Raw genomic sequence first — 72,089 nt, 5'->3', positions numbered from 1 at the left:
CAGTCAGTGGCGGGCCTGGGATGGATGAGGGCACCCAGTGTTCTCCCTACCAGGCCCCTCCTGGCACCTCTGGAGAAACCCCCTCCCTTCCTGCACCTCCCATTCCTCCCACAGATGTTCCAGGACCCCACACAAAGATGAGGAAGAGCCCGCATGGGCATGGAGAGGCAAAGTGCCCTGAGTGCAGCAACAGAGGCTGAGCTGACCCTGGGGGGCTGGTGGCTCTCCCCATGGAGGGGGAGGAGGAAGAACAGGAGGAGTTGTTGTTCTGGGGACCCCAGAGCACAAGTGGGCCCACAGACCTGGGACCACATCAGAGGCAGTTCTCAGATACTGAGTGCAGGATCCCAGATACTCCACTGTTCTGGCAACTGCTTCCTCCTGCTTCTACCTGCTCCTCTCTCTGCCTCTGGCTGGCTTCCGCCCTCTGTGTGGACACGCTCTCCTTCCTCACAACCCTGCAACCTGCTGCTCTGGTCTGCTCGCTTGTGTTGATCACAGTCCCTCCAGCCTCTCTATCTCCTGCCTTCTCGGCCTCTCCTCTCATTTTCAGTTGCCTGACTTCTTCCATATTTCTCAATTCAAATCCCGAAGGATTCCTATCTCAGGAACCTGATCCACACAACCCTATCCTGGTGGGCTGAGCTCTTCCCACCAGGCCGTAAGCAGCCACTGCTCTCTGAGGGGCCTGGAATGTCTTCCATGTTTCTCAGGTGGAGGCTCGTGGAGGATGGCAATGGAATCATAAACTCCTTGGGTATACTGCCGCCAACTAAGTTAAGAAAGCTGGACTGAGCATGTACGACAGAGACCAGAGCGAAATCACAGAGAGGGCCCACTGAAAACCCAAACAGCAGGACTAAAGGGAGAGCTCCGACCACAGTGCTCAGGAAGAAGAAGGGCAAGAACTGTGGCTCTCTTGTCTTCAATGACCTGCCATGCTGTGCTGGAAAAATCCATCTGTCCTACCTGGAGCATGTCCACAGCAAAGCCACAGCGCCCAGCCCTCAGGGAGCCCACGATCAATATTCAGTTCACCAACCACAGCACATTCAGTTAATGCAGCACCATGCAGCCACGGAAACCTCGGTTTAAGAAGGATATTTAATAACGTGGAAAAGGCTCAAGAAATAATACCAGGTGTAAAGGAAACAAAAGAAATATTATTCGCTCACATGATTATTTCTTCTCCAATGGGTAAATATTTATCCAAAGAGCATTTGCTACTTTTATGAGAAAGAAAACGTTTAGACAAAAAGTCTGTCAGATGAATGAGATGACACAAAGCCAAGGGCAGCATGATTTAGTGATAAATTAAATGTAGAGATAGAGTCAATAAAATGCTGAGAGTCACCCCACCGTTCCTGGCCTGGAGGAGACAGAGAAGAATCCTCCCCCAACTTCCTCCAGGCAATGATGAGGAAGCAGGATGCCCAGCGGGTCTGCCACCCCTGGGCAGCTTCTGGGTGGATGGGGCTGCACGCACTGAGTGTTGTATGTCAGGGGAGGCAAAGGGTGCAACTGGACTGCAGAGGAAGCTCGAGATGCAACGGGGCACACATTTTACATAAATATACAACCACTTCAAACCTTCTTCTAAATATAGGCAATCAGTGCTGTACGTTCCCGAGACAATTCCAGTTCATTCCCAACGTGCAGAAGAACAGCACCCAGAGAGGACCATGGCACACACTTGCCCAACGCTGGGCACATGCCAGAAACGAACAAAGGGGTGTATAACCTTTCAAAGAGCAAGATGGGTGCTCTCCTCTGTTAAGTACAACTAATGACGCCCCACCCTTTATTACCAGGTGAAGGAGGCTGTCTGTGAAGACTCCAGGTCATAGCGACTCAGTAATGAGTACTATACTCCAGCGAAGCAATCAAATGACCTCAGACTCCCAAATCGACCGTGTATGAGTTGAGGGGGGTTACTGCTGGGCTTCATGGGGAGCTACTGGTGCAAGGGACTGCAATACAGGTGTGTACCTTTTTTGGAAATCTAAAGAGTCTTTCCAATGTTATGACCACGAAAATCACCGTCACCTCAAGGGAGGCGCCAGATGGGTGAGATTCACGAACGTACAAAGACCTGCAACCTGCCCTTTGGGAGCTAGGATCCTAACTGCAGAGTTCCTGAGGGCAGTCGCTCTGTGATGTGAGGAGGTGGCTTAAACGTGTGGTGAGTGAGGGGCAGGCCAGGAAAAGCTTTCCAAAGGGAAACCATAGAAGGCTTCATGACAGAGGCAGGGGTTGGGACTTGAAGGAAGGCACTATTGGGCATCGGGGAGGGGCAGGGAAGCCAGTAGCCAAGATGGGGGCAAGGCAGCCACGCACTGGGGGTAAGTAGGATGAGGGGTTGGGGCAGACCAGTCTCCCTGTTGGCAGTTTCTAACCCTGAACTTCAAGTAACAGTTCACCAATTATAGGCAATACTCTAAAATGTTGTGATTTTTTTTTAAGTTTTCTAAAATGAGCTTACAAAAAACCTCAGTTAGATATCACCTGCATAACAGGCTCAAGAATATCCAGCCATCAGTGCATGCATTGCCTTCCTCCTTTTTCTGAACTGACTCAGCAGTCATTTCCTGAGGTATCGTGTGCTCTTTCACACCAGTGCTTTGCGTTTTTAACCTCATTGACATGACAAAAAGAAACAAACAAGGAAACTTCCAGAAGATACAGCATGAGCACGCCAGTTGCAAAGGGCTGGCCAGTCCTTTGCCTCTGTATAGCCGGGAAAGGTCCCAGATGGGGCCAACATCGCTCTAGATCTGACAGAGCACTCAAAGTCAGGAAATCAATCACAGGGCACTCTCACGCCTTGGCACACAGATGTACTGGTCACTGCCTGTCCTGCAGGAGTTCCACTTCCCAAGCTGTCTTCAACTTCAGAGCAAGCCACTCATTCAACAGGCCCACAGCCCTGGCCTGACCCCCACATCCGCTGCGTTTCCACAACCTTTGCTGCAGACTGCATGATGTACAGAAAGAGAACAGGCTCAGAAGGCCCTCAGCTCAGATAGCCACCTAGAGTCTCCAAAACCACCAACCCAAGGAGTTAACACTCAAGGTGGCGCTGGGCTCACAGCACCCCTGGGGACCTGACAGAGCAAATACAACCTCACTGGCCAGATGTACCCACCCTGAAGCCAAGCTGAAGATGAGGCTGCAATCAAGTGGGAAAACACAAGAAGAAGCAACTCCCCAAAAACAGAGTCCAGCAGACCCAGCAAACAGTAGGACCAGACAAAAATCCTCCAGCCCACCACCACCAAGAAGTTTAGGTAAAAAATTATCAGTCATAAACTATAACATACTGTTTTAAGTGATAGATTCAAGCAATTTTTCAAGTGATCAAAGCCCTGAGTAAACAGTATGATACTTTAAAAAGACCAAGGGTATGGAACATGAAGATAATTTGTGGAAATGCGTAATATAATCACAGAACTAAAAAATCAAGTGGTTGCGTTTTATAGTGGATTTCACATGGATTGGGTAGAAGGCAGATTAGCAAAGTGGACAGTAGCACTGAAGAAACTATCCAGAATGCAGTACAGGGAGCCAGAAAAAGGGATAATGTAAGAGAATAGCTGAAAAAAATAGGAGGATGAAACAAAAAGGACCAATAAACGACTAACTGGAAAAGCAAAGAAAAGAGGAAAGTGGTAACAGGTAATCCTTGAAGAACTAATGGCTAAGAATGTCCTAGAATTGATGCCAGACATGAGTCATCCCCTGCGGTTGGTTGGCCTAGAGGAGCCAATAGATGTACAGCTCATTCTCTTAACTTCCCAAGTATCCATAGAAGCTTCTCGAGGGCTAAATTCTCCAAGATCTCCCGCCTTCTGGAGGTACAGGCAACCCTAGGATGTGGACCCTCCCAAACACCACGTATATCTTGCCCTTTCTCCACATTTACAACAGCACAGTGATGGTGTTGATCATTTCAACTGATTCTTGGGTGCTGGTGACTTCCTGTGTGCAGGGATATGGGGCTTGGGTCTGCTGGCTTCTGTGAAGACTGACAGCCCCTGTGTACTCTACAAACTGGTAGGTAGGCAGAGAAAGAAGAAAAACGTTTAAAGACTTCAGCTTACTATCTTTACAGCGGATGGTGGATTTCTCCCCGAGCAATTGAGGACAGTGAGTGTGGATGCTCTTTCTCTTCTGTGCCTCTTGGCTGGCAGGCACCTCAGGGGCAAGAGGCTGAAGGAGCTGTGCATAGGACAGCCCGAAGTGGACCCGACTGAGGCAAAATCCTCACAACTCTCATTCCTCAGGATTTAGGACTTCCTATTTTTAAGTTGCTATGGCCTTTGAAAGATGAACAAACTCTGCAAAACTGAGGGGTGTTAACATATAACTATTTAAAATTGAATATTTAAAACAAACAAACATATCTTAGATTACTGCCAGTAAGCCATTCCAAAATATATTTCAGGCCAATAGATTTGCATGCACAAAGAGCTTATAAGAAAATATAAAAAGTTCATAAACTTCAATTCAACCCAACAAAGTAAGCGTGCAACTCCTGGGTGTAAAGCACTAGGTCGGGTGTTTGTGAAGACAGCTTGTGCTTCAGGAGACAGACAACTGGCAAACTGTTTGCCCCCTGCTTGGCTCACCTGAACAGTGATACCTGCCTCATAGGGTGGCTGTGAATTTTAAACTAGATAATGTCAGTAAAACATGTGGCAACCACCGATGGCTACTCTTACTGCTTAGAGTTTACAGCATTAATTTAATATTCATTACTGCTTAAGCAGGAAGTGTTCATTCAAGGCTTTATTGATTAATGTCTGAAAGGCCACATAGATTTCTGAGATACAGGCAGTCTAAGGCTGCCAGGACCGGCAAGCGCAGGATCAGGCCTCGGAGGTGGAGGAGGCTGGGGCCAGGCGTCCAGTGTGGTACCTCTCTGCTTCCTTCCCCCAGGCTGCTGTGCAGCGGAGGCCTGAAAGGCCCTTGGGGATGCCAAATCTCTAATACAATAGCCTATCTCATCTAACAGAAGGGCTTTAGTGAAAAAATGTTCTGGAGCAAAACAAAAACTCTTTGGAAAAGGAACGCCAAAGTTACAAATGCTAAACAATGCCCAGCCCCCATGAGAAATGGTTGCCCATTTCTCTTTCTCAAAGCACAAGGAGTCCCCCGAAGATTGTAAGCAAAACGCCTCAGCATGTACACAACCCCCAGAAGAAGCTTCCAGACAGAAGCTTCCCCCAGACAGAAGCTTCTAGTGAATGGTTTGCTCCTCCACACTTTCTTTGAAAGCCCCCAAAAAAATGAAAAGGGAGAGAACCAGAAAGAGAAATATATTCTACCTTCAACAAATCAAGGAGACAGATACTAGCACAGAGCACAAATCACCGAGTATACCAGAACCAATGTAATCAGGAATGGACACAGCAAGCCAGCGCCCACCTCCTGACCCCTGGGGGAGCTACAGACCCTGCTGGGAGAAGTGGCCTGACCCTGATGAGGCTGGTCCTGAAAGACCATGTGGACATGAGAGTTGAGCCGCCGAGTAGACCTGGGCCTGTGTTCTTGGCCTGGTCCAGAGAGAAAGGAAGGTAGCAAATAAGAGACAGAAATACAAAAGGTCTGCAAGGAGCCACAACCACCTAAACAGGAAAATCTTGGGAATGCAGCCCTGCTGGGCAAAGGAAATACATTTGGAGAGAGTGTATTCCAGACCACAAACTTGAATCGGGTGTGCACCTACCCCTGCTTCACAGCCACCCCCATTCTTCAACACAGAACTGACCATATTCAAACAGGACTAAAATCACAAAGCAACCAGCATGGACCCAGGCATGGAAAGGGGATGAGGAAGGAGAGGGAGGAGAGTAAGCACGTGCAGACGCAAGGGGAAATACTCACAGGTGAAGAGCCTTTTTAGTAAAATGGCCCCCGTAGTCTCACAGTTAGTTTCCTATCATTGCTGTAACAAATCACACCAACGTCGTGGCTTAAAACAACGGAAATGTTTCATCTTACAGGTCTGGAGGTCAGAAGTCTGCAATGGGTCTCACTGGGCTAAAATCGAAGTACTGGAAGGCTGTGTTCCTTCGGGACACTCCAGGGGGGAATCTGCTGTCTTTCAGTTTCTAGAAGCCACCCCTGTCTCTTGGCCTGTGTTCCCCTTCCAGGAACCACATCATTCGACCTCTGTCTCCATCATCACGTCTCTTTCTCTGACTCTAACCCTCCTGCCTCCCTTGGGATTACAGGAGGCCCACCCGGAAAATTCAGGATAATATTCCCATTTCAAGATTCTTAATTTAGTCACATGTGCAAAATCCCTCTGCCATACAAAATGACATATTCACAGGTTCTAGGGATTAGGACATGAACATCGTGGGTGTCATTATTCTGCCTAACATGGGCAGAACCTTCTTCCTTGCCCTCTCCAGCATCTAGAGGCCACACACATGCTTTGGCTGATGGTCCCCCGCCTCCAACAATGTCAGGATAAGTCTTTCTCATGCTGACACCTCTCCCTCTTCCACTTTTAAGGACCCTTCTGATTACACTGGGCCCTCCCAGATAATCCAGGATAATCTCCTTATTTTAAGGTCTGCTGACTAGCAACCTTAATTCCATACCCAATTTTTTTTTCCAGTTCCAATTCTCCTCTTCCATGTAACGGATCATATTCACAGGTTCTGGGGATTAGGAGATTGATATCTCTGAGGGGCTATTATCCTGCCCACCTAAAAGTTACTCTCCTAAAAAGATTTTAAAAGATCAAAGAAGAGATTATAAACCAACAGAAAGCGAAAAAGAGCTTGAGAAAGAAATGGAAAAATAAAAAATAAAATAAATGGGGTAGGGATGAAAATCACATTAGAAGCACTTAAATAATAGAATAAACACAATCAACCAAAGAGACAAGCAGAAGAAATAGAAAAGCATGTGAAATATCAAGTTTATCAAAGAGATGACAGATATAAGATGCAGAAGAAACAATACATATATAATTCACATTCTTGAATTGTTAACAGAAAAAGGTCAATGATACAACAGAAGAAAATTTCTGAAATAAAGTGTCTTGTCTCTGGCAATTGAAAGAGTATATTGTGCCTACTTTAAAAGAGAAAGGTCAGCATCCAGAAACAGCCTGGTGATTACTGAACTGAAAGAATCATATGAACATCTAGGCAGAAAACAGGCTGAGTTCAAATTTCTCCGCAATAACGCTCAGTGCTAAAGACAGTAGAAATATTTTTAAAGGAAATGGTGTGACTCAAGAATTTTATATTCATGCAAGAGATATTGTGAAATTTGTAAGAACTCTCCAGGTGGGTGTCATGAGCCATTTGGGAAGAGAACAGGGGAACACAACCAACAAACTGTACAATGAACTCCAGACAATTGAAAGAGGAATTGGAAGCGAGCCCTTGAGAATTCCTCTAGAAGTACTGGTAAGACAACTGATCCTGTGTGATCCGAGAATCCATTTAAATATAGCACTAAGACAAGTAACTGTGGGAACCAAGGTTACCTAAAAGAGGGCAAATAGTACGCACCTTGACAATCTAAGAGATTATAACATAAACAACAAGACAGACAGGAGAAATGGGAGGGAGGTGGAAGGAAGGGTGGGCATGCAGTTAAGTCATCTTACAAAACACAAGTGAGTTGATAGCAGCTCTAAACACAAGGCAGCTGGCAAACATGTACCCCACAGTTTTCCCTGAACTTTATAGGGACTGAATGGAGACTACAGCTGCTCCCCAAATCCACCTCCTCTTCTTCCGAGGCACCCAGCTAACCCACATCGCTGTGTGCCCAGTGGAAAGAGGGATACCACTTCCCCCACATGGGCTGGCCCTGCCTCCAGCACTACCACTGGGAGGGGCTAAGTGGTCTGGGGTTACGTTGGTAACCACAGGCTGACCTACCCAAACCAGGAAAGAGATGTTTTAGGAACTTTCACATTCCAAGAAATAAGACTTTAAGTTTAAATTCAGTAAATCCTTCATTATTAAATAAAAATAAAATTCAAGCGAATACTTTTTAAATAGCATATATTATAGACTAAAAACATAATCTCCAACACGATTAAGTGAGAAAAAAGGAAAATGGAGAACAATGGGTACTGTATGCTCTTATGTGTTTAAACATGAAAAAAAGATACATACTTGGACGTCCACAGAATATTTCTAGAAGGATACACAGGAGCAATTAACAGTGGTGTCCCCTGAGAGAGGGACTGGGGTCTGGGATAAGAAAACGACTCACATTTTACTCTATACTCTTGTTTTGTTTGAATTCTGCTAACCTATGCAAATACTAACTTTTTCATGAAAAAACATTGAAAAAGCAAAGGAAAAAGAAAAGAGCAAAAATAGTAAGGCTCTATTTTTATGGTTTAATGTCCACCCTTCCACCTTTCTGTATGCACAAGAAGGACTGTGATGCCGGGGGCAGGATTTGGGAAGTTCTGTATCAGTTTTATCTTTCTAGATTTCAGTACATCTTAAGAAACATGTCCTACAAAAAGTTTCCCCTAAACAGATGGTTATATTCAAAACACCAAGTACAAAGTGGAGCTCAGTAAGGGCCGCCTTCTTCTCAACTCCCTCTGCCCTCCACATGTTAAACTCATCAATAATCTATTAAAAAATTAATGTCAATGGTGCACACTGAACAAAGGTTTGAACAATCCTTCGGTGTGCTCCCTAAAAAGGAAAATGCCCAAGGAAATTCTGACATATACACAAAGGGTGTATATTGCCCTCTCTGGCTCCAGGCTATTTTCAGTCCTAGAGCATCCCATGAGCTTATGAAGAAGGTGGTTGCTCCTGGACAAGCCCCTCCCTTTCCCAGGTGACCTCTCTAATTGTTGACGACGAGCACCTGACGACCGACCCCTGTAGCCCTTGCAACAGCCCCATGAGGTGCCTGGTCTCATCCCCATTTCACAATGAGGAAACGGAGGCTCAGAGCAGTGAGACCCCTCGCCAAGCTCCCCGAGGTCTGCAGCGATGGGGCAGGTCTCTCCGGAACCCCACTGGAAAGGAATTAATGCCCAGGCAGTTTGGGCTCTGTCCTGAAGAAAGAGGGGCTGGGAGAGAAGCCACAGGGAACTGACAGGTGCCCTGGACATGCTGTCACCTGTGAGGCAGGTATCACCTGTGGGAACACCGAGGCTGGGAGATGACATGACTCAGCCAGGGACTCACAGCAGGAGGCAGCACCAATGGAAATAAAACCCCGTGTGTCCAGCCCCAAAGAACAGCCTCTCCTACACACCTTTCCCAGGGGCCCAGGGCTGGAGCTGTCTCATCCAGGCCAGCCTGGGCACTAATGGGCTCCTCTGCAGCACTTGAGCGCCCACAGCATCCCCTTTGGACACTCTGGAAAGCAGAGCAGGCCAGGCCTGCAAGACCCCATGGGAGTGGCCAGAGAAAGCAAGCGCAAGGCCACTGGGCAGTCAGGGCAGGGGCCTGACATGGACCGACTCCACTCAATGCCTTGAGCATGGGGATCCATCCAGGAGACACTCACGGGGTTGGTCTCAGCCAAGTGCCTGGGAATGTTCAGCAGGAGCACAGGGGTCAAAAACAGGCTCCTCAAGTTTCACTAGCCCAGGGATTTGGGGAAAATGGTAACCCACAGAGAGGGAGTAGGGAAGCCCCAGGGAACAGGGTGGCAGCCTCATGCCTACTGGGTCCCACAGAAATGACCTGCAGCCTGATTATGGTTGACCCTTGCCTGCTTTCAGCGCATGAGTCTAGCACTAGCAAAACTGCAGGCCATTCTCTGGGAGCCACTGCGAGTCATCTACCAGCTTCATGCCAAATTCTACATGTCTCCAAGTGACTTATGCTCTTCCTACGTTTCCTCCATGTTTTCACTGTGCTTTTGAAAAGTAACTGCAATGACGAGTGTTAGCAAAAAGAGTTTCTTACACTTGTATAATCTTACACAATTTATAAAGTGCAGCCTCATGTCCAGATGAAGAAACTGAAGCTGGGATTGTGAAGGGCTCCGCCTCCCCCTGGGAACGTGCCTGGGCTGTGGAGCCCCTCGACCCTGCCTGGCCACCATGGAGGAAGCCATGGCTCCCCACGTCTGCACTCTGCCCACGTGGTACCTTCATGTGGGGCTTCTCCACCACCCTAGAAGCTGTCCAAAGATCGTGCAATGCCCAGTTTTCCTGATGTCACCCCTGCTTGGCCCAGGCCAGCACCCGAGGCCCTTGTGGGGTCTGTTGCTGGGGCAGCTAGGTGTCCATTCCAGGGGTGCTTTCTCATGTCTTTCTCCGCTGATCCATTGAATGTCATAGGAATCTGAGGCAAAAGGTCATTGCCTGCCTCTTGGGCAACATGAGGAACCGATGGGTAGGGGTATCAGGAACCTGGGGTCCTGCCCTGCTGCGGGCTTGGCAGCTTTGTGAACTGAGACAGGTGGTCCCACCACACAGGGGAGTAGACGGCCAGTATGGCTTCCTGCTCGGAAAACGTCTCTGCTTTCCTCCTCCCTGTTAGGAATAGTGTGACAGGAAGCACGCTTAGGGTCAGGGGGTCTGGGTTTCATGCTAGACTGCTCCACTGCACCCTTAACACTCGACTTTCCCCCTCCCTGACCCCCTGGACACTCCTGTACTACAAAGGGTTAATACTTGATCACACGCCTTTTCTTATAATGCCCACCCTCGTCGCCCTCCAGGGTCCCACACTTGGCCTTCAGAGCTCATCCCAGGTGCACCCAGAGTGTTGGGGGTAGAGGAAGAACCACAGACTTTCCATTCTGTTCAAGGGCTTTTCTGCTCTGAGCCCTCACTTTATTATCATGTGTACAGTGGTTCAGTTCTTATTGGGCAACTTTTGCAGGATAGAGAACACTGAAATGAGACAACAACAGAGAAGACTAATTACTTAAAAGAAAAATTTCCTAGCAGTACTTTATCCAGAAAGCATCATTTCCCCTCAATACTGTGGGGACAGACCTGTACATCACGGTGTCGAGGTTCTATTCTATTAGGGGAAGGTAGATAGATCTTATTTTCTTGCCAAACTGAAATCACATTAAGGCAGGTGATAGGAATCTTGCTCAGTGGTAGAGAGGTGAGGTCCAAGGGTCCAGCAGCACCCTGGGGACCCTTTAGGGCTGGGAGATGAGCCCACGAGAGAGGCGTGGCAGGTAGCAAGAGGGCAGTGCTGGTCAGGACCAGAGTGGCCAGCGCAGTTGCTGACCAGTCAGGATGTGGAGGAAGGGCCAAAGGAAGCGTCAGCCCTGAGGTCCCACGCCCCTGGCTGTGCAGCGCGGATGGCACAGAACGCTTCAGTTTCAAGGCCCCTCTGCAACCCCAGACAGGGAAAAGCAAGGTGGGGAGGAGAGTTCTTAAAACTCTAGAGTGCAATAATTTGTGTTATCATAGGGATGTAGCTAATATTCCCTAAGACTGCATACAGTGTTTGTGATACATATGATGGAAAATTTGAAACTGTTGCTCCCCTTAGAACGAAGGACAAGCAAGTCCCATTACAGCGAATCAGTAAATAATCTGGGTTTTGTTTATTTTGCATACTTTCAAACTCAGGGTTGAAGTTTGAAAATGTTTCAAATTTTATATAAGCCACATTCTCAACTACAACACTTTTTGAACTCATGGGAGCCAAACAATTCTGGAAAGAATAATTAAATTTCTAATTTTAATTCCCACAGGACTATTAAATGCATTTAACAAACATTAATTGAGAGCCTGTTCTGAACAAGGTGCCTCGGAGATGTAATAAGGACTAATGCACAGCCTTCTCCTTGAGGAGCTTAATAGTCAGAAGGAGAAATGGTGTCCGCACAACTCACTGGTAATTATAAATACTTGTTAAAATGCTCCATATTCTCCTCAGTCCAAGAAATGGATACAAATATTTTTAAAAGACACCTAATTTCTCCTACCCGTTCTCTCACAGCGCTGAGCAGGGCTTTCTTTGCCCAGATCAGTCAGCACTTGGAGAGAACTAGGGAATTACTTTGCCCAGAATCATGGAGTTGAATGGGGTATCAGAAGGCAGGCCGCTACATTTCTTCATTTTACATGAGAAATTAAGACCTAGAGAATGTTTCCAAAGTTGGGGCTGAAGCCCGAAGGCGGCCATCTCTGGGCTGGGAGCTCTCTCCCCAGCAAGCCAGGCCAGTCTTCACCACAGCAGGCGACCAAAGCAGGTGGCAGGGTCACATGCAAATGCCCATCCATGTCCACATTCCTGGCCTCCAATGACTCCACGGGCATGGAAGAAGTTTAACGTAAATGCAACAACACACTGATCTTCTTCTAACAAACTCCAAATGCTAAGCAGTGGAATTACTTGCCCCTATTGACCCCTCCCCGGGGTCACTGATGCCTTAAGCATCCTTTGTGACAATGCTTTTCTGAACACATCACCTGCCAGACCGTTTACGGGATAAGGCAAATTTGATGGAAGAAATCTAAGGAAATCCTGTCGACCTCGCCCAGTGCAGGCAGAAAATCCCGGGGAGACACCCGAGCTGACAGCACATGCCATGCCTGATAACCCAGAGTCAAGTGGCCACTTCCAACCCAGTGGACCTGAGGGCTCAGTTCACAGCCAGCACCTCAGACAAGACTGGCTTTACAAATGCAATAATCAAGGGATGCGTACATAAACTGCAACAATCCTTGCAATTCCAGGCCACATGTTCCCAAGAGATCCAGTTTGGCCTTTCAATTTGTCTACCAATAATTGCACACCCACAGTGCCAAGTTAAACAGATAGCCACAGAGCTTTCACTCAACCTAATAAGCAACAAGGCATGCAGAGGAGCCACTTCCTCCCACGTGGGCCTGCATGGTCCTTGAGGTGGCACAGAGACCTCTGCAACCCTCACCACAGTCAACACCCCACGGTCTCAGAGCCCAGAGACTTGTTCTGGGAACGGCAGCAGGCCCTGCAAGGTAGGGTGGAGAGAGAGGTGCAGACACCAGCCTGGCCATGCACCTCTCCCAGGGGTAAATGCCAAAACCATCCATGCTGGCAGGACCTCAGGTCACAGTCACTGCCCCTCACTGACATCGACTGGCAGGATCCGCCTCTGGAATGCTTTTCTCTGTCCTCTCCCCCACCTCCCAGTTGTCCATGTAAAGGACTAATCTTTCATCAACTCCAAGACTCAGAACATGTGTACTGTTATGATCCCATCCAGTGAGCCCTTGGGGGCCCGCTATTTGCATGCCCAGCAGCACCCAAGATGTAGGAAACACGGCCCAATTCTCAGGAAGTTTGCAGTCTACTCTGATTACAAGAAACTTCCTTTACCATGTTTTAACAGAGCTGGCTAATGACTCTAGATAAACTATAAGCATCACCAAGCCATAGAAGGTCCTCCGTCTTTCTTACCCAGGCCTCCTCCTTCCTCTATATAAAAAGTCAGAGCAAGTCCATCCACAATGCCTTGAGTTACAAGTGCCAACTGTAAATCCATCAACTGACAAGGGAGAGAAACTGGGCTAGTGGTGAATGAGACAGACATATTCTGTCTCCAATTCCTTTTACCGGAACAACTGATGGCCCTTTGGAATTTAAGCACCCACTGTGTACACTCCCATCTGTTCCTCCTTGAAGCCTGCAGGAGGCCGGAGCAGACCTTCTCCCCTGGGGGCCACCTGGGACTGTGCCCAAGGTCACACAGCTTGTCACCCCTCCAAGTCGGCTGGCAACTTGTCCCATTTATTTTTACTCTTAAGTGGTAATTCTTTCAAGAGATGGTATGTTGTTATTTAAAAGACTGACAAAACAAATATTCCAGTTCACATATTTTAAAAACACAAAGTTAACTATGTATATCTTGGATGTGGAACGATCTTTTTTAAAGGCATGAAAAATTACTCATGCAAATATGTTTCCCATACTTCAATAACACACATTTTCTCCAAGCTTCACAATCATACTAGAGGAACTGTGGAGAAATGGATTATAACCGTAGTCTTTGAACCCCAAGATAAAAGGGTCCCGATGCAGTTTTAGGGGTGGGAGGAGGGTACAACGTGTCCCAGGACGTGGTGCTCTGTGTGGTCTCTTCCACGATGGATGTGCTAGGCCAATCCTGAGCTTACTTTAAAAACCAGAAGAGCCCCATGTCACAGACAATCCTAAACTGGAAGCACAGAGATGATGGGGGTAAATCATGGGTGTGTCAGCCCCAGGGTCAGCAGAACAGGGTCTTCTCAGACAGAGGCAGCAAGGCTCAACCTGGAGGGACAGCACCTGAGACACCTGCTCCTGCCCCACGAAGCCGCCCTCTCCGGGTTGAGCTCCTGTTTCAGGAACTGAGAAACTTAAGTTAATCTCACAGAGGGGCGGCTGGGTGGTCTGTTCATACCAATCCTTAGCACCACGTGAAACTGCAGTAATCTGACAAAACAACTGAATGAAACGTGGCACAGAAAAGGAAATGAATTTCAAAGGTCTCATTTTATCTTTCATAAAAGTCAATACAGCATCTTACTCATGTACATTCATTCAGATATCAAATTTCCATTATATTTATAAGCAAAACTATGTAAGAGTAAACCAAGCTCAAATGGAAAATATTTCCTTGGAAAGAGAAACTCAAAATGAGTTTACTTTAGACTTATCTGCTTAAACCAAGAGAGATGCATTTAGAATTTGCATCAGCATTAATGTACATTTGACTTCTCAGAATGTGAGATGGTGCACAGCAGAAATCTGTAACAGCAAGGACCAGGGTTTCGTGGAATCATGCAGTTTTACTAGATAAGCCCTTGGAGACATGTGAGGCTAACTCTCTCCTTTTCTCGTGAGGAGCCTAGAGCATGACCGGGCCATGCCTCATCCAAGGTGGCCGGCTGTGGCTGATGCAGGAGGAAATGAAGGGTCTACTCCCTCCTAATTCCAGTGTTTACCTTGCCCCCCACCGCCTCCTGTTCAAGAGATATTGCGTGCAAACCAGCCAGCTAATCTTGCCTCCACAATGCAGCCAGGTAATAAGACAGCATCCAGCCCATCTGCCAATTTCAGAATTTAAAGACTTATTTTCAACCACTTCTCCAGTCTGTTGCTACGAATGATAAAGAACTCCGTCCTCAAAGTGTGGCAAAGGCAGCTCCTCCCTTGCCCACTCTGTCTCGTTGTGCTAAGGCCATCTTATTCTTAGTATGACACAGAGAATGCCTGTGGATGCAGCAGTCTACCAAGTCTACCAAAGAAAACTCAACTCCCAAGTTTCAAGGGTAAAATATTTTCCAATTAGATCTATTACAAAATGGAACTGGCATGTTTTGTTTCCATTTAAACGCAAGTGGATCTCAGGATTCCCTTTGAGTAGGGTATTCTGTGGTCATCCTCAGGATGAACATCTTCTAAAAGGATCAGGTGCCACCTGTGTTTTTATCTAGTGGCACTTCCCCCGTAGCCATTTAAAATGCCCCAAGTGAAGAGCATGGTTCAGCACAAAGCCGAAACACAAATTATTCCCATTTGCCCCCTTGAAATCAATAATTCGGTTTTACGTGCATTTTCGACAGAATAAGAAGTATAAAGAAATGTCCAGTCACAGCATTTGGATAGTTCTCTAGCAGATCTTTTCCCTTCAAAGTGTGATGTTTCCCTTTTCCCTGTGGGCTCCATGAGAAACCTGGGGAAGAGCGAGGAGTCTTTGTTTTTCAACACATCCCTAGATACTGCGATGATCATCCCAGCCACAGGAAACACCCATCCCAGCTTAGCAAGATGACCCTCCAGGCAGGAGTTGGCTTCTCTAGACTCAATTCCCGCTAGGAGAAGCCTCACTGGGAACTTGCTAATGAATAACCTGGCACACACTTAAAGTCACATTAAGCACATTTAAGTGAAAAGCACAGTTGCCTCTTGATTCTCCTGTTTTCATTTTCTACGGCAAAAGAAACATAGTGATTCAACATTTGCTTTTCTCCATCAGAGAAACCCTGAGGCCAATCATCCTGACAAGACAGGCAGATAAACCCCCTGGGAGTTGCCACTGACACAGAGTCCCAGGGTTTAAGTCAATAGGAGTCAAACCCAAGAGAAAACATTAAAGGCGAGCTGGGGGCATTTCCGCTGGCTGTCCTGGCTGGCACCATCGTGCCCTCACCAGGATCAGGATGCTGGCCCACAGTTCCACCAGGCCGGTTTGCTCCTCCCCAAGCCAACACTCTCGCTTCTGCAGACTGAGACGGCACTGAATTTTCAGACTAGAACCAAGAGCCACTCTCCAAAAACTAGGAGCCATTAAAGCAATCTCCCTGCCCCATCGAGGAAGGCCCGCGTTCTGGAAGTTATGTGCCCGTCCTTCCTTCAGTTACCATCCCTTGGGCGACAGGCACACAGTGGTGCGGCGCACACACTTGCGCGCACACGCACACTCCCCCAACCTTGGCGATCCCGGATCCTCTCTCAAGGTGGCTCAGGTAGAGGCTCGCCAAACCGCGTTTAGCACGCCCCCTGCTGGCCCCACGGGAGCTGACTCAGCCTTTATTCCCTAGGCCTAAGACAGGAATAAATGACCTTAAGATTCAAAGGGAACAAAAAAGAAAAACCAAGGCAATTTTGGCTCTTAGAAACGGAAGACATGATACTCTAAGCATAAAAAGGGGATGAAGACGCTTTAAAGTGATTGTTTTTTTAAATGTTTTAGGAACTAAGTGATGAATACCTAAAGATTTAGTGGAAACACTTGCCATTTTTATTTTCACAAATAATACAGTGAGTTAATATGGTGCATATTTTCAAAGGTCTAGAGGTGAAAGAAAAATGGATATGTGGCCAGAGTGGTTTCACAGACTCAATTTCTAAAGAGTTCACAGCCCAGAGCCTTAGAAACCAATTTTCATACTACTGAGAATACTTCAATTATAGAAAAATCTCAGCCATGACTTAAGAGCCCAAGTTCTAAAGCAACTATGGAGCAGGGACAAAGTCTCTGAAAAGATGCACATTTGGAGACAATTCTGCTACAAGGCTTCCTGTCTCACGCAGCCTGGCCATTGTGAATAAATTTGGCATCTTCAGGAGATGAGAGGCCATGTACACTGCTTGCTTCAGAGGGAGATGCCCCTCCCCTTCTGCACAGGGTGAGAACAGACAGCTCAGCTTCTTGACAACCCTAGTGCTGGCCTCCACCAGGGCAGACAGCCTCAGTAGTTACTTCCTAAGGGGGCACCAGCCACACGGGATCCAAGCTGAGACCCACGCTTGGCAAGACTCCATACAGCACTGGTTTCCATCCATTGCCACCCTGAACCTCAAGGGCCTAATGCAAACCACTGCTTCTCCATTTTCTTCACACCGATCCAGGGTTCCAAAGCTTCATGTTCCTGACCACACTCAAACTTTTTCGTGGCATATGGTATTAAATTCCTTACAGACCCAATATGATCTCACTAATAATTTAAAGCATGCTTATTTTAACCAATTAAGAGTAGTCATTAAGTATTAAATACAAAAATGTCAATACTTTTGTCCCTTATTGAATATCCTTTCGATATGATAGGCTTAAGTAGATATGCAAACTGTCTTGGGAACTTGCTTACTTTTGTTCCCATAACAGTCCGTACTAATGGAACACTCACACGATAATGATGACATGCTGCTCACATTTAGGGGGAAATTCCCCCATAATTTGGTGTGCTGTGCAGGTAGTTCTCTAGCCTCTGCACTCTGTCCACCCTCTCTGGGTGTTGAACTGGCCTTGGCGGCTGGTGGGACACACAGCTGCCATGGTAAGGAAATGAAAGGCAGGGACGACCCCAGAGAAGCTGCCACCCCATTCCCCAGGGAAGGCTGCTCCCAGAGCCATCCTGGGGAGGGGGGCAGTGATGGAGAAGGAAAGAGACCTGTAGATTTTCCTGAAGCAATCAAGGCCTGTAAGACTTAGGCACCACTGTCCCTGGACGCATCATCTGCCAAATCAAATACAATATCTTTTTAAATGTTTCATCTCACGGTTCACTTTCATTTACAAAGATAAGGGGAGGCAATAAGGATGTGAGTGTCATGCATGACTTTCCCCTGGATGCTTGTGCTGTGGATGAAGTGATTCCCAGATTCGCGGGGATCTAACAAGTTTCCCTTCAGCCACTCTCAAAATCTACTAATTCTCAAGCCGATTAATATAAATAAAAACGGTTTTCACTCGTGTAAAGCTGTTGAGTTTAGGGAGCAAAGGCAAATCCATTTTATTGCAAAGATTCTCAAAGGGCTGCAATAGCGGCACCGAGAGGAGGGCACACTTGAGCGGTTGTGTCCAATGAAGGAAAGTTTTTGTTAATGATGACATCACTGACATCTCCCAAATTTAAAGGAACACCTAAAGCACAGTAGATGCAATTTTTCACCCTTCAGTGAGAAGATACTAGGGAAGGTCTCCGGTTCACAGCCAAATTGCATTAACGGTTCGCCTGCTGTCCAGCCTGACCCAGCGAAGCGAGCGAGCGGTGCACCGGCCCTCGGGGGCCCACGCAGCTACAGCCGGGCGCCCGGCTAGCGGCCTCACGCGCTGCTCCCCGGCCAGGCCGTGCCTGGGAGTCTGCCGGCGCTCCTGGACCCCCGGGGCGCCCACAGGGACCAAGGGCCGGTCTCCTCACGCCTGTCATCACGTTCCAGTGCAGACAGCCAAGGAACCACGAGGAAACGCCGCCTCTGACCCAGCGGGAGCGCCGCGCCCTGCCCGGGAGACGCGCGCCGCGCCGCGCCGGGCCGGAGCCGGTGGCCGCGGCGCCCGCGGGGTCCGAACCGGAGCCCGCAATGCAGACGCGCCGGCGAGCCCCGCGCGGGGCCCGCGACCCCCGCGCCCCTCGCGCCCCCGCGCCCTGGCCCCAGGGCCGCCTGGCCTCTGCGCCCACCTGCCTCGCCGCGGAGGGACCCGGCGCCCGCGCTCGGACAGCGCACCTGCCTCGTCCGCGGCCCCGGCCCCGCCGCCGCCGGCAGCACCAGGGCCAGCGCCGTCTCACCTGCCGCGCCGCGCCGCTCTGCTCGCTCAGCCCGCAGCGCCGCAGTCGCCGCTACCCGACTTCCATTTTCTCTTGCTTTAAAGGAAAAATCAGATCAGCTGTTTTGCTCGCGCTCCGGCTCCGCTGCCCCCTCCCCAGCTGCCGCTCGCGGTCTCCGGGGCCTCTCCTCCCCCGCCTCCTCCCGCGCTCCGCTCCGCCCCTCGCGCCCCTCCGCTCCGCCCGCGGCCCCGCGCAGCGCCCGCCTCCTGGCTCCGCCTGCGGCGGTCCGGCGCGCGCCCTCCCCTGACGTCACCGGCCGCGGCCGCGCCCGCCCCCGCCTCTCATGGGCGTGCGCGCGCCGCGCTCCTCCTGCGCCCCGCCGGCCGGCCTCGGAGCGCGCGTGCTCGCGGCCACGACGCGCGCCACGGACGGGAGCTCCGAGGAGAGCGCAGCGCCGCCCCGCGTCCGCGCCCCCGCGTCCGCGCTCCCACGCTCGCCCTTCCTGGTGCCCCTTGGTACCTGCCTCCCGGGCTGCAGGAAACGCTCCTTAAGTAGCCTGCCTTTCTCATTTCTTCCTCTCTGTTCGCTCTTTTTTCCTAAGTATCCCAAACTTTCTGCCACCCATCCTGTCTTGGCTCCACTTCCAAGCCCTGCTCCGGGGCCAATGCATCACATGTAATTCAGAGTTGGTCCTTTTGCGTGTTAAACCGGTTCTCTGATCTTTCCCCGTTTGTTTCTTGCCTTCTTCTTAATGCTTTTTCCCGCCCCCACTTGAGATGGTCCCCTCGCTGGTGTCAAGTCCTGCCCAGTGCTCTCTGCCCACTCTCACATCACCCTTTCGGTGTAACCACGTCCCCTCTTCCAAATAATACCTTATATTACAGATAACTAGTACCACCCTCATGCGATTCTTGATCATTATTTTGCTCCTAGTTTAGGAATTTTTGCTTGGTTTTAAACATTATATATATGTTTAATATTATTTAGTAATTTATTTGACTTCTTAAATGAATAAACAGTAAAGTTGACTCTTTTTTTTTTTTTTTGATGTACACTCCTGTAATTTTTAAACGCGTTTGGATTCCTGTAACCACCAGCACAGTCAAGATACATCACCCGAAGAACTCCCCTGTGCGGCCCTTTTGTAGCCACACCCTCCCCAAACCCTAGTCTGTCCTGGTATATGGCAACCATTGATGTGTTCTCCATTGTTGTAGTTTTGTCTTTTTATACATGGAATTATGCAATATGCAACATTTTGAAACTGACTATTTATTCACCGTTATGCCTTTGAGATTCACCCATGTCTGGTGTATCAATAGTTCTTTTTATTATTGGGTACTGTCCTATTGTTTGTATCCCATTTTGTTATGCATCCACTGAAGGATATTTGGGTGGTTTCCAGTTTTTGGCGATTGTGAATAGATATACTATAAACAGTTGCATGCAGAGTTTTGTATGGACAAAAGTTTTCAAATTAGTTGGATAAATACCTTGGAGTGCCAATGCTAGGTCTTACGAAACTTAAGGTTATAGGAACCCTGCAAACAGTTTTCCAGAGTGTCTACACCATTTATAGGTGTGGAGAGATATTTCATTCTTGTTTTAATTTTCAATTCCCTAATGAAAAATAATACTGATCATCTTTTCCTACGATTATTTGCTATCTGTGTATCTTCTTTGGTGAGGTGTCTGATCACATCTTTTGCCCATTTTTAAATTAGATTTTTTGTTTTCTTATTATTGAGTTTTAAGTGTTCTTTGTATATTTTGAATAGAAGTACTTTATAAGATATGTTTTGCAAATATTTCCTGCCAGTGTCAGGCTTGTCTTTTCATTCTCTTACCAGCATCTTTTGTAGAGCAGAAGTTTTTAATTTTAATGAAGTCTAACTTAGCATTATTTTCTTTCAGGGTTCATACATTTGGTATTATATCTAAAAATATCACCAAACCTAAGGTCATATACATTTAAGTCTATGTTTTCTTATTGAAGATTTATAGTTTTACATTAAGGTCTATGATCCATTTTTACATTTTTATTTAATTTTTGTGAAAGTATAAGGTCTGTGTCAAGATTCTTTTTTTTTCATGTGGATGTTCAGTTGCTCCATAATCACTTGTTGAAAAAACTATTCTTTCTCCATTTGGTTGCCTTTGCTCTCTTGTCAAAGATCAGTTGACTATATTTGTGTAGGTCTGTTCTCTTGCATTCATCCACGTGTCTATTCTTTGACTGATAATATCACACTCTCTTGATGTCTATAGGTTTGTAGTAAGTCTTGAAGTTGGGTAGTGTCATTCTTCTGACTTTATTCTTCTTCAGTATTATGTTGGCTATTCTAGTTCTTTTGCCTTTTCATATAACCTTTAGAATCAATTTGTAGATATCTGCAAAATAGCTTGTTAGGATTTTGATTGGGATTCCATTGAATCTGTATATCAAGTTTGGAAAATTGAGATGTTAACATTATTGATGAATCCATGAAGTATGAAGTATGTCTTCATTCATTTAGATCTTCTTTGAATTTTTCAGAAATGTTTTGTAGTTTTCTGCATAAAAGTCCCATACATATTTTGTTAGAGTTATACTGTAAGTATTTTATTTTTTGGAGCTGTTGTAAATGATATTATTTTTAAATTTCTCATTTCAGTTGTTCACTGCTGGAATATAGGAAAGCAATCAGCTCTTGCATATTAACCTTGTATCTTGAAACCTTGCTATACTTGCTCCGGGAGTATTTCTGAGGATTCTTTAGAATTTTCTACATAGAATATTGTCATCTACTAATAAAGACAGTTTTATTTCTTCCTTTCCAATCTCTATACATTTTCTTTTCTTTTCTTGGCTTATTGAACTAGTTAGGACTTCCAGTATGATGTGTAATAGGAGTGATAAAAGAGGACATTCTTGCCTTATTCCTGATTTTAGGGGGAAGCATCCAGTTTATCATCAAGTATGATGTTAACTATAGGTTTTTTGTGCATATTCTTTTTTGTTTGTTTGTTTGTTTGTTTATTGCAGTAACATTGGTTTATAACATTGTATACATTTCTGTGCATATTCTTTATCAAATTAAGGAAGTTCCTCTCTAGTCCTAGTTTTCTGAGAGTTTTTGTTTTTTAATGAATGGGTGTTGAATTTTGTCAGATGCTTTTTCTGCATCTGTTGATATGATTGTATGAATTTTCTTCTTTAGCCTGTTGATGTGATGGATTACTTGTTTGATTTTCAAATGTTGAGATAGTCTTGCATACCTTGGATAAATCCCACTTGGTCATGGTGTCTAAGTGTTTTTGTACGTTGTTGGATTCAATTTGCTAATATATTGTTGAATATTTTTGCATCAAGAGAGATATTGGTTTGTAGTTTTCCTTTCTTGTAAAATCTTTATCTCCTTTTGATATTAGGGAGGTTCTGGCCTCATAGAATGAGTTAGGAAGTGCTCCCTCTGCTTCTATCCCCTGAAAGAGATTATAGAGAATTGGTATAAATTCTTCCTTAAGTGTTTGGTAGAATTCACTCGTGAAACCATCTGGGCCTGGTGATTGTTTTGGAAGGCTATTAGTTATTGATTCAGTTTCTTTATAGATGTAGGCCTATTTAGGTAATCTATTTGTTTTTGCATACATTTTAGTAATTGTGTCTTTCAAAGAATTGGTCCATTTCTTCTAAGTATTCAAAATTGTGGGTATAGAGTTGTTCATTGTAATTCTTTATTATTTTTTTAATGTCCATGTAGTCAGGAGGAATGAACCTTCTTTCATTTCTGATATTGGTAAACTGTGTCCAATATTTTTTTTCTTGATTGTGCTGGTACAGCTTTATAAATATTAATGATCTTTTCAAAGAACTGGCTTTTAGTTTTGTTAATTTTCTCTATTTTTTTTGTCGTTTTCAATTTCATTTGTTTCTTATCTAATTTTTATTGTTTTTTTTTTCTGCTTGCTTTAGGCTTAACTTGCACTTTTTTCTCTAGTATACTAAAGTGGAAAGTTGTTGATTTTTTTGATCTTTCTTCTTTTCCATTTAATGCTATAAATTTTCCTCTAAGCACTGCTTTTGCTGCATACCACACATTTTGATAAGTTGTATTTTCATTTTCATTTCATTCAATAATACATTTTAATTACTCTTGAGACTTCCCCTTTGACCCAAGTATTTTTAGAAATGTATTGTTTAGTTTCCAGTTAATTTTGGATTTTCAGCTGTCTCTCTGTTCTTTTAGACAAGATATATTTGGGTCTTGTTTTGTTGTCCACTCTGACAACATCTGTCTTTTAATTGGTGTGTTTAAACCATTCACATTTAATGTAAGTATTGATATATTTAGATTAATACCAACCATGTTTGTAACTATTTTCTATTGGTTGCCTGTGGCTTATTTTTCTGCCATCTCTGGTTTTAATTGAGGTTTTTGTATGATTCCATTTTATCTTCTCTCTTAGAGTATCAATTATACCTCTTTCAAGAATTTTTAGGTCCGGACCCGTGGTTTAGCGGTTAAGTGCGTACGCTCCACTGCTGGCGGCCCAGGGTTTGGATCCCGGGCACGCACCGATGCACCGCTTCTCCGGTCATGCTGAGGCCGCGTCCCATATACAGCAACTAGAAGGATGTGCAGCTATGACATACAACTATCTACTGGGGCTTTGGGGGAATAAATAAATAAAATTATATAAAAAAAAAAGGAAAGAAAACTACCTAGGACTACTGCCTTTTTTAAAAAGAAAAAACGAATTTTTAGTAGTTGTTCTAGAATTTTCAATATACATTTTTCACTAATTTATGTACACCTTCAAATAACACTATTCACCTTCACATGTAGTATAGACATCTTATAGCCATGTGTTCCCAATCCCTTTTCCCATTCCTTGTGACATCGCTGTCCTTCATTTCGCTTATCCATACACATAATCTCCTAATACATTGTTACTATTATTGCTTTAAACAAACAGTTATCTTTTACACCAGTTAAGAATAAGAAAAATTAAAGATTTTATTTTACTTCCATTTATTCCTTCTCTAACTCTTCCCTTCTTTATGTAGATCCAAGTTTCTGACCTATATCATCTTCCCTCTGTCTGCAGAAAATCTTTTAACATTTCTTGAATGACAGGTCTGATGGTGAATTGCCTCAGGTGTTGTTTGCCAGAGAAAATCTTTATTTCTCCTTCAGTTTTGAAGGATAATTTTGCTGGGTATAGAATTGGCTAGTTGGTTCTTTTTGTCTTTCAACCCTTTAAATATTCTAGTCCACTCTTCTCTTGCTTGCATGGTTTCTGATGATAAGTATGCTGTAATTCTTATTCTTTATTGTTTTTCCTGTATAAGTAACCTTTACTCCCCAAACCCTGGTCTGGCTTCTTTCAAGATTTTCTCTTTTTTTGGTATTTTGCAATTTGAATATGATATGCCTAGGTATAGTTTTGTTTTGTGTTGTTTTATCCTGTTTGTTGTTCTTTGAGATACATGGATCTATGGTTTGATGTCTGTTATTAATTTAGGAAAGTTATCAGCAGTTATTACTTCAAATATTTATTCTACCCTTTCTTCTACTTCTGGCATTCCAATCACATATATGTTATGATTTTAAAATTATCCCACAGTTCTTGGATATTCTGTACCTTTTTCATTTATTTTTCTTTTTGCATTTCAGTTTGGGAAGTTTCTGTTGACCTACACTCAAACTCACTGATTTTTCTTCAGCCATGTCAAGTCTACTGATGAACACATCAAAGACATTCTTCATCTCTCTTATGGTGTTTTTTACTTCTAGCATGTCCTTTTGTTCTTTCTCTCTGCTTATATTATCCATGTGTCCTTGCAGATTGTCTATTTTTTCCATTACAGCCTGTATCAGTCAGGGTTATTAAAAGAAATATATATGGTTGGATCTCTGTGTGTGTATAGGGGGGAGGCTATTTATTTATTTCAAGGAATTGACTTATGCAATTGTGGGGGCTGAAAGTCTGAGATCTACAGCGTAGTAGTACAGGCCAATGGGTTGGAACTCTTGAGTAGGAGCTGATGCCACAGTCTTGAGACAGAATTTATTCTTCCTCTGGGAAACCTCAGTTTTCCTCATAAGGCATTTTAATTGACTGAAGAAGACCCGTCCCCATTATCAAGGAAAATGTCCTTTACTCAAGGACAGCTGATTATAGATGTTAGTACATCTGTGAAATGCTTTCACAACACCTATATTAGTATTTAATTGAATAACTGACTACTATAGCCTAGCCAAAGTTGACACATAAAACCAATCATACAGAGCTCTTAATATATTAATCATAATAATTTTAAATTATCTGTTTGATAATTCCAAAATCTCTGCCATACCTGAATTCGGTTCTACTGCTTTATTTGTCCCTTCTGACTGTGTTTTTCTCATCTTTTTCATGCCTGGTAAATTTTTGTTGAAATCCAGACGTATTGTATTGGGTAATGGGAACTGGGGTAAACAGCCCTCTACAATGAGATTGATGTTCATATGGCTAGGATTGGGGCTTTGTTTTATGTCTGTTGTAGTTGTGGGTACCAATGGCTTCAAACTACTCTACTATTCTTGTTTTTATCTCCTCTCTTGACTTTGGGTCTCCCTAGCTGCTCATCCTCAGAGAGAGTCTGTGTTGCGCAGCTCTTTTATCTGTAATCCACTGGTAGCGTCCTGGAATCCAGTCAGTGTGGTGGTAAGGTATGCTGAGGGGGAGTTTTCTATAATCTTCCAATTATATCAAATCTTTTAGTAGACATGTGTCTCTGCCCTCTGACCTTGACAAGTGTTTCTTCTAGTATAGATTCCCCTCCCCCACCCTTTAGGTGAGACAGGCAGGCTAGAGGGGGCTCAATTGAGAGGACTATCCTTTTCCATGATTCTGAGACAAGGCTCTGATAAAATCTTTTCCCCTTGGAAAATAGGACTCTTTTATGGAGAAGGCTCTGGGTATATTTCACAAGGATTACTTATCCTCTCTTCCTGCCAAGGTGAAATGGGAATCTTCCTTGGATCTTCACTGTGAGATCCTGGCAAGCTTCCTGGAGGTAATGTCCATGAAAGTGTGGAGGTCCTCCTAAGATTACGCCCCTAGGAGTTTCTCACTTTCAAGTTAGTCCACAGTCAGCCTCTAGTAATTTGTCAAAGTTACCATTTAAGTGTTCCTACCAGTGAATGGCTCCAGTAGCTTCTCTGCACGAGCAGATCTCAGTATGACTCTCTAGCTTCACCTGTCTTTTCAGATTTCCAGGTGGCATTTTGTCCTGCAACATCAGTTTTCTGATAGGTCCAAGAATAGTCATTGTTTTTCCATTTGTCCAGTTCTTCTTGTTGTAAAGACAACAATGGCTTGCAAGCTCTTTACATGTTGGAGCCCAAACCAGAATTCTCATTCTCATTGTGGTTGTAACATGCATTTCCCTAACAGTTAATGATGTTGAGCCTCTTTTTATGGGCTTGTTTGCCATCCTTATATTCTTTTTGGTGAATCTTCTGTTCAAGTCTTAAACTCATTCTTATGAGATTGTTTATTTTCTCTCCATTGAATTTTGGGTTTTTTGTTTGTTTTTTGACATATTCTGGATACAACTTCTTTATTAGATATATGATTTGCAAACATTTTCTTCCATTCTATAGCTTGTCTATTCATTGTATTAAGAATTTTTTTTTTTCGTGAAGCAAACATTATTAATTTTGATGAAGTTAGATTTAGGATTTTGTATGGCTCATGCTTTTGTGACATACCTAAGTACTCTTTGCCTAACTCCATGTCACAAATATCTTCTTCTATGTTTTCTTTGAAAATTTTTGTAGATTAACATTTTACATTTAGATCTCTCATCCATTTTTTGTTCATATTTTATAATAGGTGTGAGGATTAGGTCCAGGTACATGGTTTTTTTGTCATGTAGATACCTAATTTTTCCAGCACCGTTTGTTGAAATGTCTGTCCTTTCTGCATTGAATTACCTTTGTACCTTTGTCAAAAGTCAATTGCGTAGGTTTATTTATGGATTGTCCTTGCTGTTCCATTGATCTATGTATTTATCCCTTCACCTTCCATGATTACTGTAGTTCTATATTAATTTTTAAAATCAAATAATATGAGTTCTCCAAATTTGTCTTTCTTGTTCAAAAAAATTTTGTCTATACTAGTTCCTTTGCTTTTCCATATAGCTTGTAGAATCAAGCTTATCTGTATCTACAAGAAATCTTACCAGGGTTTTGTTGGGAATGGAGTTACATCTGTAGATCAATTTGGGGAGAATTGATACCTTAAATATATAAGTTTCTCAATCAGTGTACATAATTAGTCCCTCAATTTATTTATACCCTCTTTGATTTCTTTCATCAATGTTGTGTTATTTTCAGCATTCAGATCCTACATATGGCTTGGTAGATTTCTTTGTAAGTATTTCATTTTTTAAAAGTATTGTGAATTTTTAAAAAATTTCCATTTCCATTGTTCACTGCTAGTATATAGAAATATGATTGATTTTTGGCATTGACCTTGCATTCTACAACCTTATTAGTTCACTTATTATTTCTAGGAGTTTTTTTTGTAGATTCCATTGGATATTCTATATGGATAATACTGTATCCTGCTAATAGGAATAGCTTTCCTTTTCCTTTCCAATTCACACGCCGCTTATTTATTTTTATCACTAATTACAGTGGTAAGGACTTCCAGTGGGATAATGAATAAAAGAGGTAGATGTGAACATCCTTGCCTTGTTTTTGATCTTTGGAGCAAAAAAATCCATCTTTCACCATTAAGTATGATGTCAGATGAAGGCTTTTGCAGATGCCTTTGGGGGGAGTTCCCTTTTAGTACTAGTTTGCTGAATGTTTGTATCATGAGTGGGTGTTGAATTTTGTCAAATGCTTCTTTTGCATCAATTTATAGGGTCGTGTGGTTTTTCTTCATTAGTCTGCTAATATGGTGGACTGCATTGTCTATTTTTGGCATATTGAACCAGCCTTGCATTCCCAGGGTATATTCTGCTTTGTCATAGTATTGTGTTCTTTTTTATATTTTGCTGGAATCAATTTGTCAGTATTTTGTTGAGGAATTCTATATCTATCATCAAGAGGAATATTGGTTTATAGTTTTCTTTTCTTGTACTATCTTTGACTAGTTTTGGGATCAGGGTAATGTAAATCTCATAAAATCTATTTTCTGGAAGTCATTATGTAGAATTTGTGCTAGTTCTTCTTTAAAAATTTGCTAGTTTCACCAGTGAAACCATGTGTGCATGGAGTTTTCTTTTTCAAAGGTTTTTAACTACAAATTCAAGGTTTTTTTTAATAGATAGATATGGAACTATTCAGGAGTGGATACACAACTGTACGAGTTTTCTCTCTTGATCTCACTCCTCTCCACAATCTTCTCCACTCTTTCCAACTTCCTGGGGCCTTCCTTCTTGGTCTTCCAGTCAGAAAACTGAGACTGTAATTTCCCCACTCTGCCACGCACTTCCTGCAGCTATGTTTTTTCTTTTTTTTTTCCGGGGACAAGTTGCAGAGTCCTGATAAAGAAAATCAAATAGCAATTGAGACATTCTCCACACTCTTGGGGACACATCTCCTCTAGTCAAAGAGAAGAGTCATCTCCATCAGAGTTTTAGGTGCTTGCCTGCCCTCAGTTGCCTCTGCTACCACCATCACCACCATGGTGTAATATTGACTGGGGGCTGAGGTAGCAAAGAAGACCAAAAAAACCACAAAACCTCTCTTTCCTTTTCACCTTTACAGGTTCCCTTTCCTGCTTCTCAGACCAGAAAGTGAGGCTCTTTCTGTCCATACCCAGTGTACTGCTGGGTATCAGGCTACATCTGAGTTTGGGCAAAGAGATACCAGGAACAAAAATAGTAAACTCACTGCTGGTTTGGTGAAACCTTGAATACTAGTCTCCTTACCAAATCTGCCTGCTACCGCTGAAGTTTCAGAGTTCTCAGATAGCTGCTCCGTGCATTCTGTCCAGGAACTGCAGTGGCTCTCAGTGAGAAGACAGGGTAGAATGTGCATTTCCAGAACCAGAACCCCTGTTTCTTATTAAATGCTCACAGTGTATCTATAGTGGGCCACAGTCTTCATCAATATGTTTTGTAGGATTCTAGCATTCCATCATGGGCATCTTCCATACTTCTTGCACATCTTCCTGTTTCTACCATTGCAAATCGCATTATCATGTACAGCTTTATGTACAAATTTGTGATAGTGTTGTATTTGTTTATTTAGGATTGAATCCACAAAGTTTACTCTCGAAGTACCAGTTTAGGAACATTTTTCAGCTCATGATACACGCTACAAGTTGCTTCCCCTTGGGGATAACCCTGGTACACTCTGTGGGTGCTGTGTGAGAATACCCATCTCATGCTCTAGCCAAAACACTCTCTTGTATTGCCTCCTACCTCACTAGTTGCTCCTTCTTTCGGTCTTTTGCTAGGTCTTCCTCCATCTTTTAAAATTCTAAACTTTGGGGCACCACTGAGGGCCCTCATCTGTTCTCTTATTAACCTTATTCTTTAGCTTAGAGTTCTTATGCTTTAAATAACACCCATGTACTAAGGACTCCAAAACTCATCCCCAGCCTCTACCTAGTTGCATATGAGAGTATAAAGTTTAGAAATGAGGGTTGGCCCAAAACCTTAGATATCCTTGGTTTCTCTCTTTATCTCACCCTCCACATCCAATCCCAATTCCTGATGGCTCAACTTTCAAAGCATATTCAAATCTGATCACTTCTCACCATCTGTACTGCTACAACCCTAACCATGCCACCATCATGTCCCTAGTCCATGCCACCATTGTGACCCTTATCCATGCCACCATCATGACCCTAATCCATGCCACCATCATGATCCTTGTCCATGTCACCATCATGACCCTAATCCATGCCACCATCATCTCTTACTGGGAACATTTAGTCTATTCACCCCATAGCAGTTGAAAAAATCATTTGTCTTTTGAAACCTAAATCCAAGTACATCCCTTCTCTGGTCAGACCCCTCCAAAAGCACAGAAGAAAATCCAGTGCTCTGACAATAGTCTCTAAGGCCTCATCACTCCAAGATTTGGTCATCTGAGTCTTATTCTTCTAGTCTCCATGCTATTCCTGACATTGGTATGCGTACTCCCACTTCAGGGCCTTGGTCCTTGCTGTTCCAAATGCTTGGGGTGCTCTTATCCAGCTACTCTTAGGCTCACTCTATTATGATTTCCAGTCCCTGCTTAAATGTCTTGTTACAGAAAGGTCTTCTCTGAACATCCTACCTGGAATCACACACACACCTCTTTCCTCCCATATAGGGTTATATTATCCTTCATAACGCTGACCTCCACCTCCATATTATATGCTTGTCCTGATTTGTTTATTGTCAGTTGAGCCCTCTAGCCTATAAATTCCATGAGAGCTGGAATATGTCTGTTTTGTTCACTGTTGTATCTCCAGTTCCTAGAACAGTACCTGGCACTTAGAAAATGAAGAGGTGCATAAGAAATATTTGCTGAATGCAGAATGTATTCATTTTTGTAAATATTTTTAAATGCTCCTTATCTCCTTTTAAAATATAACCTCTGTCTAATACTAAGCCTTGGGGTATTTAATGATGATGAAATCTGTTCAGTGGTAGACAATATAGTTAAAGAACATTATTTTAGTGAAGGCATAAATGGTGAAAAACGTTATAAAATGAATACATATTTGAAGTGGAGACTGTGACTTTTTAAGAAATAATTACAACTTTCCCTGGTATAGGCAAAACTGTGATAATTTTCTATGAGATTCATTAATTATAGAGAGCATACTGCAATAAACTATTACTATATATAAATGGCATAATAGTTTCCTAGGGCTGCCCTAACAAATTACCACTAACCGCGTGTCTTAAAACAACAGAAATTTATTCTTTAACAGTTCTGGAGGCCAGAAGTCTGAAATCAAGGTGTAGTCAGGGTAGGTTCCTTCTGGAAGCTCTGGCAAAGAAGCTGTTCCATGCCTCTCTCTAGCTTCTGATTGCTGCTTGGCAATCTTTGACGTTCCTTGGTGTTACGGACTGAATGTTTGTATCTCCGCAGATTCATATGTTGAAGCCCTAACTCCCAATGTGATGGTATTGGGAAGTGATTAGGTCATGAGTGCAGGGCTGTGGTCTATGGGATTATTGTCCTTATAAAAGAGACCCCAGAGAACTTGATTTATCTCTCTGTGCACATGCACCAGAGAAAGGCCATGCGAGCACACAGTGAGAAGTCAGCACCCGGCAAGCCAGAAAGAGGGCCCTTACCAGAACCTGATCATGCTGACACCCCTGTCTCCAGAACTCCAGCCTCCAGAACTGTGAGAAAATAAATTTCTGTCATTTAAGCCACCCAGTCTAGGTATTTTGTTACTGCAGCCCAAGCAGACTAATGCTCTTAACTTGTAGACACATCACTCCAACCTCTGCTCCCTGTCCTCACATGACATCTCTCTATGTCCATTACCCTCTATTCTCTTAAAAGAGCACTGGCCATTAGATTAGGGAGTCACCCAGGAAATCCAGGATGATCTCATCTTTGAAATGGTAACTTCATCTGCAAAGATCCTATTTCCAAAAAAGGTCATATTCCCAGGTACTCGGGCTTAGGACTTGGACCTGATGTCTTTTGGGCAGGGACAGTTCAACCCACTGTAAATGGAATGGGAATACATAACTTCATGTGAGCGAAATCTCCTAGGGGCTGTGAGAACAAGATGTGTTCTCTCCGCACACATATGACCCTGCATTGTAGTCATTCTCAGAACATGAGAGGTCATGCACAGATGCAATTGACAGGTTTGTATTTGACCCCTTGACACTGTGCACCCACTAAAAACTACCAGCTAAGCAGAGAAGACTGGGAAAGAAGCCAGCAACATAGATTTGGAATCTCAGAGATGAATCATCAAAAGATAATAGCCCAGATTTGTTTTTAGTCTAGGCTCCTGAATTTTTAACAATTCAACCCACTTAAAAACTATATGGTTCTGCAGTGGACATCTTCTGTTTGCCCTTCTAAATTCTCTCTGTCTTTCTCTATGCTGCCCTGTGCCCTGGGAGGCCTCTCTGTATTAAAGGGCTCCCTGGCTCCCTGGTTTCCATTGAGTTTGGCCAATGGGGAGCACTGACAAGAGATGGGAGAATGGAAACTGAATGAAGTTGAATTATATACTCATCTGCTCCCTATCTGTAGGATTCTCACAGGCTAGCAAACTAGTGTAATCTGGCCTAATTTCCAAGACAGTAGATCCTGTCCTCCACCAAGTACCTGGAATGAGACTATTTGTGTAGCGTTCATAGGTACTCCAGGAAGCGTGGCCTCTATTTGCCTGGAACAATCTGAACAAGATGGAAATTATTATGTATTAAAATATTTGGTATAATGTGCTTAGTAAACCATCTGGGGACTAGTTATATTTTTATTTGTTCGATTTTTATACCTTTTAGTTGCGGTGTAATTTACATATAGTATGAAGACTGTACTGGTTCATACATGTATGGTTCAACGAGTTTTGCCAAATGCATACATCTGTTTAACTCACATGCCTATCAAGATATAAAACATTTCATCACCCTGGAAAATTCCTTTTTCTTATTCAAGATTTTATTTTGGCCCATCCTAGATCTTTTGCATTTCTATGTAAATTTGAGAATCAGCTTGTTAATTTCTGCTAAAATGTCTGCTGAGATTTTTATTGAGGTTGCCTTTGATTCTACAGATTACCTTGAGGGAAAATTGTCATCCTAAATATATTGAATCTTCCAACTCATTAATATGATATATAATATATTTATTAAAGTCTTCTTTAATTTATCTAGAAAATGCCATATAATTCTCAGTGTACAGGTCTTACACATATTTTGTTAAATGTATCCCTAAGTATTTATCTCTAACCATCCCAAAATGTTGTAAGTGGTATGTAAAAATTAATTTTCCAACTGATTTTTCCTAGTATAAAAAAATACGCTTGATTTTGTATATTGACTTAGTGTACTACAATCTTTCTAAATTCACTCAAGATTTCTCCTTCTTCTTCTTGTGGATTTCTTAGGACTTTTTACAAAGATGATCATGTCACCTGTGAGTAAAGGCAGTTCTACTTTTTTTATTTCCACAATTTATGTATTTTTTTTTTCTTGTCTTAATGCACTGGCTTGTACTTCCAAAATATTGAATTGAAAGGATGAGCATGTATTTTGCCTCGTTCCAGCTCTTATGAAGATAGCATTTGTTCTCTCACCATTATATATGATCACTGTAGGTTTTTGTAGTTGCCCTTTATTAAATTGGAAAAGTTTTCTTCTTTTATTTTGCTGATAACATTTTATCATGAATCCTTTTGCTGTATCGATTGTGATGATTTATGACATTTCTCTCCTTTAACCTCTTAATTGGTAAAATACATTGATTTTTCTAATAGATAAACCAACAATGCATTCCTGGGATACGCCCACTTATTCATAATATATTTTTATCTTGTGGGAGGTTTGATATCCCAAAGTTTTATTAAGGATTTTTGCATTTTTGTTCATTGTATTTGGTCTGTAGTTTTTCTTTCTTGCAATGTCTTTGTCTGGTTTGGAATCAGGGTTATACTCACCCCATAAAATGAGATGGAAAGTGTTTCCATTTTGTCTACTTTCTGTGTAAAACTGTTGTTGTATTTCCTTTAAGTATTCAATTCCTTTAACAGATGTATGCAGACTTCATATTTCTTATTGTGTAAATTTTGTTTAGCTGTACTTTACAAAGAATTTCATCTCAAATGTTGAACTTGTTTGCAAAAAAAAGGTTTATAATATTTCCTTATTATTCTTTTTTGTGTGCATGTGTGAGGAAGATTAGCCCTGAGCTAACATCTGTTGCCAATCCTCCTCTTTTTGCTGAGGAAGATTGGCCCTGGGCTAACATCCGTGTCCATCTTCCTCTACTTTATGTGGGACACCGCCATAGCATGGCCAACTCCCCTTATTGTTCTTTTTATGTCCATAAGATCTGTAGTGACGTCTCTCTTTCTTTACTGGTATAAGTAATTTCTGTTTTTTCACTGTTTTTGCTGTGATCTATCTTGCTGGTGTTAAAATTTTATAAATCCTTTCAGAGAACTAACTTTTTCTATTGTTTGTCCATTTCTTATTTCATTGATTTCTGCTCTTATCATTATTATTTCCTTCCTTCTACCTAATTTGGATTTTATTTACTCTTTTTTGTAGTTTACATAATACTTTACAAAATATAGCTATTTAAACATATACATATTTCTCTAAGTACAGCCTTAGCTGCAATCCCCCCATTTGGATATATTGTTTTAATTATCATTCATTCTATCTTCCCTCATGAATTCATATTAGACACATGAGTTACTACATAAAGTTCTTATGTACCCCACACCCAGTTTCCCCTGTTATTAACATCTTACATTAATGTGGTCCATTTGTTACAATTATCAAACTGATATTGATACCTTTATTTTTAACTGAAGTCCCTAGTTTATTTAGATTTCCTTAGTTTTTACCCAACGTCCTTTTGTTGTTGTTGTAGTTAGTTCCAGGATCCCATTATTCACAGGATATCAATCACATTATATTCAGTTGTCATGTCTCCTTAGGTTTCTCTTGGATATGACAGTTTCTCGGACTTTCCTTGTTTTTGATGACCTTGCCTGTTTTGAATATTGGTCAAGTATTCTGTAGAATACTTTTTTTTTTATAAGTGGAAAGTGTTCTTGGATAGTTTCTATTGCTAAGACTTCAAATTCACATATCTGTTTTTCTACAATGTCTGACATGCCCTTAATTCCATCCAGTGTATTACATTTTTCATCTCAGACATGTAGTTTTCATTTCTAGAAGTTTTATTTGGGTCATGTCTCTAACTTTTTTGAACACTGGAATAGAGTTGTAATAACAATTGTAACGTTCTTATGCTCTTTCTACTTATAAATAAATACCTTCCAGAATGATTAACAGGACTATATGAGGGACCTACTCAAAGTTAAAAACTAGAATGTAAATCCTATGGAGCTACTTTGAAATTCTTCTCACTGGGGGAATGTTCTACCAGGATCTGGGGTCAAGGAAAGGGCTGAGAAAGGAGGAGAAGTAGAAAAGGGGAGGCTGGGGTGAGTGATCATGATGACAAAGAGGGCCACACAATGGGGCAGGGAGAACAGTCTCTGGAAATAAAAATGATTAACTTTAGTTTCCAGATAAAATGGAGTAATAAGATATAAATTACTCTCATGCTTGAAACAACTAAATTTTTTTCAAAAACAGACAAAATATATAAAACAATGGTTTTATGTCACTAGACATTAGGCAGCAAAGGCTAGTGATCCCTGAGAGATGGGAAACAAAAGAAGCAAGTCCCATAATTGCCTTGAGTTTCCAGACCACAACACAGAGAGATGGAACTAAGGCAGAGCCCAGAAGATTCCTCGAATTGAGGAGACAGAACTGAGATTCCAGGAGACCAAGGCAGATAGAATAATCATGACAGAGTAGCAGGGAGGAGAGAGCTGCAAAGTGTCCTTCTTGAGTGGTCAGCAGAGTATGATGGAGGCATGCATGTGAAGAAACTACCGGAGCCTAAGCAAAGAGCCTCCCGAAAGGATTAGAGGCAACAGTGTCTGGCGTTCGAGTGGGGCCAAAATTGTATCTGTTCCCACTGCCAGACTGGTGGATAATTTATGGGGTATTGGATAGAATCCTAGGAACAGTCTTGCTGCAGTGGTGGGTAATAATTAGCCCTACACTAAACCCCAGAGCCTGTGGAGCAAATCTTAAAAGCAGGACCCTGAAGGATCAAACTGTTTCCACGTAACCTAATGGCAAATGGAGCTCAGGAATATTTGTCGGAAGACAAACAGTCCATCACTCAACAAGATAAAATTCACAACGTCAGACAACCAATCCAAAACTATCAGGCATGCAAAGAAGCAGGAAAGTATGATCTATAATTAGAAGAAAAAGCAACCAATTAAAACCAACCCAGAACTGAAAGAGATGTTAGAATTAGTAGAGAAGAATAGTATACTCTAAAATAATGATAAAAAGTATAGGATAGTAAATACATAAACCAGTAACATGGTTGTTTATTATCATTATCAAGTATTACGTACTGTACATAATTGTATATGTTATATTTTTATATGACTGGCAGCACAGTAGGTTTGTTTACACCAGCAGCACCACAAACTGGTGAGTAATGTGTTGTGCTACAATGTTGCAACAGCTACCAACCAGAGGAAAGGAATTCTTCAGCTCCGTTGTAATCTTATGGGACCACCATCATATATGCAGTCCATCATTGACCACACATGACTGTATATGAAGTCTCAAAATCAGGTAGAATAAGTCTTCCAAATTTGTTTTATTTTATTTTATTTTTTTTGTTTATTTTTATAAAAGTCGATTGCATTTTCATATAAATTTTAGTATTAACTTGTCAGTTTCTTTTAAAAAGCTTTCTAGAATTTGGTTGGAATTGTGTTGAATCTATAGATCAATTTGGTGATATTTGATATCTTAATGGTAATAAATCTTAAAAATATTTATTTTTAAATATTTTTCTCCTTTCTCCTAAGAGGGGCTTGTCAATATCTGGATTTCAGCTCATTTAGGTTTCTTTGCATTCTTATCTCTCTGATGGGTTTGGAAACTGTGATTTTGAAGGTTATTTGGTTTCTTCTCTTGTGCTTTCTACATCCCTAGTGATTTTCTATATCCTAAGTGGAAGCAGAAGCCATGCTACATTTTTCTATGAGTAGATTTTTAACTTTTGATTGAAACACTTTATTTGTTCTTTTTAAAGTTGGTTATTATCTTAGCTTTATTGAGGTATAACTGAAATTTAATAATATGTGTACATTTAAAGTGTATGGTTTGATATGTTTTAACATATGTATACACCTGGTAAACTATCACCACAATTAAGATAATGAATATATATGACATCCCCCAAAATTTCTTCATACTCCTTTGTAATCACTTCCTCCCACACCTCCTCTAAAATATCAACTTTTAATTTCATCGATTTTTTTCTATTGGTTTCATTTTCTATTTCATTGATTTCCAATTTTTAATTTCATTTCTTTTATGTATGTCCCATTTCATTTGCTCTTTTTTTTTCTAGCTTACTAAGGCGGACTCTGAGGTCATTGATTTGACATGTTGCATTTTCATTTTTATTCGTTTCATAATACTTTCTAATTTCCCTTTAGATTTTTTTCTTTGACCCATGTGTTACTTAGAAGTGTGTAAATTAGTTTCCAAATGTTTAGCAATTTTTCTGGAGATATTTCTATTATTGATTTCTAGTTTAACTGCATACTTTGTTAGACTGAAATCCTTTTAAATTTATTGAAACTTGTTTTGGGTCCTAGAATATGATCTATCATGGTAAATGTTCTGTTGCTCATGAAAAAACTATGTATTCTGATGTCGATCAGTGGAATGTTCTATAGATGTCAATTAGGTCAAGTTGGTTGACAGTGTTGTTAAAGTCTTCTGTTCCCTTACTGGCTTCCTGTCTGTTCTATTCATTATCAAGAGAGGAGTATTGAAATCTCTGACTGTTATTATGGATTTGTCTATTTCTCACTGCAGCTCTATCAGTGTTTGCTTCAAGTATTTTGAAGCTCTGTTAGTGGGAACATAAATTTTTAGGAATGTTATGTCCTATTGACGAACTGACCCCTTCACCATTGTGAATTAACGTCATTTTTGGTAGTAATATTCTGTGGTCTAAAATCTACTTATTCTGATATTAATCTAGCATCTATAGCTTTATTTAGATTAATTTCTTTATGGCATGTCACTTTGCTATACTTTTGCTTTTAAATGACTTGTGTCTTTATATTTAAAATTTTTTTTTTGTGGACAGTATATATTGTGAAACAATTACCACGATAGGTTCAGCTAATATCCATTTTTCCATATAGATACAAAAAAAAAAAAGAAAAGAAGGGAAAACTTTTTTTCTTGTGGTGAGAACTCTTAGGATATACTCTCTTAACAACTTTCCTATATGTCATACACACAGCAGTGTTAGCTATAGCCATCGTGCTGTACATTACATCCTAGTACTTATTTATCTTGTAACCGGAAGTTTGTACCTTTTGACCACTTTCCTCAATTCCTCCTGCCCCTACCATCCACCTCTGGTAACCACAAGTCTGCTCTCCTTTTCTATGAGTTTGGAGTTTTTTTGTTTTGTTTTGTTTTTTAGATTCTACATATAAGCGAGATCATACAGTACTTCTTTCTTAGTTGTCTTTCCCTGTCTGATTTATTTTACTTAGCATAATGCCATCCAATGCCATCAAGGTCCACCCATGTTATTGTAAATGGTAGGATTTTCTTGTTTTTTATGGTTAAATAATATTACACTGTGTGTGTGTGTATATACATATATATACACACATATATACACACACATATATATACATATATATATGTGTATATGTATATACCACAATTACTTTATCCATTCTACTTTATCCATTCATCCATCAGTGGGCACTTAGGTTGTTTCCATGCCTTGGCTATTGTAAATAATGCTGCTATGAACTTGGGGTGCATATATCTTTTCAAGTGAGTGTTTTTGTTTCCTTTGTATCTATTCCCAGAAGTGGAACTGCTGGATCATATGGTAGTTCTATTTTTAATTTTTTGAGAATTCTCCATACTGTTTTTCATAGTGGTTGCATCAACTTACAATCCCACCAACAGTGCACGATGGTTCCCTTTTCTCTACATCCTCACCAGCATTTGTTATCTTTTGTCTTTTTGATGATGGCGACACTAACAGTGTGAGGTTATGTCTCATTGTGCTTGACTTTTACTTAGAGTATTTAGACCCTTAAAAATTACTATGATAACTGACATGTTTAGCTTTAAATTGTGCTTTTGTTTTCTGTTTGATTCTTCTGTACTTTGTTCCCCTTTTACCCCTATTGTTCTGACTTCTTTTGGGTAAAATGAGTATTACTTGTGATTCCACTTCAACACCTGCTGGGTTGTTAATTATAACTCTTTTGTTTTGTTGTTTTGGTGGTTGCTTTAGGATTTATGGAATACATCTTTAACCTATCACAGTCTATCTCTAAGGGGTGTTATACCGCTTCAAGTATTGCATAAGAACCTTACAACAGTATTATTTTTAGGTATCCTGGCCTTTTTGTTATTATTGTAATCTATGCGATTTTATATATTTTATAAACTCCACCCTACATTTCTATTACTATTATTTAAACAATTTTCTTTTGAAGAGATTTAAATAATAAGAAATAATCTTATATATTTACCCATGTAGTTACCATTTCTGGTCCCTTAATTTCTTTCTGTACATCTGTATTTCTATCTTTATTCTGCCTGTTAGACCTCCTTGAGCACTTCTTGTTATGTGGTAATGAATTATTTTGGCTTTGTAAGTCTCAAAATGTCTTTTTTTATCTTCATTTTTGAAATATATTTCCTATGGGTATAGGAGTCTAGGCTGAGAGTTTTTTCTGGCAGTGCTTTAGAGATGATGTTCCACTGTCTTGCTTGTCTTTTTATAATGAGAAATTTGCTACCATCCCTATGTGTGTTCCTGTCTACATAACAAGTCTTTTTTTTCCTGGCTATTTAAACATTTTTCTCTTTTACAGGTGTTTTGAGCAATTTGATTGTGATGTGCCTTGGTGTTATTTTTCATGTGCCTTGCGCTTGGAGTTTGTTAAATATCTTTGATACTTGGGTTTGTAATTTACATCAAATTTGGAGCCTTTTTGGCTCATTTCTTCAGATACATTTTTGCCCTGCCCTTTTTATGAATACCAATTACACATGGATTAGATCATTTAAAATTTTGTTTCACAGCTCACTGATGCTCTTTTCATTCATTTATTGAGTCTTTTTAATTTTTTTTTAATTTTATTGCAGTCACATTGTTTTATCACATTTTGTAAATTTCAGGTGTACATCATTATATTTTGGCTTCTGTATACACTGCATCGTGTTCACCACCAAAAGTCTAGTTTCCATCCATCACTGTACACATGTGAGTCTTTTTTTGTTTTTACTTTTCTATGTGTTTGTTCTTGGATAGTTTCTATTGCTATGTATTCAAATTCACAAATCTCTTTTTCTGCAATGTCTAACTTGCCCTTAATTCCATCCAGTGTATTGCATTTTTCATCTCAGACTTGTAGTTTTCATTTCTAAAAGTTTTATTTGGGTCATGTCTCTATTTAAATTTTTGAAGAGGAATAGAGTTGTAATAACAATCGTAATGTTCTTTTCTGCTAATTCTAACATCTCTGTCAGTTCTGGGTTGGTTTCAATTGTTTGCTTTTTCTTCTAATTATAGATAGTATTTTCCTGCTCTTTGCATGTCTGATAGTTTTGGATTGGTTGTCTGACGTTGTGAATTTTATCTTGTTGAGTGATGGACTGTTTGTCTTCCGACAAATATTCCTGAGCTCCATTTGCCATTAGGTTACGTGGAAACAGTTTGATCCTTTAGGATCCTGCTTTTAAGATTTGCTCCACAGGCTCTGGGGTTTAGTGTAGGGCTAATTATTACCCACCACTGCAGCAAGACTGTTCCTAGGATTCTATCCAATACCCCATAAATTATCCACCAGTCTGGCAGTGGGAACAGATACAATTTTGGCCCCACTCGAACGCCAGACACTGTTGCCTCTAATCCTTTCGGGAGGCTCTTTCCTTAGGCTCCGGTAGTTTCTTCACATGCATGCCTCCATCACACTCTGCTGACCACTCAAGAAGGACACTTTGCAGCTCTCTCCTCCCTGCTACTCTGTCATGATTATTCTATCTGCCTTGGTCTCCTGGAATCTCAGTTCTGTCTCCTCAATTCGAGGAATCTTCTGGGATCTGCCTTAGTTCCATCTCTCTGTGTTGTGGTCTGGAAACTCAAGGCAATTATGGGACTTGCTTCTTTTGTTTCCCATCTCTCAGGGATCACTAGCCTTTGCTGCCTAATGTCTAGTGACATAAAACCATTGTTTCATATATTTTGTCTGTTTATTAAAAAAAATTTAGTTGTTTCAAGCATGAGAGTAATTTATATCTTATTACTCCATTTTATTTGGAAACTGAAGTTAACTATTTTTATTTCCAGAGATAGTTCTCCCTGCCCCATTGTGTGGCCCTCTTTGTCATCATGATCACTCACTCCAGCCTCCCCTTTTCTACTTTTCCTCCTTTTTCAGCCCTTTCCTTGACCCCAGATCCTGGTAGAACATTCCCCCAGTGAGAAGAATTTCAAAGTAGCTCCATAAGATTTACATTCTAGTTTTCAGCCTTGAGTAGGTACCTCATATAGCCCTGTTAATTATTCTGGAAGGTATTTATTTATTTATCTGTTTATTTTGAATTAAAATTTTTTTCCTAAGCTGTAATGTACAGGAAGAGCTTGTTCAGGTTACTGCAAGTGAAGAAATTTGTGTAAGAATATCAGCAGATATGACAAAGCATGGAGTATGCTCTCAGCAGCAGATCCAGTCCTCATGGAAAGTTTGATGTTGGTTCAGGATCCCAGGGAAAGTTCCTGCAATGTTCCCATGGGAGAAGTAGCATGTGTCAGGCCCCTCTGTGTGTCTGGCCCATGGCTTGAGTGTCAAGCCTGGTGTTGTATCCAGGGTTGCACAGTCCCAAAGCACAATGTGCAGCAACTCTCCAGATAAATGCTTCTCAGAAGGCAGCCAAGGGTTTCCCTGGAACTTGGGATCCCATGCAGTTCCGGTATGATGACAATGCTTCACAAAAATAGCCATTTACTTTTGAGTACTCATTTTGCAAACATTTTCAACACTCCCATCCATGCAGGATATATGTCACTCTTCCCGTTTTCCAAAGGAATAAATAGATGCTCAGAGAGGAGAAGCGATTTGCTTTGTGACAGCCAACGGATTACAGCATCAGGCCTCGATCCCGATGTGTCTGACTTCAACCTTGAATATTTTGACTCTACTGTCTAACCCATTCACTTCATACCCTTGATTATTTTGGAGCCAGCAGATAGTGTAATGCTTTCTTATTCTAAGTCATACAACAGCAGAATGGGTCATTGTTATGAACTGCATTGTGTTCCCCCCAAATTGATATGTTGAAGCCTTAACCCCCAATCTGATTGTGTTTGGATATAGGGCCTTTTGAAAGGTAATTGAAGTTAAATGAAGTCATAAGAGTGGGCCCCTAACCCAAGATGACTGGTGCCCTTATAAGAAGAAGGAGAAACACCAGAGCTGCATGCACAGAGAAAAGGCCTTGTGAGGACACAGCGAGAAGGCAGCCAAGGAGAGCTGACTGGAAGAGAGAGGCCTCAGGAGAAACCAACCCTGCTGACACCTTGATCTTGGACTTCCAGCCTCCAGAACTGTGAAAAAATAACTGTCTGTTGTTTAAGCTTCCCATGCTGTGGTATTTTGTTATGGCAGCCCAAGCAAACTAATATAGTCCTCAACATTGAGAAAGAGTCAAGAGTCAAAGATTTCTGTAGGCCCTCCAGCTACACAGAACTAATGCCAACATCTTGCTTAAAATCTAGTGATTCAACAATCTCTTTAGACCTCAGACCAAAATGCCTAGCACACATTTTGAGAACTGTGTTTGGAGATTGTTATTTTTTACCCTCCCCCAAAGGTTCCACTGTGCAGTGATGGCCTGAGGTTTTCTGGGAGAGGTGAGTGAAGAGTAGGGCTTCTCAAAGTGACATTTTCTGCCACAGGAACCAGCATGGGCACGGTCCATAGGTACCCTTGCATCCAGATCAAAAGTCACGGATCTAAACAACCAGAGGAAACCCTGCAGGACTGATGTTGTGATGTGGTTCTTTGTAACAACCAGATTGATCTGTGAGGAACAGATGGTTGAGCATAATGCCCCAGAGAGGTGAGTGATATTCTGCCTCTGAAAATTCATATTATGGACCCAGATTTTTGTTTGTTTTTAATATTGTAAGTGCTTGCAATATATTCCAAATTCTATAACTTCATCCACGCTTTTCTTCTTCCTACACATTCCTTCCAAGTATCAGACTTTGTGAGCCCAGATACCTTTAAGCCCAACTCATCAGCACCTGCCTTCATATTTCTCCCTTCCTCTCGTAGGGAGAAGCAGGTGATTTTGGCCATTCAGAGCCAGCCTTAAAGGGTACAGAGTAGCTCTGGTGTGTGACTTGAGGGCAGAGCCCAGGACATCCCCACCCTCAGCTGCAGTAGAATTCATTCCTTAGGTGAGGCAAGGGAGCTCCACACACTCCCTTGCAACCACAGCCTGGAACAATGATATGTAAACTAGAATTACTGTCTCCATTTAGCTCTGAAGGAAGAAGAAGAAAGAGAGATCCATCTTGATGTCTTCATTTGAAGGGAGCTGGAGTGCTGGGGCTCTGTGTACGTGGGCAGTGAGGAGGTTAAGAAGACATGGGTCCAGGTTAACCAGCTGTTGGCCCCACCACTCTCTACACCAGTCTCTAGGAGCCCTGTGTGGAGAGTGTGCAGAGAAAGGAGGCCCTGAGAAATGCCCTTCGCCCTCCACTGTGCCTATTTGCTCACGCTTTTATGTTATGGCAGGATAAGGAGGGAGACCATATGAGGAACACACTCATGTGGTATGATTAAATCCCCAAGCCAAAATTTTCCAAACTCCTCCACTTCCCTCCTCGTAGACCACCCATGCCCCATGCTCCTAGGGGAGTACTCATGGGCAACTATCACCGCACCAGGCCTCAGGACTGACCACTCCAGAGGGCACATCAGGCTGCTCCAATCGCTCCTGATGAAACATGGTCTCCCAAAGTACCCTAGCCTGTGATTTTCAACAATTCACAATCCACTCATCATTACTGCCACCAACAAGGCTGATAGATGCAGAAAGCCCTGTCCAGATAGCATTCAAATATTTACAACTGCAGGGGGGTAATATTTTGATAGGAAAACAACAGATTCTTATTCCACAGTACTTCCACGCATCCTTTGGCCTTACCTGCATTAAGGCATCAGCCAGGGTACATTGTATGTACCACACACAGCAGAGTGGGGAGAGAGAGATTGCATTTCACAATCTTCTTTTAACATCCAAATCTATGCGTTTGAAACTCAAGTCTGAAACTATAGTCTGAGATGAAAGCATTTTGAGTTTTAAAAGTCAGGCCCTGAGAAACAATATCTGCTCATTTTGAGTCAGTTTTTCTCACTCTGGAGAGTAAATTAAGTTTTCCTGGGCTGGTCAGAGAAGAAAAGGAGAAACATGGAGTCGTGAGTCTCTGAGCAAGACCCCAGGGCACCCCCCCCGCCCCCCACCATGACCACAAGCCAGAGCCCTGGCAGGGAGGATGAGTGGAGATGGCCACAGGGCAGGGCAGAATCCAGATGACTCAGGGAATCCAGGAGCATGGGGGACCCTGCTCACTTGGAAGATCTCTGAGTGCCCCAGCAAAGCCCACCCCAGTACAGACATGGCCCTGGCTGTATGGTCACACAGACTAATGGACACATACAGTGTAACTAAGCTCCCTTGCACTCCAGAGTCACCTGGGAAGAAGGAAAATAATTTCCCAGGTGTCAGGAGTAGCACAGAAGAGCACTTCAATCCCACCCAGCTTCCTGTGGCTCCAGAGTGGCATAGGCTGCAGTGGACTACTTCTAGGACCCTAAAGACAACCCACAGTAGCTGGGAGAAGGTTGGAGTGAAGAGCCCCTGCAGTCAGAAGTTAGGGGTGTCTGAGCAGCAACCTGCACACACTGGTGACCAGCTGTGAAGATGTACCCCTCAGGGATGGCAGACAGATGACATGACGGAGGACAGACACCCATCCCCACTCACACCTGGGGCCATGGCACCAAGGAACCCCCCCAAAAAAAACAGCCACAACCCAGAGGGAGATGGGAAGAGTCATGTGTGGGAAGGGGGAAGCATGAATTGCCTGAAATTTCATTTCTGCCACCGATGAAAGGGGGCTAAAGAAATAAATTGTGTCATATAAACATAAAGCTACGTTTCTCAAAAACTTAGAGATTCATGCCCTGCTACTCTCTTTTATTTATGCTTTAAAGCAAAGTTTAAGCACATAAAAAGCAGAAATATAGTTGGGAGAAAGCTTTATTGCCAAGGCTGTTAGTACAAATAGATATAATCCTACCTGTAGTTGAAAAATTGTGAATGCCATCATTGAATGAATATTTTACTGCTATGGAAACTGCAAAAAAAACACAAAGACACATAAAATTGCCAAAGTTTTTTATTTCTATGACAAAAACATAAACGAAAATAATAAACCCATTAGACTTACAAATCACGATAATACTGTTGAGAACAATTTTCTTTCTCTGTACCTGTAAAACTCCAGATAAGAAATGATCTCATCTAAGGAATTGGTGATAGCAATTCACCTCCTTAGGTGTGCAGCTTGGCATGAGTGTGGAGGCTCAGAAAGAAACTTCTGTGAAAACAAATGTTTAGTTAAGAAGAACTGGGTTAGATCAAAACCGTCCACCCTATGTGAGAAAGGATCCCTTTAGAGAGGCCCACAAAACACTAGCAAATAATGAGAAAACAGTAACGGACATGAATTGAATGACTGTGTACCAGGAGTACCTTACATGTCTTAGTCATGTAATTCCTGCAACGGCCCCCCGTGAGAGGCCTGGACTAGGCCTCTGTTTATTACCTGACCACTAGGTATTTCCATTTTAGCAGAGGGGCCATGATGATATTTCAGGTTCCCAGTTGTCAATGTTAACTCAAAAATACCCCTGTACCTTTATATTCTCTGCAGACCCACATTCCACGGGCCTGAGCCAGGTCTCAGCCTGTTCTCCAGCTTCTAAGGCTTAGGGAATGGGAATATCTGAACCTCCTGCCTTCTGCTGTTGAAGGCAAGTCCCTGCCCCTCCGACTAATAGTCTAGCAGAGTCTCTGTTGCAGTCATCTTGGGCTGCCATGACAAAATACCATATACTGAGGGGTCTTAAACAACAGACATGCATTTCTCACAGTTCTGGAGGCTGGAAGTCCAAGATCAAGGTGACAACATGGTTAAGTTCTGGAAGGGACCTGCTTCCTGGCTTGCACATGGCCACCTTCTCACTGTGTCCTCACATGGTGGAGAGAGAGCCAGTCTCCGGTGTCTCTTCTCATAAGAACATTAATTCCATCATGGGGCTCGACCCTCATGACCTTGTCTAAACCTAATCACCTCCCAAAGGGCTCACTTCCCAATACCATCACATTGAGGGTTAGGGCTTTAGCATATGAATTTTTGTGGGATGCAAACATTCAATCTATAACAATCTCCAAATATAGGCAAGAGTTTCATTTGGCCAGAAGTGAAAAAAGCAAACAGGAAAGACCTCAGTCCTCACTCATCACAGCAGGGGCTGGCCCCTGGGTTATTGAACTTCAGAGGCCAAGATCTCATCTGGCACATGATGCTGCTTACTGGGAGGGTTGAGAGAGTTAGAAATGTTAGGAATGTGGGAGGTGTTGGAAATGTTGGGAATTTGGGGAATATTGGGAGTGTTGGGAATGTTGGGAGTGTTTGGGGAATATTGGGAGTATTGGGATTGTTAGGGGTGTTGGAGGTGTTGAAAGTGTTGAGAATACTGGGAATTTGGGGACTATTGGGAGTGTTGGGGATGTTGGGAGTGTTGGGAATGTTGGGAATTAGGGAACTATTGGGAGTGTTGAGAATGTTTGGAGAGTTGAAAATGTTGGGAATTTGGAGACTATTGGGAGTGTGAGAAACATAGCCTCTAATCCTTACAGAGGGTTCAGGTTGCTACTAATGGTGGCACTTCTGCCACCAGGAAATACGTCCATAGTTAAAAGGCCTCAGTTGCAGGCTTATCCTCTCTTACTGGCTCCCTCCTGACTGAGACTCAAGGTATAAGTGGGCATTTCCCACTCCTTGACACATAGTGTGAGCTCTCACTTCCATACCTTTGTACATGTTGTTCCCTTCTCCTAACACATCCTTCCCCATTTGCTTTCCTAGTGAATTTTCACTCACTCTGCAGCACTGGTTCAAACGTCACCTCCTTGTGAAGCCTTCCACGACACCCTAGGCAGTGAAAGCATCCATAGCTACCAACTTATTTTATTATTTACCTCTAATATTTTATTATAATTATAGTTCATTTTTTTTTTTTTTTTTTTTTTTTACGATAGTCTAATTTCCTTAAGAGCTGGACATTTCTTTTACGTTTCATCCCATGGCAGACGCTGCTGGTGCCCTACCTGTGCCAAAGGCTGCTTGCTGCATGTGCCTGAGATTCTTGGCCTGAGCACTTGTGTTCTTATGTTGGCATGTACTTGGACCCACTCACAGGACAAGCCAGAAACGGCAGAATATGAATACCCTGACGTAGCGCTCAACCAGAGAAGTTGGTGGGGAGTTGTGAGTGCATAGCTCCCCAACCTTGGTTGGGATGACTCTGAGCATGCTCTTAGCCTTATCTCAGAGTTGATCTCTGGGGACCCCAACTCAGACATGTCCCAGAGCCTAGCTCAATACCTGGCTTCCATGAGGTTCTTAATAAATGTGTGACAAATAAAATCAGCCCTGATGTTGATAAGAAATTCATTCATTTATTCATGTATGCAAAGAATATTTTAGGAGGACTTATCATGTTTTAGGCACTGTGCTAGATACAACATGATATATCTGAATCATCGTTTGAAGGAAATCTAAATTCTAATACAGGAGATAATATATGCAAATACATAATCTTACTAGTTATCGATTTTAGTGTAACAAATTACCTTCAAATTTAGCAGCTTAAACAACAAACGTTTATTAACTCTCACAGTTTTTCGGTCAGGATCCAGGTGGGGCTCTGCTGGGTGCTTCTAGCTCAGGGACCTTCATGGGGTTGCAGTCCGTCTGTTAGCTGGAGCTGCATCATCTAAAGGCTTGACTGAGGCTGGGGTGTCCGCTTCCAGGGCAGCCACTCACATGGCTGGCAAGCTGGATCTGGCTGTTAGAAGGAGGCTCAGTTTTTCGTGAGACTCTATAGTTTGCACATAGGATTCTAAGTAACCAGGAAAGACATGGCTCTTGGCTTTCAGCTTTGCTGAGTCACCCTTTTGGAACCTTGAGTTCAGCAAACACAATGACTATCATTTTACATTTTTTCCTGGCTGATCACTAACAAGGATGTTAAAAATTCCCTACATGCATAGAAGAGAAAATTAGAGACAGAAACCCTCCACTCCTCACTTCCTGGGGAAATTAGCGTTCCTTGGAGAGCCAGGGAGGAGCCCCCCTGGCACCCCATCCTTGCTGTGCCAGCTCTGAGCCCAGAACCCAGCTGATCACCTGCGCAGTAAACAGTGCAAAGTGGCTGAGAATGTGGGTGCTGGCTTGACTTTGGGGGAAGTCATTTAGACTCTCCTTGTCATAGTTTCCTCATGTGCACACTGGAGGTGATAATAGCAGCTACCCCGTGAAGTTGACTGGAGATGAAATGGGTTAACACCTGTGGAGCACTGAGTGCTTGCCACACAGAAAACACTAGACACAAGTGACTTTTCCTTTTTTCCTGCTGGCTCTTTGCTTTCAGGCAGAATGCTGTTGCTGCTGCGATAGGTCGTTCAGATAGACACCACCTGAAAAAAATATCAAGAATTGAGTCACCAAATATTGATAAAATATAAACATAGTAGTCAAAGTTATGGGCCTTCCTGGTGAGGAACTTGTAATTGGGGAGCCAAAGTTCATTTGTGTAAATCAAAGACAGAAAAACACAAAGGGATATGTGAGCCGCACTAAGGGCAAGTTGGTGTGGTTTGGACCGCAGCTGCCTCATTATAAAAGGAGCGGAGACTGACCTGTGGTTTGGTTTGGAAGCCCATTTTTACCTTGACCTAATGGAGCACTGGAGGGAGGGGGCTGCACTTTCCAGAGGAAGGGGCACCACCCAGTGGCCTGAAGAGCTGTCCCATGTTGTTTCTCCTTGGACGTACTTCAAATGGGTCATGACTCAACACAGTAAACATTTGCTCAGGTCCAAGGTACCTACTGAGGTATTTTACTCAATGTTGAAGGACACATAAAGGTGGGGACAGTGTGTGTGACAGTGATTGTGCTGTCAGGTAGAGAAAGTGGGACACACAGATGCACACACACCTTCAGCAGTGTGGCAGGCTTTCACGTGCAGTGGTGGTAAAGTGAGAGAGAATAGAATGTTCCTCAGGATCAGAAGCTGGGCCCCTGGATGAGGCACTTATTTGGTGTTGCAGCACTGGTGAAGGGGCATAGAGACCTACCAATGTTGTTTTGGGCACAGGAACAGCATAGACAGAAGTGTAGAGGGAAGGGAATTATCAGGGCTGTCTGAATCCCTCTTCTCAGGAAGGAAGCTGGGATAACTGCCCCCAGGGAGGCTCCTCTGGGGCTCAGCAGGGTGCCGGTGTTCATGGGTATCTTCCTTGAGGCTACAGAGATCCCAAAATCAAAGGGGTTCTTGAATCAGATGTCCAGCCCGCCTCAAGCCGAGACTGGGGGTAGACGAACAGCAAGGCTGATCTGAGCTGAGCCGGTGACAGCACTGAGGAAGTCAGATCTCTAGAAGGCTAGGGGTGGGCAGGCAGCAAAAAGGAGAGCAGGAAGCTAGCTGTCCAAGCATAGAAGTCAGAGGGCTATTTTGGTGTACTCCAGGGAGCAGGCCCCTTGTCTTGGTTTCCTGATGTGTTGGATGACAGGTTATGAAGGACCGGGGGGGGACCAGGAGAGAGTGCTGGGTGCAGCTGGAGAGACATATTGGGACAGGGGAGGGGGGACCTGAGACCACGAGGGCTATAGGGATTTTAGGAGTTGGGGTGGCCTTGGTGGGATCAGAGGGAACTCTGGTGTCATTGCTTTAATGTCACAATGTGGGGAGGACCCCAAGGACTAGAATAGGACTGTGGCTAGGAGGGTAATAGAGGAGGAGAGTCAGGAGCAGCATCTTGAGGAGCAGTGCACAGGGCACTCTCTTCTAAGCCCAACTTTCTTCCCTGCAGCATAAAGTCTCTGCACCAGTCCATTCACCAGTGGCTGCTGCTCCTTCCAGTGCTTGGCAGCCACCACTGTGCTCTGTCTTTCCTTGTTCCTCTGGGCAGACACTGGCTCAGCCCCCAGAGTGGCCGTCTGCCTGGGGATATGAGGAGATGCACTCTGGGTGTCCCTGTGGACCCCCTAAATGGATGTTGGCCTCTGTCCTGGGTCATTTCCTCTGGTCCTTGTGCTGCCGGGAGGCCATGGCTCTGCAAGTCTACATTATTTGGCTAAAGCTGATAAAACAAAAAAGTCTGATTTAATTCCCAATGGTATGTAGGTTTGTAGATATGCTGTAACAGTGGTTCCTGCCACTCCCATCACTTCTCTATTCCAATCACTCTGTGGGCAGAGAGAGGGCCAGACCTGCACCCTGTCTCCAGCTTCCAGCTCAGAAGGCTCAAGTGGATTTTCTCTGTGTAAATGAAAATCCCAACAATTGTGGGCGTTAGCTGCTTTTTGTCAAGTCATGGACAATTTCTATTTTTAATGTGGTGTTTTCTGATAAATGGGGATTTGTTTATTTTATCTCTAAATGTGTTAATGAGGGGACTCTCCCCATTTGCAGGCGAGGGCCACCTCTGCCAGGTTCTCCTGCTCTATACTGGGGGTCCTAGATCTGGCTGGGGAACCAGTGGGGTGAGGGTAAGAAGCCTGGGAAGCTCCCCAATACTTTAGGCTCCCCAAAGTGAGTACGGGATGGTAGGATAGACCTCACCCACTAGTCCACACCCACTTGTTCTTTTCTTGTTATTTCTCCCTATCTTACAATGTATATTTTCTGCCATTTTTTTTTCTTTTAGTTAGAATTCTCTTTTGAATATTTTCCTCAGATAGGGCATATGTTTTATATACTTGTGGTAGACCTTCCAAAGACTAAAGCCAACAGAGAGGAGTCAAGATGGCAAGAGGGAGATGGAATCATGATGATATCATTTCTCTGATTCCTGGACCTCTCAGCTTTATAAGCTATTAATTTCCTTCTTGACTCAAGTTAGTTTCATTTTAGTTTCTGTCATGAAAGAATCCAAACTATTCCAACACACGCACACACACACACACGAATTACCTTGATAATTAATTAAATAAACATTAGTCAAACTTCTAGTATGATTATGAACAGTGCTAAATGCAGGAGGATATGGAAATAATATAAGATCTTTTCCTCTCAAAAAAGTTATGTCCTTGTTGGTGAGGCAAGACTACAATTTTCAGATTACACAAAATACAAGATTCAAATAACAAGATCAATTCAGAAGAGGTGATCAGGACCAGAACATAAATCTTCAAGTAACGGTCCTGTCTCTTCAGGTTTTAGAACAGTAACAATGGCTAGTTCCAGAGAGCAGAATCGAAGGTCCTTTTTCACTTGAAGTACTTATACAGAACCATAAAATATCCAGAGTTTGGAGAGACTCAAACACCTCACTTTTCTGCAGAAGAAACTGAGGTAGAAAATGACCCAGGCAAGGTCCACTGTAAATAGTTAGCAGATCTGGGTCTCAACCCTGGCCTTCTTATGTCCAGTGGTGTGTGATACTACTCTGCTTTGCTTTAGGTTCCTATTATAGCTGTTCATATATAATTCCAACCACCCTGATGTAGGTATCCAGCTATATAAGTGATCAAAATATTGCTGAACTTTTATATTTGTGATTAACATCACCATCATCATTATCATCAAATAATTACTAAGTACTAGATTATGCAAATTGAGTCCAATCTCTACATTATGAATTTGCAGGAACGTTAAATTTATTATGGTCATTTTATTAGTTTGCTAAGGTTGCCATAACAAAGTACTACAGACTGGTGGCTTAAACAATAGAAATTTATTTCCTCACGGTTCTGGAGGCTACAAGTTTGAGATCAAAGTGTTGGCAAGCATGGTCTCTTTTGAAGTCTCTCTCCTTAACTTTCAGATGGCCACCTTCTCCCTATATCCTCACACGGTCTTCCCTCTGTATGTGTCTGTGTCCCGATCTCCTCTTCTTATAAGGACTTCAATCACATTGGGTTAGGGCCCATCCTCATGACCTGATTTTAGCTTATCTACCTCATTTAAAGACCGTATCTCCAAATACAGTCACATTCTGAGGTACTGAGGATTAGGACTTCAACGTATGAATTTTGGGGGGACAAAATTCAGTCCATAACAGTCATTTAAAAATTTCGAAACAACATCAAAAAGAAACAAAACAGTATTAAGCATCCTGAGAGGAAAAGATTTCAAATTTGAGAGAGAAAGTAAGAGAGATCTCATCTTGGGCCTGTGAAGTGGTACTTCATACACTGAGGATTTCACCTCTGCACACAGAAACAGCCCTCCTCCACCAACCTAAACCCTTCAAGCTGCAATCTGACGCTCTTTCACTCTCTCAGCGTCCAGCTGACAAGAACTGGTCATCACCAGCTCACAGATGCCCAGGAGCACAGGAAAGTCACAAGGCATCACATGGCCGAAACTGGGACAGGCCACGGAGCATGAGAAAGCCCCTTATCTTCTCTCAAGTGGTCTTGTTGTCAAGGGAATAGCAATGTATATATTAATTAATGTATATTATATTAATAGATTACATATTAGTAGATTATGTACTAACATAATTTCTTAATATATTGTGTTAGTATAATACATCACTATATAATTAATAATTAATATATAATATAATATTATTACTTAACATTATTATGCTATTATATTAATACCTTATATTGTTATTATATTAATATATAAATTATTTTATTTAATATATAGTATGCCATATATAACATACATTAATATGTAATATATATTTTATATATAATGCATATAGTTACTGTGTATTAATATTCAATATATAGTAATTTTGTATTATTTTATGTTATATTATATGTAATTATATTTATATTACATTATATATAGCAATATGTAATTTTATATAATATATCATAATCATGTATTAATATATATCAATACAAACAATATATTAATATATTACACATTAAGATAATATAATTGATATTTAGTATGTAATATATTAATATATGCTATATATTATATTATGTTTCAGTTAATATATTAACATATTAATATATTAATGTATAGTATATAATTACTATATATTAATATAATATACACTATATTATACTATACACCATATAATTACTATATATTAATCATATATTTGTGTCTTTAAACATTCTGTTTCCTTGAGTGTCACTATGTTGACTATGAACATAGATTTAACCCTGAACGAGGGACTGAGTTTTTCTGAGCTTCTCTGAACCTCAACTTCCATATTTTCAAAGTGAAGACAATATTTGCCTGCCTGTTAAGAAGAACAGCTGCAGCAGTGGTGGGTGTGACACAGGGTTGTAACCTATAAAATGCAAATCACATAATAAAGACAGCTTCCTGCCCAGCAATTACTTATATGGAGCACTGTAGCAACGTCGGGGCTATCTTACTGCAGAGAGAATCGTGGCTCCATTTGCTACAAAGGGCTCATGATAGGTGTGACCTGCAGATAGCACAGAAACTCTGTAAAGAAAAATTATAGTTCAATTTAAATTGGATATACAACCTGATGTTGCCCCGTAACTCCTAAAACAAGTGTCAATTATCTTACATTTTGTTTGGCTGTTCATAGAGAGGGCTGCTGTCAACACTTGCACCATAATGAGGTGAGGGACCCCAGATAGTTTTGTTTGGGAAATTAGAAGCTTGAGATTTGTAAAGAAAAAAAAAATAGAGGGAGAGGAAATGTGTTAGGAGAAAATCTTGGTGAGAATTGGTAATTTCCTTGGCTGCTCCTACCGCAAGTGCTTACAAGCCTGTCTGTCTTCCTCTTCCTTGGGCAGGCTTCAATAGAAGATATGACATGTCCATTTGCCACCAGTGAGATTAATTAATTTCTAACACAGAACAGAAATGGAGAAGATAGGATTTAAGGTCAATAGCTGTTAAAATGGAGATCTCTGAAAAATTAAAATGGTATAAGAGGTGCCCAGTATTATATGCATTAATTACATTATTACTATAATCAATATCTACCGACCTCTGGTTCCTATCTGCATTGAGCAGGTACTGACAGGCCCATTTCATGTGCTGCTTCTAGTCCTGCCATTGCAGTTTCCATGCTGGAAAGAGACGTTTGAGCTCATAAGGTTACGCAGCTTGCAGGTTGCCTCTGCTTCCCCAGCTGCCACTTCAAGTGCTAGCTTGAAGAAAGGGCCAGACAATACCTTGAGTCTAAATGGGATTGTTGAATTGAATGTAATTGGTTTGTTAACTATTTTTTGTTGAAATAGAAAGTACTAACTTATTTAATTTAAATAAATACTATTTAATATATACATAGATATTTGTAAGCATTCAAAATAGATATTTTGATCATAAAATATTTTATTATACAGGCATACAGCAAAAGAGGAAAAAAGTCTTCACCAGTTACATCTACATCGTGACCTTATTCCCCTTCTGTGTTTTCTCCTTATCGGTGGAGTAGGTTGTAAAGTCCATTGTTCACTATGTTTTGCAGAGAGGAAAGAAAGAAGACAAGACCCTCCAACATGACCTCCTTTGGCCAAAACATGGTCATCACAATTTGGGAATATTTTGGCTACGTCACTATGTACTATGTCACACATTAAGTACTAACTTAGTGACTTTTCTATCATCTTCCTCTCTCTCAGAGTTTTCTTGAGCATTGCAGAACCTGGGCACAGGGAGGCCAGAGTCAGAGCGAGTCTACAGGCCGGATGTGGTGAAGGTTTCCAGCGTGGGGGAAATCAAGAGCACAATGTGATGGCAGCCCTACTGGAGCCTCAAGGATCTTCAAAGGCCTTGTTTTTCCTTCAGCTATTGAGAAAGGCTTAAATCCTGTATCCTCAAAACACTAACTAAGGCTGAGTGCAAGCAAGGTTTATATTTCCGTTTAAAATGTACGTTTAAACACCTGAATATCCTAAGACTCCACCAGATGGAATATTCATGGGTCTGGGAGAGCACGCTGCTCACCCATGCTAGACGACTTGGTCCAACAGACCAGTCACCTGGGAGCAACACATAGCACGTGGTAGGCAAGGCTGCTCATTCAGAGTACACCCATCTACATCAAATGAACAATAACAACATCAGAAAAGGAGGACTTTTTGGTGCTAAGTGCATTGAGAATTGTCGACAGGCCTCAACAAAGATAAGGTTACAGATGCATATTTCCATAACTATGCGTTGCTGATTAAAATTTGTCTCCCAGTAGAGAACTTCAAAAGTAGATTTATTTCAAGATATCTTTTCTGTATGAATATATTTCTTCTGCTGTAGACAAATAAATATTAAATGCAGTCTAATGGAACTGCAGTAGGGAAACAAACCATTAGGGAAAAGGAAAACCCAGAATGGAGAATAGATTTTGGGTTTGGCCTTCTCAGATGAAAAAGGGTGAGCCAGCGCCTTTCTTTGAGTGGTATCTCTTTGGCACCTGCTTTATCTCATCCTCCCAGTGAGATGTGAAGGAATAGAGGAGCGATTGCATGCTAATAGGACTGGACAAGAGAGCCCTATCCAGAATGACATTTTCCTCCGGTTGGGCTGTGAAGAGGGTATTCTTTATTGCAGTCAGTTCATTTATATTTTAAACATCTGCTAGACTACGGTGAAATGAACTCCTTCTTAATCATCACTATTGAGAATGAATAAATATATACATTTACCTTACACACAGTAATTGGCTGTGACGCTTTCAGCAATCCTTTCATTAGAGTGATGAGATCCAAAAATAGATGCCAAGTATGTTTATTAGAAACTAATAGACTAACCTGAAGTGTAAAATATTCCCATAAGTGCAGTGGTTTGCAGAGGTGTGTGTGTGTGTGTGTGTGTGTGTGTGTGTGTGTGTATGAGCAGTGGAAAGGAAGAAACAAGCAATAATTTGTTCATCCATCGGCTTCAGTCCTTCTTTAGAATGAAGATGCATATTCAGGGTAAGTCACACTCTTTGAGATAATTGCTGAGAGGGTTTCTCCACTCCTTCCCCTAATGCAGATCTAGTCTAGTCTCTGTTTCTGTGAGCTCCTCAAGGGCTGTCAGACCTCAGTGGGCTTCCATTGCCTGCCATATATGAAGTGCTGCATCACTGCGTTTCTCCTTTTTGATTAATTATAATCGAATATTTAGAGCTTGCCTGGGGTCCAGTAGGAGTGGTAGTGTGGTAGGCAGGATTTTGGTCTCCATCACCGCCACCCAGCCACCTGATGTTACAACTGTGATTATGTTATGGTGGCAAACGGAAAAACAAATACAGATTTCAGTACCTGGAAGTGGGGTGCTGCTGTAACAAATATCTAAAAATGTGAAATGTGGCTTTGAAATCAGGCAGTGGCCAGAGGCTGGAAGAATTTTAAGGAGCATGACAGTAAAAGGCTAGACTGCCTTGAACACACTGTTAGTAGAGATATGGATGTTAAGAATTCTGGTAGTGAGGATGGAGAGGAAGTGAAAAGCATTGTAGAAAAATCCTAAATTCTCTTAGAAAATTCCTAAGTCACCACAAAGAAACTGTTAACAGAAACCTAGACTTTAAGGAGGATGCTGGTGAGAGCTCAAACTGGACTTGGAGAATGCTGCCTGTGAAGGCTCAGAAGAAAGTGAGGGGATATTATTAGAAACTGGAGGAAGAAGATCCATGTTATGTATTTGCAGAAAGCTTAGTGAAATTGTGTTCTGCAGTTATGTAGAAAGCAAAACTTGTAAATGACAAACTTGGTCATTTGGCTGAGGAGATTTCCAAGCCGAGTGTTGAAGGTGCAGCCTGGTTTCATCTTGCTTCTTATAGTAAAGTGTGGGAAGGGAGAGAGATATTGAGGGAAAAACTGATTAGCAAAAAAGAATCAGGACTGCATGATTTGGGAAATTGGCAACTTATCCAGATAGCAAAAGCTTCAACAAAGAAGAAATTTGCTGTCAAGAACATGTGCCCTAGAGACAAGCCAAGAGTGCGGCTATACAACTTTTTGCTGGTGCCTCAAAAGGATCAAAACGCTTGACTTTATTTATCAAAATGTGATTGTTAATTTAGCGGCACAAAAATCGTTTGGAAGAGATTGAGGGTGTGTAAAATCAATAATTTCAACAAATTAAGAAGGGGAAAGTGTAGAAAGTTAACATTATTGTGTCCATAGAAAGGAAGTGGGTGAAGCCCACGGTGCAACTTTTGCCAAATAGAACAGAGTCCATTCAAGACCGAGACCTATCTCTTTCTCTCGGTTGCCTTGGTATTGGCTCCTTTCTAGTGCTCATAGCACTATAACTTGAAAGACTGTGCAAGTGAGAGGAACTGAAATAGAAGCAGAGCCAACCAGAGCCAGGAAACTCCATCATGGGGGGAGGAATTTGAGAGGGGGCTGTGATGCAAACAAAGGGATGATTTGAGATATGTATTCAATGATTACATTGGCCTGCAGGTTCAAGAAAGCCCATGGGTACTGCTGATCTCTTGCCTTTGCTATGATTTGAATCAGGTGAGTATAAGAAATAAATCATATCATTACATATCCACAAATTTTTGCTTCTTCCACTTGTCAGCAATGGGTGCTTCCAAGAAGGACCTCAGGCTTCCAAGAGGACAGAGGCTCATTCTACTGATGTCACATGTGAATCATCCTGGGATTTATACTATCGGGAGAGTTGGGGCTTAGAATGTATTTCCATACCTATTGAGATGATCACATGGTTCCTTCTTTTTATTCTGTTAATAGGGCAAATTATGTTGATTGATTTTTGAATATTGAACCAACCTGACATTCCTGGGATGAACTTCCCTTGGTTGTGATATATTGGATATTTTTTATATCCTGCTAACTTTGATTTACAAATATTTTGTTGAGAATTTTTGTGTCTATGTTCATGAAAGGTATTATGGTAATGCTGGACTCTTGGTAAGGGTTGGGAAATGTTTCCTCCTCTTTTATTTTCTGGAAGATATTGTGTAGAATTAATATTATTTCTGCCTTTACATGTTCAGTAAAATTTACTGGTGGAACTTCTGGGCTTGGATTTTTTTTCCTTTGGAGAAAAAGTCTTTCTTGTACCAGTTTTTAACTAAATGTACACTTTCTTTAAAAGATATGGGACTATTTGGGTTATCTATTTCTTGGCTGAGTTTTGGTAGTTTGTGCCTTTCAATAATTGGTCCATTTCATCTCAGTTGTCAAAAGTATGGGTATAAAGTTATTTGTAGTGTTCTCATATCAGTCTTTTAATGTTTTCAGGATTAGAATTCAAGTCTTTCATTCTTGATATTTTGTAATTTATGTCTTCTCCCTTTTCTACCTTGGTCAATTTTTTTGAGAATATTATCAACTTCATTGATCTTTTAAAGAGCCAGCTTTTGGTTTCAATGATTTTTATCTATTTTTTCACTGTCATTTAACCTGCTCTAATCTTTATTAATTTCATTCTTCTGGTTTTTTGGGGTTTAATTTGCTCTTCTTTCACCAGTCTCTTTAGATGGAAGCTTACATTACTGATTTCAGACCTTTCTTTTTTTAGCATATAAGTATTTAATTCTATAAATTTCCCTCTACGTACTGCTTTGCAGTATCAAAATTTTGATAATTTTCATTTAGCTTAAAATACTTTTAATTTGTCTTGAGACTTATTCTTTGGCCCCCTTTTTTAAAGCTGTGTTGTTTAATTTCCAAATATTTTGAGATTTTCCAGCTATCTGTCTGCTATGCATTTCCAGTTTAATTTGATTACAGTGTTGGAACAACTGTGTATGATTTCTATTCTTTTAAATTTGTTACGGTTGTTTTCTGTGGCCCAGAATGTGGCCTATCTTGGTGAATGTTCCCATGTGCACTTGAGAGTGATATCTATTCTGCTGTTGTTAGATGGAGCATTCTGTAAATGTCAGTTAGGTCAAGTAGGTTGATAGTGTTGTTTAGGTCATCTACATCCTTAATTTTTTTTTTCCTACAGCTTCTATAAATTGATAGAGGAGTGATAAAGCCTCCAAATGTAATGGTGGAATTGTCTGTATTCTCCTTTCAGATCAATCACTTTTTTGCCTATGCATTTTGAAGCTCTGTTGATAAGTACACAAACATTTAGGACTTTTATACCTTCTTGTAATATTGACCCCTTTATCATTATACAATAGCCCTCTTTATTCCTGATAATATTTCTTGGTCTGAACATTACTCTGCTAGAAACTAATGTAGACACTCCAGTTTTCTTTTGGATAGGGATTCCATGCATATACATGCATTCTTCATCCTTTAACTTTAACCTATCCAAGTCTTTATTTCTAAAGTAGATTTCTTGTAGACAGCCTATTATTGGGTCTTACATTTTTATCCATTCTAATAATCTCTGTCATTTTATTGGTTTCTTTAGACCATTCACATTTAAAGTGATTACTCATATCATTGGATTAAAATCATCTACCATCTTGCTAGCTGTTTTCTATGTTTCAATTTTGTTTACTTCATATTTTTCTGCCTTCTATTGGTTCAAATGAGGCTTTTTTTGTGATTCTATTTCATCTTGTCTATTTACTTATTACTTAAACTTCTCCTTAAATATTAGTTAGATTTACCACATACATTTAAAAATGACCTGAGTCCACCCTCGAATAATATTGTACTGTTTCACATATAGTATAAAGAGCCTTAACAGTACATTCTCAATTCCTACCTCTGATCCCTTTGTCACACATTTCACTATTACATATGCTATAATCACACAATACGTTGTCACTATGTCTGCTGTAAACAGTCATTTATCTTTTAGCACATTTAAAATAAGAAAAAAATTATATTTTGCCTTCATTTATTCCATTTCTGATCTCTTCATTGCTTTGTGTAAATCCATGTTTTTGACCTATGTCAAACACTTCCTGAAATGTTTCCTTTAGCATTTCTTGTAGAGTAGGTATAGTTTGATAGCAATGAATTTCCTGTTTTTGATTTTCTGAGAAAGTCTTTATTTCTCTTTCATTTTGGAAGGATGTTCTCACTGAGTAAAGAATTTTGCTTTGACAGTATTTTTTTTTCTTTCAGCACTTTGAAGATAGAACATCATTATCTTCTTGTTTACATGAGTTCTGATGATAAATCTGCTGCATTTCTTACCCTTTTTCCTCTATAGATGATGTGCATTTTTTTCCTCTGGCTGCCTTCATTGTTTTTTTCTTTGATTTTCAGTGCTTTGAATATGATATGCTTCAATATTTATTTTTTAAATTCTTTTTGTATTGATTCTGCTTGGTATTGTCTGAGCTTCATGGGTTAGTGGTTTGGAGTCTGTCACTATTTTGAAAAATCCTGGTCGTTATTTCTTCTTTCCTGTTCTGTCCTTCATCTCCTTCCAATTATATGTGTGTTAGATTGTTTGATATTGTCTCACAGTTCTTGAAAACTCTGTTCTGTTTTTCTTGGTTTGTTTGCTCGTTTTTACCATTCTTTTACTCTTTGCATTTCACTTAGGGTGAGATCCATTGCCCTATCTTCAGTTTTAGGCAGGCACTGTGAACCTGGGTCTTGGGAGCGTGCCCTTCCAAGTGTCACAGCCCATCCCCCGCTCTTAATGCTATGTCTAGCAAGTATTTCTGCCCTCCCTAAGAGTGGAGCTTCATTTGTTTTCCTATTCCCATGTCCCTTCTGCAGTGAGTTTTCAGCAGTGTCTTGGGCTACAGTGCTTTTTGCTCTTTCCTCTACAGATTATGACTTTTGTACCAAAGAAGAGATAGAAGAGATAGTTCTGGGTGGAGTTTTATCAGTGGCTGCTCTCCCAAACCCCAGCCAGGACTACAAGGAAAGCTTTCTCAAGACTCCTGCAAGTCTTCCCCATGAGTACCTGGTAGGGTTCCTAGAGGGAGAACCTGAAGGAGGGTGCCAGCTGCCCTATGTCTGCAGCCCCAGATACTTCATACTCTTACAGTCTTCCCTTACTGGCTCCTACGGTGTCTGTTATTATCTACCCCAGGAAGCAAAATCTTGAGTCTTGTTTCTCTCCATGGTAGCCTATGTCTCTCTAGATTTCAGTTTAGTCAGTTGGCCTGAGACCTCGGTTCTCTAATGCCTTAACGAAAATCATTATTTGTAGTTTGTCCAGCATTTTCTTGTAAGAGTATATGTGAGATGACTCTTTCCAGCACTCTTCATCTCTGGGAGTGAAACTGGAAGCTTTCATATTGTTTTTCCAGCACCTACTATGATGCAGAAGATTTGAGCTCATCCAAAGAGGTAGGAAAGAATGGTAACAGAAATTAACATTCCTGTTGACATTATCTTTATTAAAATGATAAGAATATCCCCAAGAATCTGAGAAAAATAAAATACATATAGGTTATAAAAAAATAAATAAAGGCACTCCAGTTTTTTGTTTTTGTTTTTGCTATGCATTGTTTTAAGAAATTGCTTCATCATTGCACAGTATATCATGTTTTGCCTCTTGGAAAAAATGCTACAGTTGGGTCAACTGAGTCCCTGAGTGGTTATTTGGGATGAAATAAATCACCATTACGATATATCAACTACTCAAATTAAATTTCTCTGACCATTTGAAATGGTTAAACTAGGCTCCAATGATCCCATCCCAGATGGCCATAAATCTATTACCCACTCAACTTATTGTAGATTATTAATGTTATAAAATGTCCTATAATATGCTATACAGTTAACAATAGAAATTTGAACTGTAGCTCAGTTAAATCTGAATTTAGTAGACTATAGTAATGAACTATGATTTCTCTCAAAATTTAGAAATACCTTTGGTAAATAATTGGGAAAACTTTCACTTCTTTACTGGTCTTGTGAAGTTCAAGCTGATGTTTTCATATTACAAAAATTATCCTTAAAAATAATATGACATACTCAATACCATTCTCAAGCGAATAGCCTGTAGTTTTATGGAGCACTTCTTCACATTATTCAAATAAGGAAAGATTGTGGATATTTACATACTAGTCCAGGTTTCACAAAAGTGATAAATGGAGCACAGATTTCAAGCCCAGAGAGAGTGGTGTGGCTTGTCTACAGAAGCTCCTGCACTCCTGGTAAGGGTCAAACCATTATATTATTGGCCTGGCTGCTGGACTCGTGTAGGCTGCTGGGTCCTCTTTGTTCCCAGACCACTCTCATCAATCTGCCTGTTGGAATGCAGGTCCTACTGCTGAGTTCTCCCCACATGTCTGCTCCAGTGCCCTGCCTCAGGCCACAACATTGGGCGCAAGCCCAAAGGTGGACCAGAGTCTTATAGAGTGGCGGAGTGGGGAGCTCTGCAAGTCCTCTCCTAGAAAGTAATGATAAAACGGGACAAAGTTATTGTCAAAAACATCACTTTAAGACTCTGGAAATCTATCACAGGCATATAACAAATTGATGAGTTTATTTAAAAACATTGCTTTCAAGTAATAACAGTGAGAATTTGTGTTGTTTTAGCCTGCAGTTTCTCCCGCCCCATTCACTGCAGTTCTATCAGCATAGTAGTTCTACTAAGATGAGGCAAGCCATGAAAACCAATAGTTCCATTGCCTTAGGGGGCTGACTTATTCTGAACCTGAGCACATGCCCAAGGGTGTAAAGGTGAAAAGAATAGAGATCTTGGTGGCAAAAAATTAAATAAGTCCAACATCACAGCAAGCCTGAGGTTGCAATTCTGATTGGGGTAAGCAACAGACCAGAAGCACAGCCAAAGATTTGGAGAATGAGATAGCTACTGTGAGACTTGATAATATCCCACATATTGTTTGTGGTCTGGAAGGCTTCAAGCATGTTCAAGGTCATGTATATGCTCAAGAGAGACCAGATGGGGCCCTGGACATCCACCAATCTCTAGTTGAATGCTGTCATCAAAAGAGAAATGAGAATGCCTGACAGACAGTAGAACCAAGGCAGAATTGTGAACCGTCTGAATGTTGAATGTATTCTCCCACTCAAACACAGATCCACCTGCCTTACTTGCTCACGATGTTTAAGCGCAAACTCTGATCAATCATTGGCTGATCACTAAACAATGCTGACCCAGGTGCACCCCTGGGAAGCCAGGCTTAAAAATTAAATCAAGAATTAAAAAAAAAGAAAAGAAAGCAGAGACATCATTGATCGCACACTGTAGGGGAGACCTTCTAGAGAACTGGTTCAAATAAGTCACTATACAGACAAAAAAATTTTACAAGACAGAAAACACGACTCTACAGGGAAATGGAGTCAGAATCCAAAGTTGGTACAGTAAATTACATAAAATGTCCAGTTTTCAACAAAAATTTTAGACCTGCAAAAAACAGGAAAGTGATGCATAAACAAGAGAAAAAGCAGTCAAAAGAAACTGTTTCTTAGGGGGGCCCAGGTGTTGGACTTTGACAAAAACATCAAAGCACCTAGAATAAATATGTTCAAAGAACTGAAAGAAACTATTTTTAAGAATGAAAGGAAAGTATAATGACCATACACTATAATGAAAGAGAGAATATCAACTTCTCTCAGCAATATTTTGTAGTTTTCTGTTTAGCAGTCTTGCACATCTTTCATATCTGATATTAATGTAGCAACATTGGTTTTCTTGCAGTTCATGTCTACATGGTATATTTTTTCATCTTTTCTTTCAACCTAGTCTCTTTCAAATAGTATTGTTGCATCAAGTTTATTTATCCTGTTTTATAATATCTGTCTTTTATAGAAGGCTTAATCCATTTACTTTTAATGAAATTATTGATGCAGATTAGTTTATATCTACCATATTGCTATTTGTTTGCTATTTGTGTCATCTGATATTTCATTCTTTGTTAATTCATTTCCTAACTTTCCAGGATTGAATATTTTTTTATTACTCTCTTCTCTATTGAGTTTTTGGCTATACCCCTGTGTTTTTAAATTTTTCTCTTGAAATTACAACACCAACATGCGTTTTTTAAAACTAGACTTTATTTTTTAGAGCAGTTTTAGGTTTACAGAAAAATTGAGCAGAAAGTACCCAAATACCCCCAACCCCTACATATGAACAGCTTCCCCCACTATCAACCTCCCATACCATAGTGGTACATTTGTTACAACCAATGAATCCACACTGACACATCATTATTACTCAAAGTCCGTAGTTTACATTAGGGTTCACTCCTGGTGTTGTGCATTGTATGAGTTTTGGCAAATGTATAATGCCATGTATACACCATTATGGTGTCATACAGAATAGTTTCACTGCCCTAAAAATCCTTTGTTCTGTCTATTACAACAGGCATTTTTATTAAACTTTTTTTTTAATGTTATCCTTTATTGTTTTTTTAACTTTTTTTTGTGTGTGTGTGAGGTGGACTAGCCCTGAGCTAACATCCAATGCCAATCCTCCTCTTTTTTTCTTGAGGAAGACTGGCCCTGGGATAACATCCATGCCCATCTTCTTATATCGGACACCAACACAGCATGGCTTAACAAGCAGTGCATTGGTGCGTGCCCGGGAACTGAACCTGCGAACCCCGGTCCACCACAGCGGAGTATGCGCACTTAACCACTGTGTCACTGGGCCCCCTTAAACTTTTTATCTTGAGATATTTCACATACATTTTAATAGTGAGATAGATTCACATACATTTTTGGGAAATGATAGAGATCCTGTGTATGCTTTACTCAGTTTCCTCCGAAGATAACATCTTGCAAAACTATAGTACAACATCTCAACCAGGAAATTGACATTGATATAATCCTTTCATTTTATTCAGATTTCCTCAATTTTGCACGTACTCATTTGTGAATTTAAGTGTGTATATTTAGCTCTATGCAATTCTAACCCATGTATAGGTTCATGTCTACCACTTCAGTCAAAATATAGAATAGTTTCATCACTTACAAGGATTCCTTATTTTGCCCTTTTATTACAACACTCACTTCCTTACCATACTGACCTTCTGTTCTTAATTCTGGCAACCATTAATCTGTTCTCTGTCTCTATATTTTTTCATTTCAATAGTATTATATAAATGAAATAATACAGTATGTAACCTTTTGGGATTGTTTTTTTTTCACTCAGCATAATTCTCTAGAGATTCATCCAAATTGCCATGTGTATCAACAGTTCCTTCATTTTTTATGGCTGAGTAGTATTCCATAGTATGCATGTACCACAGTTTGTTTAACCACATCTGTGTTGTTTCCAGTTTTTTTTTTTTTTTGGCTATTATCAATAAAGTTGCTATAACATTTGTGTACATGTTTTTGTGTGAACATAAGTTTTTACTTCCCTGCAGTAAATGCCCAAGAGTGCAATTGCTGGGTTGTATGGTAATTTTATATTTATTATATAAGAAACTGCCAAACTGTTTTCCAGAGTAGATGTACCAAGTGTACCAGGAAACTATACCTTCCTTCCAACAAGGAATGAGTGATTCTGTTTCTCTTCATCCTTGCCGGCATTTGGTGGTGTCACTTTTTTTGTTTTAGCCATTCTGTAAATTGTACACTATCTCATTGTGGTTTTATTTTCTATTTCCGTGATAGATAATGATGTCAAATATTTGGGTGTGCTTATCTGTCATCTGTACATCCTCTTCAGTGAAATGTCAGTTCACATCTTTGCCTTTTTTCTGATTGGGTTGTTTGTTTTTTCAGCTGTTGTGTTTTGAGAGTTCTTTATGTATTCCAGATAATAAGCCTTTGTTGAGTATGTGTTTTGCAGATATTGTCTGTCAATCTGTAGCATGTTTATTCCTCCTCTTCACAGGGTCTTTTGCAGAGCAAAAGATTTTAATTTTGATAGGGCTTAATTTTATTTTATTTTGTTCCTTTTATGGACTGTCCTTTTTGTGCCTAAGGAGTCTTTCTGAGATCTAGATTCCAAAAATTTTCTCCTATGTTTTTTCTAAAAGTTATATAGTTTTAAATGTAAGTCTGTGATCCATTTTGAGTTTATTTTTGTATAGACTGTGAAGTTTAGGTCAAGGTTTATTTTTTTTTGCCTACGGATGTCTAATTGTTCCTGCATCATTTGTTGCACCATTGTTTGGTTGACTATGCTTCCTCCATTGAATTGCTTTTGTCCTTATGTCGAAAATCAGTTCAGCATATTTATGTGGGTCTGTTTCTGAGTTCTCTATTTTGTTCCACTGATCTATGTAACTATCTCTCCACCCATACCACACTGTCCCCATCACTGTAGCTGTATAGTAAGTCTTAATATTGGGTACCATATTTTCTCCCACTTTATTCTTATTTTCTTATTTTTAGTTATTCTAGGGTCCACGCTTGTTTATATATATTTTAGAATAAGACTGTCTACATCTACAAAAACCTTGCTGGGATTTTGATGGGAATTAAATTAAACTTATAGATTAATTTTGAAAGAATTGATCTTTACTATGTTAAGTCTTCCAATCCATGAACATGGTACATCTCTCCACTTGTTTAGGTCTTCTCTGGTTTCTTCCAGCAGTATTTTGTAATTTTAAGCATTCAAATCCTGTCCATTTTTCGTTGTTTATACCTGAGTACTTCATTTTCTTTGGTGTGATTGTAAATGGTATTATGTTTTTAATTGCAGTTTATGCATACTCATTTTTAGTATACAGAAATATGATTGATACTTTTGCATTGATATGGTATCCTGCAACGTGTTGAACTCACTTATTATTTATAAACCTTTATTTTTGTATATTACTCGAGATTTTCTATGAAGACAATCATGTCATCTGCACTTGGTGGCAGCTTTATTTCTTCCTTTCCATTCTGCATGTCTTTTCTTCCCTATTCTTGCCTTATTGCAGTGGATAACACTTTCAGTCCTATGTTGATAGGAGTGTTGGGAGCAGATATCTTTACCTTGCTCCTCATCTTAAGGGTAAAACATTCAGTTTATCAGGATTAAGCACAATGTTACTGTACGTTTTGTAGATACTTTGTATTAAGTTCAAGTGTTTTCCTTGTTTTTCTAACGCACTGAGAGTTTTTACCACATATGAGTGTTAGATTTTGTCAAATTCTTTTTTGTGTCTTTCCCTTCTTTAGCCTGTTAACATAATGGATGTTACTGATTGCTTTCAAATATTAAACCAGCCTTATATTCCTGGAATAAATCCCACTTGGTCATTGTGTAAAATTCTTTTTATAAATTTTTATATTTAATTTGCGAATATTTTGTTGAGGACTATTGTGTCAAAGCCCATGAGAGATGTCTATCTATATTTTTCTTTTTTGGTATTGTCTTTGTCTTGTTTTGTTACTAGCCTTATAAAATTAACTGTGAAATGCTCCTTTCTCTTCTATTTTCTGTAAGAGAATGTAGAAATTTGTTGTCAATTCTTTAAACATTTGATATAATTCTCCAGTAAAGTCAGTTGGGTATGTAGATTTCTTTTTTAGGAGCTTTTAAATTTTGAATTCAGTTTCTTTAATGGATATAGGATGATTCAGATTAGCTATTTGATGTTGGTTAAGTTTTGGTAATTTGTGGCTTTTGAGCATTTGGTCCATTTCTTCTAAGTTGTCAGGTTTGTGAGGGTAAAGTTGTTTATAACATTCCCATTTTATCATTTTAATGGCTGCAGGATCTGTGGTGATAGCCTCGGTTTTAGTACCCTCTGATACTGTTGATTTGTGTCTTTTCTGATTCTATTTTTGTCAGTCTTGCTGGAGAGTTATATCAATTATGTTGATATTTTTAAAGAAGCTTTTTGTTTCATTATTTTTTTCTATTATTTTCTGTTTTCAATTTCATTGATTTGTGATCTTGCCTTTATGATTTCCTTCCTTCTGCTTTTATTCTGGATTTATTTTGCTCTTTTTTTCCTAGTTTCTTGAGGTATAAACTTAAATTATATTTAAATAATGTAATTTGAGAGCTTTGTTCTTTTCTAACATAAGCATTTACTGCTATAAAAATCCCTCTCAGCTCTGCTTTAGCTCCATCCCACATATTTTGATAGATTGTCTTTTCATTTTTGTTCAGTTCTATTTTTTTTTTAATTTTCCTTTGGACTTCCTCTTTTATACATGGAGATGTATTATTAATTTAAGAGTGCTTGGAGATTTTTCTGTTGTCTTTCTACATCATGCATTTTTAACTTATCACATTCTATCTTTAAATAGTATTGTGATACTATTAAAACAACAATGTGATTCTAGATACCCCTCAATCTGGAATCGAGCTGGGTCTGCTCTGGGTTATAGCTGTAGTTAATTTCAGTTTACCATGGGTTCCATATACTTTGATGGTAGGATTCATTTAAGGATTGGAATTTAAGACTCCAGGGATCTCTCCCAGCTTTCTTGCTCATTTCCACAGCTTCCCATGACTCGGAAGAACTCTGTTTTACAGTCTCACCCCCAGGTTTCTATTACCACAGGATCTCTTTCTGCTCTGTTACCCTAATCCCAGTCTTCCATGCACCACTCTGTACTTAAGATTAAATGTCTAAAGGAAAGAATTGATGGTGTACATAGATTAGTATGCTTTTGGTGCCTTTCTTGATTCTAATCCACCAGCTGGCCTACAATGTCCTTACAGGTTTAGTTGGTTTCTCCTTATCTCAGCCACGTTTTCTTTGCTGATGGCAGGTTTATCCTTCTTCCCACTACGCCTCAGAGATGGAAGCAGTAGCAGGTCTCTTATTACCTTGGAAGGGCCCATCCCTCCCTGGAATATAGTGTATTTAGACTTCTTTGCATTTTTAGCTCTCTATTGGGTATCACAAAGCATGACTTGGGAATAAATTGGGTTTTTCTCATATATTGTGAGCACTATATATGTTGTGAGCACTATATATATATATATATATATAGTGACCTTTTACATCCTAACAAGAAGTAGAACTCCCATTACTTTCTTTAACCAGTGGAACCCCTCAGCAGTCTCATATGTCATCCGTGGTAGCAGAGTTTGGGATCTAGTGGTTTGGTTTTCAATAGGTTTGGAAAAAAATGTTACATCTCCCCCATGACCTTGTCACTAACCCTATCTATCTTTTCCAAAGTGCTACTCCCCAAAAAAGATACTTATCTTTATCTCACAGGCATCCTCACAAATCCAGTGAAATCAGAGTTATCCCAACAGGTTGGGTAGTTCTATCTTTCTCTCTCATTCAAGACTGGAATCTGATATCTACTAATATTGGGAACTCATGTGTTACCTAATTCTCCATCTCTCCACCCATGAATAAGACCACGATTTTAACTGACAAGTCTTGCTTCACAACTTGGACTATGTAACACTTTCTCTAAGTTAAACGCTATTCTGAGTACTTTAGCTATATTGACTCCTTACGTATGAACACCTTACATATCAGCAACTTTATAAAGCAAGCATAATTATGATTCATCTTTTTAAAGAACAGATACATCAAATGGTTTGCCTAAGATCACGTGCTAGAGACTGAAGCCAGGAAGTGTGGACCCAAATACCATGCTGTTTTCCTCTAAGCCATATTGCCACACTCTATAGCAGCCTCTTTGGACATTAGGTCATAATGACTATGGCTGCAGCAGTCATGACTTACTTAAAATCATGTTGAAGAGTGTATCACATCAATTGCGATCACAAAGAGAAGAGAATATCTCTTGTTTCTACTGTGTTTTAGTTCAAAAATCTATATTTTATAACTATAACCATTACTACTACAATCATTATTAGTATTATTACTAAATAAAATATTACCATTTCTCCATCCTATCTACCTGGCGCTAACAACTACCTTGACATTAGTGCATGGTGCATGGTGGATTAACTTTTTGTGACAAGTATTTGCTGCCCTCCCCTGTGGTAGGATTATTTTCCCACCTCACTGACATCAGGCCTGGCCATGTGGTTTTCTTTGACCAGTGTGGGCTTAAGTGACACAGGCCTCTTCCAAGTGCAAGTGGTTTCACTTTCTCTTTTCCATGTGCCTTGAGGCTCTCAAAATCCCGTTGTCTGTTATATCTACCTGTATTCCAGAGTGAAGGTGATGTGGGAGAAGCACTGTGGCTGATGGATATGCAACATAAGAGGAAGTAATACTTTGTTGTAAGCCTACAGGATGTGTGGGTATTGTTATTGCAGCATAACTTAGCCTAAGCTTATAAAGGGTGCCTTGACAGGACATGTTTTTATGATTTTACTAAATTTATTACATATAAATGTGTTTCTAAACCACATGATGCACTGGTTCTCAAAGTGTGATTGAGGGACACTTGGGAGTTCTATAGACACTTTCATGGGGATGATGAGATCAAATCTCTTTTTATAATAATACTATGACATTATTTGAATTTTTATTCTCATTCTTTCATGAGGGTATTGTGGAATTTTCTAGAAGGCTCATGATGGGTCATGATGTAATTACTCTGATTCATAATGGAGTGAATGCCTTTGTTCTTGTGAGAAAGTTTTACGACTTGCTCAGCTTTAATTTCCTATATGGTAGATATTAATAACTATAACCCAAATGAAACAAATATCTTCAGGTCTTCAGGCATTTTAAGAGAGTAACAGGCTCCTACCACCAAAAAAATTGAGAACCGTTGACATAACACGTTATTTAGTGTATTTAAATTTTTTATGTAAGTAACATTTAGTAACTTGCTTTTTCAACTCAACATTATCTTTCCAAGAAGTACACAAATTGATACAGGTAGAATCATTTCATTTCTTTTAACTGTTCATACTACTATAAAATAGTTTTAAGAGGAGGAATGTATCTGGTCTTTAAAGTTTTATAAGAATCCAACTGTAAACATATCTGAGCATGTGACATTATAAAGCACATACATTTGATCATCTTTCCAAATATATTTTATTTACCTATGAATAATGTATTTGCTTCATGACTGAAGTTATGTACTCACCCTCTCTGCTCAACATCCCATTGTCAAATTCAGCGAGTGAATCAGAATTTTCATATTCCCCTAGTCACGGCCTCTTGATTTTACAGGAAAGCTCATTCCCCATCAGTCTCATCTTCTCACTGGGGACTTTCTGTTCTCTCCAGGGGCCTCTGGGGTGCGAACAGCTCAGCAAAGACTAGGGACTTGTGACCAGTACAGTATCTGGCAGCAACTTGGCTTTTACCCTGCTGCCACTGTGGACATTTTTTCCAAACCCTGGTCTCCTGCCTTGACTCAGCCCCTGAGAGCTGGTTATGGGTCACTGGACTATGTGATAGGAAATTTGCATCCTCTGTATGCAATTTTTTCCTATATTTTTTATTATAGAAAAAATATATAAAAGGTAGAGACACTAGTATTACAGACTCCTATGTACCAATAACCCAGCTTCAAAATTACAAATGCATGCTCCATCTTATTTGATTCATTTCTCCACCCACGCCACACTCTCTCCACTGAATTATTTTTAGTCAAATCCCAGACAGCAAACACAAATCATACGGTATTTATGTCTACAGCATAAAGAGTCTTTTTTTAATATAACCATAATATCATTATCACATGTAAAAGTCAACAATAATCCCTTAATATCACCAAATATCCAATTGGTATTCAAACTACCCCAACTGCATCACAAGTTTTTGCAGCTGGTTCATTGGAATTAGGATCCAAAAATGGTGCAGTCATGGTATGGCTATGTTTCAACTCTACCTGTAGGTTTCCCTTCCATCTTTTTGTATCTTGTAAGACATTGATTTGTTGATGGAACTGGGTTGTTTGTCCTGTAGAATTTCCCACAGTCTGGATTTTGCTGATTGCAACCCTGGGTGTGGTTTACCATGTTCCTCTCTCCCTTGTATTTCCTCTAAACTGCTACTAAAATATAGTCTTGATTAGATTCAGGTTCAATGTTTTTGGCAAGAGTACTATATATGTAGTGTGTGTACTTCCTATTGTATCATATCAGGAGGTTCATACTGTCTATCTCCTTTTTTGTGATGTTAATATTGATCTGTGGGGCCAGGTGTTATCAGAATGACCCACCATTATAAAATTTCCCATCACTTAATAGTTCTAGCTGCCGTTCATACCATTGCCTGCTATTAAGTCTCAGCTTACACAATTTGTGCCATCTGCTTCACATCACGATACAATATCCTTCTCCTCTTCCTCTTCCTTTAATTTTTATTATTATTTTTTTCCTGGGAAATATTCACCCTGAGCTAACATCTATTGCCAATCTT

This window comes from Diceros bicornis, chromosome 5 (assembly GCF_020826845.1).
Source record: "Diceros bicornis minor isolate mBicDic1 chromosome 5, mDicBic1.mat.cur, whole genome shotgun sequence".
NCBI lineage: Eukaryota > Metazoa > Chordata > Mammalia > Perissodactyla > Rhinocerotidae > Diceros > Diceros bicornis.
This window is presented reverse-complemented; position numbering follows the sequence as displayed.